The sequence below is a fragment of the Talpa europaea genome (genome assembly GCF_964194135.1).
Source record: "Talpa europaea genome assembly, chromosome: 11".
NCBI classification, from domain to species: domain Eukaryota; kingdom Metazoa; phylum Chordata; class Mammalia; order Eulipotyphla; family Talpidae; genus Talpa; species Talpa europaea.
The window spans coordinates 81125127-81193897 of record NC_140078.1 but is presented as its reverse complement, the minus strand read 5'-3'; the positions used below and the strand labels follow the sequence as shown (position 1 = coordinate 81193897).

General features: G+C 43.1%; 1 protein-coding gene across 1 annotated transcript; it reads right to left on the bottom strand.

Annotated features, from left to right (window-relative positions):
- Positions 1-8744: 8744 nt before the first annotated feature.
- On the bottom strand, positions 8745-46949 carry SUSD5 (sushi domain containing 5; the record flags this gene model as incomplete). The annotated part of the gene is made up of 5 exons (XM_084246423.1): positions 8745-10054; positions 23454-23642; positions 38021-38139; positions 42669-42846; positions 46859-46949. 5 exons carry the CDS (start codon positions 46947-46949, stop codon positions 8763-8765), a joined length of 1869 nt encoding a protein of 622 aa, XP_084102549.1. The 3' UTR covers positions 8745-8762.
- Positions 46950-68771: the final 21822 nt, after the last annotated feature.

Genomic DNA, 68771 nt, shown 5'->3' with positions numbered 1-68771 from the left:
AATCCCAAATGAGGAAATGCTAGCTCAGTGGTGGGTAGCAGCAATGCAGGTGGTGAGAGGTGGACAGGCTGTGGATTTATTTTTTATTTTTTTAAAGATTTATTTATTTATGCATACAAGAACTGGTGTACAGGCCAGAGGTGTGTGTGTGGGGGGGTGAGAGGATTCACTAGAGACAGAGTGGGGAGCAGAACAGGTGGATTGACTGAAATACACTGCTGAGGGCAACAGCGGGCGAGACAGGAGAGGTCTGCTGCACCATGTGGGTCACCTCCCTGGCCGGGGATCGAACTTGTTCTGCAGTGGCTGCGGATAGCTTCATAGGTTGCATCTTAACCTCTTGTGCCATCAGGGAGGCCCGTGGATTTATTTTGAAAACAATCGGCCCAATAGGATTTGCTGACAGATTGGATGTAGCGTGTATGAGAAAGAAAGGAACTAATGATGACCTCCAGGTTTTTGTCCTGAGTAAAGGCAATAGTAATTCACTGAAATGGAAAAGTGGGTGGGTGTGTAAGGAAGGAACTTGGTGCAAAGCAGGCACCAAATTGGGATGGAAGGTTCTATAAATAAAACTTGAGTGTTTTCTCAGGTTGAGTCTTTAACAAAGCCTGAGACAGGGATTTGAAGTGATGTGGCTTATTTGGGTGGAATTTTTAAGAAGCCTGTGTAAACCTCCATCAGTTATTGGCTGTGAGAAGTCCTTTTGAAGGAAAGTAGCTTGGCCAGCCGAGGGCGGTTCTTTTGAAAGGGCACTGTGGACCATGAGGGCAGCCAACAGACATGTGTGGGTGGGGGGCAGAGTTGTGGGGGCTGTCTCTGTGAAGGGGATCTGGGAGGAGCACCATAGCATCCCCTAGTGGATCATCACCTTTCAAAGGGTACTTAAAGCCCAGGCTGGGTGGGGTCATTGATTGTTTATATATATTAAGAAATAAGAGAAAAGTACCCAACACAGAGCCCTGGGGCTCTCTGGGAAATGAGAAACCCACCAACGAAACTGAAAAGGAGCTGCCTTTGAGGTCAGAGAAAACCACGAGAACATGGTGTTCTGGAATCTGAGCTTGCTTTCTTGATTCTAACTCTCTCCTCTAAAAAAGCACTTAGTTATTTGGTATCCTCTAGGTTAGAGGGTGAAGAGACTAGCAAAGCTTTTGGGAGAAAGGACTTTCCCCACAATGGCACAGAAAGAAATGAAAGGAGAATTTGGGGTCTTTAATATCATAGTGATTCATCAGGAATAGAAAATTCACACATTCTTGTTTTTCCAGACTTGTTTTTCTCCCTGTCTCACTATTTGACCACTAGGAACTCAGATGCATCCACCTATTCCTTCTGCACGCTCCTGCATCCTTCCACCCTTTCTCCTGAGAGCAGGTTTTCTTGTACCTGCACACGAATTCTCATGCCAGGTTCTCCTTCTAGGGCAGCCAACTCAAGACAATAACCGACCATTCTGGCTTGGGCTGGATTCGCTCACGTCAGCTTCGTCTCCACTCCCAGAGGGCGGTGTGGCTGAAGGAGCCTAGCCGGTATTATTGGTGGCTGCGCTTGTGTCCATGCACCTCCCCAGCAGGGCCCCCTCAGCCCAGCAATGAGTCAGATCCATATGGCTTCCTGCTGGGGGAGACAGCTTTGCTCACAGGATGTGCGTTCTTTCTTTCTTCACCCCACCCTCTATTCTAACAGAACAGCTTCCTTTTGAAGACAGTGGGGAAGATGGCCATAGGGCAGGACTCTAGAGCAGGGGGAGACCCTGCCCCAGACTTCCCAGGTGTTGGAGAAATGTGCCGAACAGCTTTGCACACCCTCCCTGTGGCTCCTGACTCTGTGGGTCTTCCCAGCTGTGTGAGAAAAGGCCAGGAGGCCACTCCAGGGACCAGGCAGGGTTGGGTGGCCCGACTCAGCCACAGAGCTTTCATTTGACCTATTCCTCTGAGCCTCGAGTGAGCTTTTTATGGATGATGATGTACCAAGGGTGGAGTGAGGATGGTAGCGGGGGTCTTCATCCCCTCTCTGAATCTGGCTGAGAAGCACCTCCATCCCCACATGAGCAATGTCCCCTGAGGAAGAGACCTTGGTGACAGTATAACATGTCGTCGGTACTTTGTTGTAGTTGTTTTTTAAAGATTTATTATTTATGCATACAAAAACTGCGGTGTCGGCCAGAGGTGGGGGGTGTGTGTGTGAGAGGATTCACCAGAGACAGAGTGGGGAGCAGAACAGGCAGATCTACTGAAATACACTGCTGAGGGGAGCAGCGGATGAGACAGGAGAGATGTGCCATGTGGGTCTCCTCCCTGGCCAGGGATCGAACTTGTGCTTCAGTGGCTGGCGATAGCTTGATAGCACTGTCTTTAAACCCTGCGCCACCAGGGAGGCCCTGTTGACACTTTGATTGAAGGCTGTGGAGTCAAGTTTACTAAGTATTTGAATTCAAAGGAAATCAAACCAGTCTTTTTAAAAAAAGAAGGGGTGGTTCCTCCAAACCGACCGTGAAACCCCAGTGTGCAGGCTGCATTCAACTACTGCAATCTGGCACCTCCCTGAGCATGTTATTTGGAAGAGCCTAGAAGGTTCCGGATTAAGACCTCATAGCTGCAGCATCAGTCTAGCCTATCCTCAAAAAAAAAAGCAACAAACACATTTGTAAGCTTTTGTGGGAGTCTTCAAGCCCAGCTGAGGGTGCCTCACTGCACTTTAACCCATCTGCCCAGAGCCCAGTGGTTGCTGGCCCCACCCCAGGAGGCTGCCCGCCTTGGGAGGAGGGATCTCTCCAGACTCATTGCTACTGGGACCCCAGCCAGGGAGCACCCGCTTGGAAAGGTCTCAAGGCTACCCCCTGTGAAGCCATGTCCAGACATTCATGGTGAAGGGCTGAGAGAGGTTTGCGTGTATACGTGCTTGTAAGTGACTCGCTGACTGGAATGTCACACATACCAACCTACTCAACATACGACTACAGTAGCCTCCTTTATCCAGTTTCACTCTCCCAGGTTTCAGTTCCCTGCAGTCAACCCTAGTGCAAAAATATTAGCTACAATAAGATACTTTGAGAGACCACATTCCTAGAACTTTTGCTATAGTATATCATAATCTAGTTTAGTACTAGTTATTAATCAGCCTGTGCCAAATTGATAAACTATATCATAGGGATGCACGTGTAGGAAAAAAACAGTATTTTTAGGGTTCACTACGCTCCGTGGTTTCAGGCATCCCCTGGGGGTTCTTGGTATCTATCCCTGGTGGATTAGGGGGAGGCTCCTGTAGCTTTCTGAGTTTAGAGACTTTAAAATAACTGTCACTAACCTGTTATGCTCACCTCTGGGACCCAGGAGAACCACTGAATAAGAAGAATAAGAAGGAGATGTTGACCACAGAGGCCGCCTTAGGAAATGTTGCTATTAGATGTTCTTACTGAGAGCATTTTAAGTGCACAAAAATTTTATTGAACCCAGCTCCATGGCAATGGAATGACTTGTCAGGTCGTCGATGGGGAAGGGTTTATTATGACTGCCAGTGGGATAAACAGTGGCCGGTTTCTGCCAACATTTATGGAAATAAGGTTTTTAAGTTTTAAATGTGAGCTGTAAACCTAAGCTACTTGGGTTTAAAAAAAAATTCAATACTTAAACTGTGGGGAGAAGGTGGATGGATGCCAGAGAAAACATTCTCGTTTAATAGTGTTTGCACATGGAACTGTAACACAGTTTGTAGCGAGGCACTGAGAAAAACCCACAACTAATCCTTCATCGCAGCTGTCTGAACTCTTGATCATCTGCCATCCCCCAAACAGCGACTTCTTTTTTCTGGTGAGTCCAGGCTTGAATGACCTAGTGTGGGGAGTTTAGACTATATACAAGAGAGGGAGTAGGGAAGGAAAGGAACCTTAAATAAGCCTCAGCCAAAGGTTTTGTGCATTGGACTTCCTGTGCCCGCAGCCAGGCAAGGCCGGGCTCCACCCTATCCCTGTGGCATCTCCTTGAGAGGGACGTTACCATGATAGTCCGGCTCTGCCTTCACTGGCTCTCCCCTCCCTCAGAAAGAGTTGTCAGGAGCAGCTGGGGTTTGTGCTGCAGTGGAGTGTCTCTTTCTAGCGGACATAAGAGCCACCATAGCCTAGTATCCAACCCTCCCCCAGCCCCCACCCCCAAACACTGTATCTGGCTTGGGTGGCATGTTGAGTGCATGAGTGAGTTGGCTCACCAACCTCTTGGAGATGCTAGGGTAAGATCCTAGTGCCTCTCATTCCAAGAAAAAGAATAAGAAGGGATTAAACAATTTGGCCAACAGTTATGAGATGGATCCCAGACTTTTATGGCCCACTTTGGGATGGTGGTCAGTAGGCCGGACACTGCATGCCGCTGCTGAGGTCTTTTTTTAACCTTCCCATTGGGGTTAGGAGAGTGTGTATAATCTCACACTTATGGTACATTAGAACTTGAACACAAGATTTTAAAAATCACGCTAAATGCTTGATTTTTCCTATTTGCTACTGTTCTCTTTCTGTTCTCCCTGGATGGGAATGTCTGGAACCACACCCAGTCATTCTAGGATGCATGTTGGGATGAGCTCTGTTTTCTCAGGTCTGTGAGATTTCTGACGTTCACTTAGCAGAGCAGAGCCTTCCTGAAAACTCCCAGACCACATGTGGCAAGGGTAGCTGTGTGCTGGCTGGAGCCTTTCAGGGGCCAGAGGCCCATTCCTTTCCCCAGGAAGATTCTCTTTCAGGGAGCTCATGAATCCTACTAGGAAAAACATTTGGAATCCAGTACTTGCTTTGATTCTGATGAGGTGGCGGCTGGCTGCCAACTTATGATAAGTGACAGAATATTTACTGTTTCAAATAAGGACCCAAACATCTTCAGGCATGACTGCCAACCGCTCCCCTGCTTTATGTGTGTCACTGCAGAGCAAGGGAGGAAAATGAGGGAAGAGTAGGAGGCAGGTGGAAAGAGCAAGGAACCAGCCTTTGCAAAAATAAAGACCCACGGTATGGGGAGTTCAAACATCAATTATTTGAAGGAGTGGAAGACCCAGGGGTTTTGTGGATATCAGCCCAAGAATTCCAGTGGACACAGTGGGCAAGTGTGGATCGAGAAGCAGAGGTGTAGTGACTGAAAGTTTGAGTGTTGATGGATGTCTTAAGTCTGGGTCTCATGAAGTAAAGCCTTGTGCAAGTGTTGGAATATACCCAAGAGAAGGGCTGTGAGGAAAGCAGGAAGCTGCTAGCAAGAATAAGGTCTTGGAGGCCAGCCTTGAGCAGATCCCACAGGGAGCTCAGGAGCATGTATTAATTACACACATGGTGGTCCCACCTTGAGGCAAGGAGGCCTTTTGTATGCCCATGTCAGCGACTGTAGGCTGCCCTATTGGGGCAGAGGGTGGGACTAGCCCCCTGTGAATGAATTCCCATTAGGCTGAAGGCAATCTCTGGGTAGAGAAGGGCATGCTTTCACTTTATAAGCATTTTAGCAGCCAGTGTGGCAGGTACAGGATGGGTTCCTCTGTAGTAACAGGGATCTGAGCAGGCCCTAATGGTGCATGACCCTGGATGACGTGAAAGCCCTGGGCTCCAGTGTACATGGAAGCAAAACAGGACAGAAGTCTGATGGGATGGTTTCTGAGCTGGACCACTCCATTCCCCCCCTAAGATCTCCTTTCTAGACTGACCGGGGCAGAAGGGGCCTGACCTCTATGGTTGACCTTGTCTGGACTTCCCTCATTTCCCATGTAGGCAAGTGATTGCAGGGTGAGTGAGGAGGTCTAGGTCTTGAAAATCCCTGCACGCCCCAGGTCACAGAGGACAGTGGCAGCATGCTTGAGGTCAGGCAGCCATGCCTTTTCTATTGCTAAAGCTCTTGGCCGGTTTCCTGATAGCCCTCCACCATCTACTGATGGTCTCTGAGCCCTTTCCACACTCTTGTGACATTCCTGCATCGGACCCCATTTAATTATTCCTCTCAGGGTCCTTCAGAAAAGGAGGTAATCAGTTTTTTAGGCTAGTCCTTCTCAAACTTCACCAGGGACACCCACCCCCAGGCACCTTAAACTAGAGTCTACACAGCCTAAGTCAGCAGACTCGGTGATGGTGGTGGTGGTTGGCGGTAGGGTGCTGCTGATGTTCATTTAAAACAAGTTCCCGAGAAGTACTGGTGCTTCTGGCCCGGGGAACCACACTTTGCATAGTGAGGGCCTGTGTCTTCTGGTCTAGTGAGGCCATGGTCTCTGGCTGGGGTGAGTAGGGGAAGGCAGGGACAGGCTCCGCAGACTTGCCTGAAATCTTGCTTCAAGAGGAGCTAAGAGTTGGCTGAGAGTTGGGCTTAGAGAGGGCAGTCTTAGACACAGCAGGTATTCAGACACTATTTTCAAGATTCCTAGAGCATCACTTTTTAAAAAACATTGTGATATAACCCAGATATAAAATACAGTACATTAAGCAGCTGTTAGGGGAAATAATTATTTATTTTAAATATCTTAGAAGCTTTGTGTTAATGGATAACCCCCCTCCCAACTTTTAGGAGTGTTAATTATTTACCAGTGTCTCCAAAAACATGCGTAATGACATGCAATTTAGGTTTACAGTGTTTTAATCATTCCCTTTCTAGATAAATTTTTAGATCCTATAACATTAATTTAGAGGCACCCAAACCAATAAAAACTTAAATGTATTGGATTTATTTTGTAGTTCATGTCTACAAAATAATACATTTACATGTATTAATATATTTGTAAAAATTAATACATATGTATTAATATTACCTATTTTTGTGTTGGTATTAAGTGAATATTCTTGGGTTATTACACAATAATAAATGAATAACATGACCCCAATGTTGAGCTGGAGATTATTTTATATAGTTAAAAATAGAAAAGTTATCTTGTAAAAGATTAGAAAAGAATCTCACTTATAAATATATACAGTCTCTGGCTTTTATTCTGTTGTGTTTTGCTTTGGCTACAAGCAGAAGACATTTCATTCCTATTCTAGATTTCATCTGACGTACAAGTATTCCAGTTGGTACCTTCAGGCCTTCATTTTACCTAGCTATAGGGACTTAGGTCTTTATGATACTATACAGCCTTCATAACTATTTAACCTGTTATTTTTCCAAAGCTTGAACCAAAAGGGGGTGGCAGGGTAGAAGACAGGTTGTGAAAATTCTTTCCTTTCATAGGTGAAACAAATTTTCTTATAAAGATCGGGATTTCTCTTGGGCCACACAAAAACACTTGGGAACTCATATGCTCACAACATAAATGTATTGCCTTCATCAATTTTTATCACCAAAAACTTTCTAAGAAGGTGATTCAAATGTGAAAAATATAACGTATTTTGTGTTTGTGCCAATACATAGGTGACCACTGGGATGGCATTTTTGACAGCTTCAGATGCCCCCAGAGGTGCTTGCAGCAATGCCTGCCTTCCTGCTAGACCACCTGGCCTGGGCTGCTCGTTGTCTGTGCCTCTAGCACTTCAGCTGGCCCCAAAGCTCACAGTTTCCATTCCGATGCACAGCATGCATAAGAATGACCTAGAAGGCTGGTTAAAACACGAACATCTGGGCCCCGCCCAGCAAGCCCCAAGCTTCTTCGTGAGTCTGGCGGGGACCTAGAGAATGTGCATCTCCAGCAAATTCACAGGTGATGTTGACACTGCTGGTCTGAGGCCCAAGCTTTGAGAGCCGTTGTCCTAAGCAATATTTGCTGATGATCTAGATCTTAGGAACTGGCTTGCTCAATAGGCTGAGTCCTGAACTCATGCCTTATTCATAGTGCTCACCATTTCCACAATAGAGTGAAGAACAGATTGGCAGAGATCATTTCATATTCCTTTTTAGTTCCTGTTTCTCGGTCAAGTAGGTCCCCATACTGGACCTCCTCGTCCTTGGCTTTCTTACAGCATTTTTCTCCTCCCATGTCATTCCCTCTTAATGGAGTTCAGAGAAATGGTTAATCCTGAGAGAGGAAACCAGAACTGAATTTTGTTAGTCCTGGCAAAATTTCTAAGACATTCCTAGGCACAGACTGGTCAAGGACAAGTAGCCCACTGCTTCCGAGAGGAAATGGTGCTTACCAGTACAAAGCTAACCTTGTTTTTTAAAAACGATGGGCTGTGCCACAGAATGGAGGGAACAGAGGTGGATGTGTGTCCTGCCACTCCTCACTCCCACACCCCCAATGTAAAGTCAATCTTCAATTTCAATTTCAACAAACAATTAAAAAGAAACCTCAAAGCTCCTAGACTATATCCTGTCCTTGGCTCATCTGTCCTCAGCAACATCACAACATTAGAAGGAAATAACTCATTATTCTTTTCTATCCCACTCCCAGGAGTTAAATATCTATATCCTAAATAACACTGTTCTCATATGCTCAGTTTATCACCTCTATTTTTAAATGTTCAGGTTGCAGAATTGGTCATTTTCTTTCTTAAAAAGGGTGGGTGGGGGAAGGTGAAGCAAGAGGTGACTTGTGACCTCACACTGGAATCAAGGCCCAAGCACAGGTCTGGGGTTAGTGCAATGCATTACAGGGCAGCCAGCTGAGGCCCTGACCTGTGTGACGAGGCCAAGGTCTTCCTGCCCTGCCAGATGCCTCCCGAGACACTTCTCAGCCTGTAAAACAAAGACCTGAGAAAGAAAAAAGATGAGTCCTCCTCCACCTGTTTCATGCGCTAGTGAATGATCAGTGTTTATCAATATTGTGTCACAGTTTACTTTCTTCCCAAGTGGCTTTGGGAGAGCACACGCCGAAGGTGGCTAGACCTTCTCCATCTCAATCTGCTGGTGGTAGTGCCGAGCCTGCCGCTGGCCGACGTTCAGCTTGTAGACGGAGCTCTTGTGCTGGCACCTGCGGTAGCCCCATACGGCCCCTACACCCGCCAGGAGCAGCAGCAGGCACAGGACGGTGATGATGGTGGCGATGATGGGGCCTCTGCTGAGGTTGGGACACTCGTCCCCGACACACGGCTCCAGGGTTGGGAGAAGCTCCTCACCCGCACGTGGACCAGGACCTTCCTGTTCCAAGAAGTCCTCAGACAACAGGTAGGGGAAACTATCCTGGGCCTCAGGCACAGTGGTTTCCAGTGGAGTGTGGGTGGCCGCTGTGACTGTCGAGAGAATGTGGTTAGGCGTCTGCTGGGCAGTTGTTGCTGTCTCCTGGGTAGAGCTGGTGAGTTCAGAGGGCAGGGTGACCCTGGGAGACTCGTCTGTGGCAAATGTCCAAGGAACAGTTGATTGGTAGCTGGTCAAGTCACCACCCCCCTTACTGGGGACCTCAGTTTCCGACCCATTCATGGGAGTGAGAGCCAAAGCTTCTACATCTAGTGTCTGAGATGGAAGAAGTGCATCATGGGTCATGTCTTCACTTGGTGCGAGGGTGGTGCTCCTGGGCTTCTTCACTTTCACCAGAATGGGCTGATTGGGAGTAACCAAAGTACTTTCTTCCAGTCCTACTGACCCATCTCCCTTGTCCTCACCATCCTCCTCTTCGGCTTCTACCTTCCTCCAAATTCCATCGGTCACAGGGTAGCCATCTAGCCAGGACTCGTCGCTGCTGCTCACCATTGAGTCCCCTGTCTTGCTGTCGTTTCTGCCCACTAAGGGCCCCGATGGGCTGTCGGTGTGGCTATACATCACCTTGGTCTCAGGCTCACCTGGGGCTAACGTGATGCCGCTGTGGTTGTCTCCAGCAGAAAACTGCTTTTTGGTGTCATCATCTGTCTCCTTTTCAAACTCAGACTTGTGGAAAGTCTCAGCAGGAAACCAGAACAAGTACTTCTGGTTGAGCCGGGATCCGGGGGGATCTGTGGGGACACTGCTTCCAGCATTGGGCAAGCCTGTAGTCGGCACAATGGCTGTATCCCAGGATGTGTTATCTCCCCCCACAGAAATGGAGACCAGACGGTCCTGTTTTGGGGCCTCCTCAGAGGCCTCTCCCTGTCCCCTGTCCTCCTCCACCTCTGTCCGGGAGTCCTCCATGAGCTCCCTGAATGACACAGATCTGTCGTCAGGAAAATTATCCTCATAGTCTATGTGTGCCTCAGCCTCATCTGGAAGGAAAGAAGAAAAAGCCTCATTAGATCCAAGGTCACAGAGCCAGTGCAGAACACATACAAGGGGGATAAAATGTCCAAAGACAGGAGCAGATGAAATAAGGCTGTCATTCTCAGATGATAGGACTGTGCCACGAATAAGTCCAAGGAATCTACATAGAACCATTACAATTTATATGTGAATTTAGGACAGGAAAGGGGGGAAAGAGGGGGGAGGGATGGGGGAAGGGGTGCATTAATCAAGGACACTGGATCTACAGTCAATAGAAAACACCGTGTTTCTAGACACCAGCAAGAAACAGGAAAGGGAGCAATCTCAAGAGATGCCATTTGCCATAAAAAAATATAAAAAATTGGGCCTCCCCGGTGGCGCAGCGGTTGAGCGCTGGGTTGCGAAGCTGCCCGCAACCTCTGCGGTGCCAGTTCGATCCCCGGCTGCTCCCCGGCCACCAGAGGAGGGTCCCACATGGCGCGCAGACCTCTCCAGCCGCCCGCTGCTCCCCTCAGCAGTGTACTTCGGTCCTTCTGCCTGCTCTGCTCCCTGCTCTGGCTCTGGTGGATTCTCTCACCCTCCCGCGCTTCTGACTGTACCCAGTGCTTGTATAAATAAATAAAAATAAATCTTAAAAAAAATATATATATATAATTAAATGTTTTGGAATAAATCTAACAAAAGATGTGCAAGGTTTCTACATGGAATGGTACAAAACATTGCTGAGGAAAATTAAAGGAGACCTAAATAAAGGAAGGGACCTACCGTGTTTGTGTAATGGCAGGTTTAAATTTATCAATTCTGTCCAGATTGACCATTACAGCTTGAATACATTCCTAAAAAAATTTCAGCAAGAGACATAGCAGATGCTAAAATTTATGGAAATACAAAAGGCCAAGAATAGATCATCTTGAGAAAAGAAAATAGAGCTGGGGGATGCACATTACAAGAGTTCAAGATTTACTGCAAACTGGAGTGCTTTTTAGGACTGTGGTACTGGCACAAGGACAGCTAAATGGATTACATGAGCAGGAAGAACTCCTGTTCATCAAAAGCCATAATGAAAGGAATTAAAATGCAAGCCCAGGGTTGAAGGTATTTGCAACACCTATCACCTCCAAAGCGTTTGTATCCAGAATTTATGGACACCTGCAAATTAGTAATAAATAGGCAGAGAAGCCACAGAAATTTGGCAAGATAGTTGAATCGGTACACAAAAATGGATATTAAAATAATGATCAAACACATGTATAGATGCTCAATCTCATTAGCAATGGGGAAATGCTAACAGCAGTCATAATGAGGTACCATTACATTGCACCAGAATGGCGAAAATCAAACAGATTGACATCTAGCATGAACAAGCATGTGCAGCACTGCTGGTGGGAGTGTGAATGGGAACAACCGCTATGGAAAACTAACTGGGCGTTGCTACTAAAACCGAACATATGCAAGCTTCCTGGCACAGCAATCCCATCCCTAAATATATACACAACAGTAATGTGTGCACATGGGCACCAAATGACAGGCAGGAGAATGTTCGTGATAACTCCAAACTGGAAACAATTCAAAAGTCTATTAACTGCAGAACTGAGCCATAAAGTGTTGTTTATTATTCAGTGAAAATCTGCACATCAATGGGGATGTACCAACCGCAGCTTCCCACATGGCATGGATGAGCTTCACAGCCATGCTATTGAGCAAAAGAAGCCAGGCACAAAAGAGCACACTCTGTGATGCTACTTCTATGAAATTCAAAAACAAGCAAAAGTCAGGATGAGGGTGATACATGGGTAGGAGGGAAGGGATGGTGACAGCTGGAGCACAACAGAGTTTTGGGGGGACTGGCAAGGTTCTACCTCTTGACCTGTGTGATCACAAAATTTTTTTTTTTATGATTTCTTGACCTGTTGTTTTCTGATTCGTACATATAATTAAGTAAAAACGTATCCTTGAAAACACCAGTTGGCTCTTTCTAAGACTCCTGAGCCTTTGATGCTGTGATGTACTCTGAGTCCAGCTGAGTAAGAAGGAACTGAGTTCTGCGAGCAGTGCTAGAAAATCATCAAACTTGAGATGGGGGCATGAGAACCCCTGATTTATGGCTGGTTAATCAGAAGTGAGGGAGGCCCAGAACTGGAGTAGTGGCAGTCCGTGGGACTAAGCCTTTGACCTGGGAGCTCTGCACTAACTCCGGGAAGTTAGCATTAGAACTGATTTGAATGTAGGTGACCTGGGAGCTCTGCACTAACTCCGGGAAGTTAGCATTAGAACTGATTTGAATGTAGGACACCTACGTTTGGTGTGAGATGTGTTCTATGGGTAGAAAGATGCTCTCTCTCCCTTTCATGAGCCCCACCTCCCCAGACTTCACCTTGCAACCTAGAAAGCACAAAGATCTCCAGAACCAAGGTGTGGATGGAATGCTGAGGTGTCTTGTGGTGCATTCCCATATGCTTTCTGCAATGGAAGGTGTCTTACAACATAATTGAACTAGGGAGTATTTCTTTGTTGCCTCATTGCCACTCAAGACACCAAACCACCAGCAGTCCACAGATAGTTCTGTTCTATACAACGGAACTTTTCTGATTTCTGGTTGTTGCGTAAACTCTGCAACTGCATTCGTTTCCTTTCAGGTCATCAACTGTAGCTTATTGCCAGTTGTGTGTAAATAAGTTTGTTTGCCTTGAACTCAGCCAGCGTGATGAAAGGAAGCAACATTTGCAGTCTTGTGAAAATCTGTGCTCTGTGATGAGACAGCTGGTGGTGAATGGGTGTGCTCCCTCATTATTCTCACAGCCCATCATCTTGTAACCCCCCGGCAAATGCCAAGACTGATATGGTCATGGGTCACGACAGTTCTATCCAGATAGCCAAGAGCTAGAAGGCGGGGGTGTGTGAATGCAGGGGTACACAATAGGTTCTAGCACTTTTGAGTATTTGTTGCCTTGACATTTTCCTATAAACCGATGTCCTAGCTTTTTCCCTGTGTCTTCTCGCCACACCACAATTTTTATCTCTGTCAGCTCCAGGTCTATGTGCTTCTTTGTTCTTGCTCCTGACTGCCCTTCCCTTTGCTCTGCATTCTCCTTCTGCCTCATCACTTACATTTCAGGCCACCTGTGCATGTATCGGGGCCATAAGCAAAAAGCATCTTATCATCAGGGTAGACTATCCGCCACACTTGAAAATATCTAAGTGTTCCAGTCAAAACTGCATCACATATTTTCATTCCTCTATGCCTTCAAAATGAGGAAACTCCACAATGAAAAAAATGCAATAAAAAAACCACAACCAGACTTATTAAATATGAATTTTTCAACTGAGGAATCTAAAGTGCATTTAGGAGGAGATTTTTCCAACAGCAGCCTGTCACAGAAGAAATATATTTTAACAAATTTCAAAAACTAGTTACCAAGAGGAGAAACAGAAGATTTTGGAGCAGAGCAGAGAAGGGCAGTTCCTAACACACACCTTCACTTCAAAAATTATACTGGAGTGACAACAGATCTCAGAAAGATGCAAAGTGGTGGAGAGAAACAAACGAATAACCAGCAGGGCTAATTCTTCTTGATGGAATCCAAAATGCTAGAACTTCACGTTGTATAGCTCACATACACCTTGACTTCACATCATTTCTTTCTTTTTTTTTAAAGATTTATATATGTATGCATACAAGAATGGGGTTACAGGCCAGAGGTGTGGGGGGTGAGAGGATTCATCAGAGACAGAGTGGGGAACAGAAAAGGCAGACTGACTGAAACACACTGCTGAGGGGAGCAGCAGGCGAGTCAGGAGAGGTCTGCTGCGCCATGTGGGTAGCTCCCTGGCCAGGGATCGAACTCATGCTGCAGTGGCTGTGGTTAGCTTCATAGGTTGTGTCTTAACCCCTTGCGCCACCAGGGAGGCCCGACTTCACATCATTTCTTTTTTTTCTTTCTTTCTTTCTTTTCTTTTCTTTTTTTTTTTTTTTGTGGGACCCTCACCGGTGGCCTGGGAATGAACCGGCGCTGCAGAGGCTGCGGGCAGCCTCGCAGCCCAGGGCTCAACCGCTGCGCAACCAGGGGAGGCCTGACTTCACATCATTTCTAAAGAGAAAGCAGAGTCTAGATATTTTTAAAGCAACAAAAGTAAAACTACACACCACTTCAGCTACTGTTCCCTTTTTTTGATGACTGGAAGATACATGTAAAAAGCAAAGAACCTAATTAGGGACAAATAATTAAGCAACAGAAAGAATTTTTTAAATAGAAATACCCAGAGAAGTTGAAAGTAAAAGAAAGAAAAAATATTATGAAAAGACTAACAAGCAAATAAAACTTCAAAGAAAAAACATTACTGGTGATAAAGAGGGAACTTCCTCATAAAGATAAATGTTGTATTTCACCAGAAAGATATTAAATTATAAATTCATATGTACTTAATAACAGACTCAAGGTATGAATCTAAAATAGATGAACTAAAAGGAAAAAAAATAGATAAATCCATTGTCATAAAGAAATGTTTCAAATACCTATGTCATTAATTAGAACAAGTAGACAACATGGTAAGGATCAAAATCTGAACATGCTTAATCGATTTGATGTATTTGACATATATAGATCACATCCAACAACTGCAAAAATAACCATTCTTTTGAAGTACATATAGAATACTTTTACAAAAGAAATAAAAGAAATGCCGACAAATTTTAGAGAATTGAATCATACATGTTTTTACGTCATAGTGAAAATTCCCACAGTATGGAAATTAATCCAAAAAATTCTAAATAAGTCATGGGCCAAAGGAGAAATTACAGCATAACTGACAGAATGATAATGACAATGAAAATATACTACATCAAAACTTGAAGTAAGCAGCAAAGAAAAAAGAATGAATTACAGCTTCATGGAACAACATGGACATGTCTCACAGATGTAACATTGGGCAAAGGAAGCCATATAGAAGAGTAGTGCTCTCTGTGTCCACTGAAATAAAATTTAAGTGGGAAAGTGCATCCATAGTTTGAGAAGTCTGGATAAAGTTTCTACTTCTGGATTCAAGGCCTAGACGGGAATACTAGGATGCTGGAGCTGTCTTACTCTTTGATCTGGCTGATGATTATAAGGGTGTGTATATGGAATGATAATTCATTAAGCTCTATAACCTTTGATTTTTGAAACACTCTGTATTTATGCTACTCTTTATTATTATTATTTTTTAGTTTATAATTCAGTGGGTTTTATTTTATTTTTTTATAGAGGAATGTTTTTATTTATTTATTTATTTGTTTGTTTGTTTGTTTTGTTTATACAAGCACTGGGTATAGTCAGAAGCGTGGGAGGGTGAGAGAATTCACCAGAGCCAGAGCGGGGAGCAGAGCAGGCAGAAGGACCGAAGCACACTGCTGAGGGGAGCAGCGGGCGGCAGGAGAGGTCTGCGCGCCATGTGGGACCCTCCCCCGGTGGCCGGGGAGCAGCCGGGGATCGAACCGGCGCCGCAGAGGCCGCGGGCAGCTTCGCAACCCAGCACTCAACCGCTGCGCCACCGGGGAGGCCCTATGCTACTCTTTAATAGGAATTTTAATAATCAAAAGTTCTGGGAAATCAATCAAAATGTCCCAGGAAAAACTGACACAGGATTTGGCTACAGAATATCAAGGATAGAGAAATAATTCAGCTGCTATCCAGGCAGAAAAGGGAAATTAAACAGAAGAACAAATTGGGCCTGTCTAAATTTTTACCTCAATATTTAATAGTAGAAGACAAAAATAAAATGTCCATACTCTTTGAGGGAAAGGAAGTGTTACTGAAAAATGTTAGTATTTCTTAAGATGTCACTCAATTACAAAAAGAGTAGACATTCATTCTTCTTAGGAAGGCTGTGCTTTGAAATATTTCAAGAATATTCTGATATTATATGTGTGCTACTTAAGTTGTAAAACAATGGCTGCTGACATTTCAATTAAGAATTTGCAATCCAGGGACTCCCCTGTGGCGCAGCAGTTGAGCGCTGGGCTGCGAAGCTGCCCGCGGCCTCTGCAGCACCGGTTCAATCCCCGGCTGCTCCCCGGCCACCAGAGGAGGGTCCCACATGGCGCGCAGACCTCTCCTGCCGCCCGCTGCTCCCCTCAGCAGTGTACTTCATCAGTCTGCCTGCTCTGCTCCCCGCTCTGGCTCTGGTGAATTCTCTCACCCTCCCGCGCTTCTGACTGTACCCAGTGCTTGTATAAATAAATAAACAAATCTTAAAAAAAAAAAAAGTCTGATTAAAAAAAAAAAAAAAGAATTCACAAGCCAGCCAGAGGTGGATAGTGAGCATTCTCATTAGGCAATTCTTCCTTTGCATGTTATTAGTATTGCTATCATCTGTATCTTGATCAAAACTATAGCTTTGCTAATTAACACCCTGAATATCTGAAATGACTTTCTGGTCATGAAATCATTGGCCTGTTAACTACCATAAAAATTATTAGAAATGGGTTCTCATTGGTAAAATGAAAGGTATTCATGATATAGGGATTGGCCAAGAATATTCCAGAGATGTGGTAGAAGCTGGTGTGCTTGAGACTTAGACCCTAGTTTCCTTTGGGTGTAATGAGTTACTCACTGGAACAATGAGAACAGGAGCCGCTTGGGCTTGGTGTGACCCTGCAACAGGAACATTTACTTTTGGAGAGTTGGGGAAACCTGTATCCATGGCATAGAGTGTGGTGACTGGCATGTAGTGACACTCCATCATACGTGCTGAATGAACAAATGAGTGTGTGAAGAAGTGAGTAGTAGAAGCCAGTTTTATTTTTCTCTCTCCCTCTCCCATTCATTCCCTTACAACCACTATATTTTTCATAGAACCTAAGGATTACTTTCACTCTTGGAAGCTTGTTTTGATAAAGCTTGATTCAATCTAGGTATCATTGGCCAGAGCATTATTTCAATTTGCGGCAGTAGCAAAGAATGCTGAAGGACCTCTTAGTTCCAGGGCTGGGCATAATCAACATTTGCTAAATTCCTCCTCCTCCTCTGAAAGCAATCATGAGCTTAAATAGGCCAGGAAGTCAGAAGGGACCTGGACTATGGGCAGGAGATGAGCTATGTTCTCCTTTACTCCTTCTTGAGCAGGAAACACTGGCCTAGACTATAAATGTTAGAGCTGAGGATGTGGGAAAGGTCAGCTGACTCTGGCTGTGGGTAGACCTGCCTTAACCTGGACTCCTATGGTCAGTGTGAGTTGTGTGTGTGTGAACCTAGACCATCCCTTTTGGCAGCCCCCCAGGACCCGGAGTCAAGCTCTTCCTTTCTCCCCAGTTCACAGGTCAACGTGTTGGCTTAGAAGTAAGTTCTCACTATGCCACAATTCCCCCAAAACCTCAAATGAAGACAAGGACACCAACTATGAATAATCTAGTCATGAAAAAGTATCATAAGCCTGTTTTTCTTCTCATAAGTGGCAGTAGTTTATTACTCAACCAAAAGTTGAATTCTGTCCACAAGATGGAGAAGCCCAGCTCTCTGCCTGTTGAGGTGCTATTTCTCTCACCTCCCCTCTGCTTTCCTGAGTCTTCACCTCCTTAATCAGGTGTCATCCTGTTAGCTTCCTCCCCTCCCCCACATTCTCCCTGAAATCTGTGCTAAAATGACTGGGGGACTTCTGATTTAGACCAACACGTACAGGAAATACAAACATTGTGGATTTTCTCGGCAAAAATTAGGTCATTCGCTAGGGGGGTTATATTTAACTGTTCCTTTGGGGAAACAAGACCACAGATAGAACTCAGGAGTAAATGGAGAAGCCTTGCCTGTGCTCTTGCCCGCATTTATCAGGGTGAGACATGATCAGGGGTTGAAGTACCTCAGGCCAGAGGCCAGAATCCTGGGCTCTCCCAGAGCTGCCACCAGTGTCTTATCTTTTTTTTTTTTCCATCTTGTTGCATTTCTGGAAGCTCATACATAGCTACTTTTTTCCTCTGGTCTTGGCTACACAGCCTTTAAAAATAGCAATTTTAAAAAAGACAACCAGACAAGCCAGAAATAACCACTGGCTCAATGGACCTCTGAACAAATATGGCAATATTGACAAGGGAGTTCTAAATTCAGTTTCAGACTCATGGTTTCTTCTGTGAAGGATGGTAAGTCCAAAAGTTGGAGAAGAACAGAAAATGAAGTTAATTTAGGAAGACAAAGGAAAGGCTTTAGAAATGAGAAAAAAGACTAAAGGGACTTAGTGAGGGAACAATGGTTTGCCACCGAGCCTGGCACCGCCACCCTGATGCTTTGCTCTTAGTGAGGTTTAGAGGTGCCCGAGGGAGCACAGAGACATGAAAAGAGACATGCTGGATTATGTCCTGACTCTGCTTCTTTTTGGCTGTGGGGTGAACCTTTCTGGACCTCAGTTTTCCCATCTGAAAATCAGAGTTAGTCATTTTCTATTCTTAGGTTTGTGAAGATTAAATGAGATCTGACTTATGATGCTCCTGCCAGCAGTTCATCTCTATTACCCCAACCATAGAAAACAGGATAGATAGCCTTGCCTGTAACTGGGGTCAGAGGTCACAGACCACTGAGTGCTGAAGACTGGTGATAGCAGAGGTGTTGAGGCAATGTGAGGCTAGGGTAGTGAGTGGTTAGGTAGTCTGCCAAGATAACCACACAGGCTTCTTGGGAAGGCCACAAGTGGGACGCATGTGACACCACCTCTGGGGTAATGTCTCTGGCCAGAGGGTGGCCACTTGGGGATTGGGAGTCAGGAACTATTCTTAGGGTTTAAGTGGCCAGAAAGAAAACATGACCTTTAAGATGGATATAGACTGGGCATAATAAGAAACCCAATGGAAATCAAAAAGAAACACAGAAGTTTGCTGCATGCATGCTCAGAAAGCAAAAGCATCAAGATCCTTCTTTCATTAGGGCAGCAACCAATTATAGTCAGATATGGAGACATCACGGAGGAGACATCCTGCAGCCCACCTGGGGATGGGGACCAAGAAGATATGTGGGTTGGGACAGAAGAATGGAAGACAACATGGTAGACTCAGAGCTGGATTCTAGAATCCAAAGCTAGAGAAATATCAGTGCCCAAAGGGGAGAAGATGGCAGTTAAATAAGTCCTCATGCACTTAAGTTAATAGTCAAGATCAACATTTCTGTGCTTAAGTGACAGATCCCACCACCGCCACTGAGGTTGGACCTTAGTGTTGCAGTGAACCTGCAACCAGGCAGTGGGTACCCTCAGGCTTCCATGCCCCTGATCATCTTTAAGTCATCATCATCATCATCATATCATCATCAATGACATCTTCACTTCATTTTTGATCATCATCATAAATTTTACAATTTCATAAGCTCACCAGGCAGTCTCCAATTTACTCATGACTTAAAAAAAAGCAAACCTGCTCCAGCAAACTGATATTTTAATAAGCAACTAAATTCTCTACTGTAATGGGTGCTACTCATGTACCGCCCATGCCTAGGCCAGCACACCTACCCCCTAGCTGCTGTGAGTCGTGGCAGCTAGTGTTTCACAGCTATCCCCTTCTCTAGAGAACTGCCTTTGGTGGAATTCCTATTCCTCCTAAAGAGGTTGTGAAGGAAATAAAAGGGGCCCTGTTGCAACCTCGGTAGAGGAGCTTCTAGGACAGCATCTATGGACAGTCTCTGCCAGAGGACAGGCCAGCGTCTCACAAGGAAATAAAAGGGAATTTCTTGGTAAGGGTGAAGGTGAATCAATCTGTCTGTGGGCCCAGTGCAGAGGAGACAAGCACCTTCTGGAAGAGGGAGGCAGCTGAGGTCACGAGTATGAAATGCCCGGGAGCCACACATTAGAGTTACCAGCTGCTTGCCTCAGGTCTCCGGATCCTCTAGCCACGCGGACCGTGTCTGTGGAAGGACAGCTGCTGGCATCCAGAATCTGAGAAGTCTGTTGGCAAAGACTAACCTCTCACCCAGGTAACAGACAGTAGAAGTCACTGACTGCCTTGGTTATTTGGTGGGACAGGGGCCAGAGTCCATACGATATCAGGAAGCAGGGGCAAGTCACGTACAAAGCCTTTTAGGTCCCTGAAGTGAAAGGACCTGACTACTCTCCTTGATCAGCAAGAAGGTCAAAGGGAAAGACATTTATTAAGCACAGACCATATCTACCCCACAGGGTAACTCTGTGATAAACAGTCTCTCTCTCTTTTTTCCCCCCACAGGAGCAATTTAAAGCTTAGGAAAGTCAAGAAAATTGTCATTTTCCCCTGTCTTCTGAGTCTTTCCATTGTCATTTAAATAAGAAAAATAACCAAAGCAAGCAAACAAAATAAAGCAAAATGAACCCCCACAGACACTCTGATCCTTGATCCCCGTCCAGTTCTACTCTGTCTCTTCCTTATTCCCTTCATGAATAGTGGAATTTCGAGAACGGGTCGTCTGCCCTTGACTCTCTTCTCCTTCCAAGACCATCATGCCTGTACTCACTGCACCATGGCCCAGGTGCTGGCCACTTTCCATGTAGTCAGTGAAAACATATAGGGGCCAGGACCTCCTTATGCTGAGGATCAGTGCATACTTCACCCAGTGTTCATTTACTTGATTCCTGTAGCCTCTGAACTCAACAGGCACTTCTTCCACCTAGAAAAACACACTTCAAATTTTACCTTCTGTGACATCTTGTTTCCCAGCTTTCCCTTCTAACTGCATCATCTACTGTGTTTTTGTCTCCTTTGAAGCACCTGGTCTACTAGAGTTTCCTTTAGGGTGGCTCCTAACTGGCACCTTGGACCCTGCCAAAGGAGGGATGCGCAATGAGGCATGAATGAGTGGCCAATCTGCCAGTACAAGGAGGAGCTGTTATCCAAATCCACTTGGATCCAACCCCCAAACTCTTGTCTGACCCATTCTCCCTAGACGATGTTTCTCCAGTTGGAAGCAATTTCTTGATCAAATTGACGATCATTAGAAAAACAATTGGGCAAAAATGGAATGAACTACCTGGTGAAGCTATTCTGTAACACACACATACCTCCTAAAGACACAGATACTCACAATGTCGAATCTACAGAGTAATGAAAACTGTAGCAGTCTGTATACCCAGCCAAGTACAGAAACCAGAATTCCTGCCTAGCAGCTGCCTTGCAGTGAGAAAATAAACACCATTTCAGACACACAAAACCTGCATTTAGTTCTCATTCTACTGGGGCCAGTAAACAGTCCATTTGGCTGGTGGGTGTGGCTCCTGGGCTGGTGCAGCTTCAGCCTTCACCACAAATAAAGCCAGCTTATTAACCATCTCAGGGCGGGTACAGGTCTGCTTTGGAATGACACATTCAACAAACAGGAAACTTGGGCTTAGGTCTGATTTTCTCGGACAGGTAAAAGGATCAGAATTGGCAAACAACTCCTGCCTGCCACATAGCAGCAGCGGGAAGGAAGATCAGAGTGCTAGAAGATTGCAGAGATTGCTTCTTGTACTTGTCAGTCTATAACTTTTTGTTATTGGTATGCAACAAAACAAGTAAATATAGTGAGAGGAAGCTTTTAGAAGGTTTTGCAACAATTTCACAAAGTGATTTTAGGTCTCTTAATTCAACCAAAAAATTGTGTTTATAGATGCAATATCTTTGTTTGCTTTGGTATTGTTTATTCATCTTCATTGCAATTTACTAACAAATCAGTCCACCAATGACTAGAAAAGATAATTTTAATGGTCCACAAAGAGTTTGAGAAATAGTGAAATAGGCAACAACAACAACAATAATAATAAAACCTATTCATTAAAAGACACTCCAAGGGGAAAAAGAAAGCCACAGGATGGACGAAAACATTTGCAGCACATTAACTAAGGAAATTTTCTGTAAAAAAAAAAGAAATCCTACATTATGTAAATAATATAATCAAATCTATTTTATGGAGGAAATGCTACTGCCCAATTAACATGCGGCAAATAATCAACCTCACAATCACCGCGGAAGTGAGTATTACAACTAGACATCACCGCAGACTAATTGCCAGATTAACAAAAATGTAAAAGTCTCCCAATCCTGAAGGTTGGTGCGGATGCTGAGTGAGAGCTCTCAGACACAGCTGGTGTGTGAACGGGTCCAAATCCTCCAGACGACTCTCCAGCAGCAACCACTAATGCTGCATACACACCCACCCGGTGGGCGGCAATGCCACTCCCAGGAACCAACAGAAAGTTGCTCCACATGGACCAGATGGCATGTGCGTGAACAAACGTGGTGGCACTGTTGGTGACAGTCACAAAATCAAAACAGCCAACTCTTCACCAGCGCATGGGAGAAGTAAATGGTGGTGCAACCCCACCATGGATGGTCAACGATGGAGAACATAAAACACAGTGCAGGCAACCCACAGGGATGAACCTCACAGACAAGACAGTGCCCTAGCTTCACCATGACCCTCGCCCCCATTGGATTAGTAGAAGCTTTCAGGGACAAAAAAAAAAAAAAAATTCAGTAACTCTGATGTTGGAGTTGTCTCCCTCTAAAAAGAGAATCTCAGCTTGGTAGCTTGTTGTTATGGGGGGCCCAAGAAGGAGGTCCCTGGAGCAGTCTTGGGATGAGAGGACCCTGTGAGGTCAGGGCACCATTCAGGACCATGTAGGGCTTATCCCTGGTCAGCTGGGGAGGCCAGGCCTGGCTGTGGCAGGAGATAGTGATGTCTGTGGCTCAAAACTCCCCACAGGGCAGAGGCAGGCTGCAGAATGTGGGACCCCTAGATGTGCTATGATGACGGAATGGAAACACCTGGGGAGACCACATCAGGTTTAGAGGACTCCATACCCAGTATGAGTCCTTTTTGTTTCAACTAAATATTCAGCCCACAGGACTGCCACAGGCAACGGGCCAGGGGATAGAGATGCCTCACCCTCCAACCCCAGCCCTTGTGGTTTGCTCAGGGGTGAGGGGACTGGACTGGCATGTTGGGTACAGAGCCACACATGGATTCTCCTGCCCCACACGCTCTTGTCACAAACCATAGCACAGCTCTCAGGGTCCCCACAAAGGTGGTAGTGCCCCATTGCAAGCATCATTTCCCTCAGGGAAGCACAAGGTTGGACTTCCTCTCCTGCATTCACAGCGGCCCTCCCGGCCCAAGTTACAAACCAGGGTTCAGTTTTACCCTAAGCATTGTTGCTTGGTTCCGCCACTGACATTCCATCTTCACAGGATTCCAGGAATATAAGCTAGACAAGGTCAACTCTAACCTCAAAGAAGAGAGGGTTTGTTAACCTTTTACTCCCAGCATGGAAGATGGAAGAGCCCAGTGCGTTTGAAATGCTGCCCGAAACCCAGGCAGTGGTGTCCTCAGCTGCAGAACAAGGGCCCTTTGTGGAGAAGGGCCCACCCCATGCCGCCATGGGGAAGGGAGCCTCTGCTCCCAAAACGTGGTGCATGGAGGTGGCCCAGCCCCAGGGGTGGCTTACCTTTCCCGCAGGCCTGCACTAGGCCGTACCACTCCCCACAGCTGTTACACAGCAAGGTGAAGGCAGTTTCACGGTGGCCCGTGACATGGCCGGGGGCACACACGTATAGCAGCTCGTCGCCCATCTCCAAACCCGTGCGTCCCTGCAGGATGGTGTGTGGGAATGAAGGCGGGTCTCCACACGGCTTCTCTGAGGAGAAGGAATCACAATCAGCTTTCCAAAGCTAGGCAGAACTTCTATCTTTAAAGATTTATTTATTTATGCATAAAAAACTGAGGTGCAGGCCAGAGGTGTGGGGGGTGAGAGGATTCACCAGAGACAGAGTGGGGAACAGAACAGGCAGATGTACTGAAATACACTGCTGAGAGGAGCAGCGGGCGAGTCCGGAGAGTTCTGCTGCGCCATGTAGGTTAGCTCCCTGGCCCGGGATGGATCTAGTGCTACAGTGGCTGCAGAGAGCTTCATAGTGCTGAGATTTAACCCCTTGAGCCTGCAGGGAGGTCCAAAGGCAGAACCTTTTAAGCCTGGGAGAAAATAAAGAACTCTCCCCCTCCATGGGCACTGCCTGCCACCCTGACGGGGGTTACAGGGGCTGTTGCTCCTTCACCTTGGCATCCTCCAGCCTGACTGCATGCCAGGCACAGGTGAGGCCCTTAAAAAATACTTGAGTGAAAAAACAAGCTACAACTTAGCACAAAGTGCTACAACTTTGTATTTTAAAATCTCCAAGCAATATTGCTCTCTAATGTCTCCTTGAAAGCCTAACAGTAGGCTCCTTCTATGCCTTAGTTACATGTGAATAGGTACTCTTTGTCAAAAGTTAAAATGTTTCAGACCAAGAAGACAGGGAGGAGCCTCTCCCCGCCTCCCCCCAACTTCAATCTTGACATAATAACTGTTAAAAGTTTGGAATATACAAATAAACACAGCTATAGATATAGACTCACATACATCCACAGAGAAGTGTATGGTGTCTGCACAGAGGGAGGTAAAAACACAGAAAGAAAGACTTTGCTATGTATGTTTTAACATATGTATATTTTGGTTAGTATCTTATTTTGTTAGGATAACCTAGTAGTGGAATTGCTGTATCGAAGTGATTCAGTGATGCTTTTTTTCCCAAAAAATGAAAAAAAAATTTAAATCAAAGTTCCTTTTCTATTTTTTATGTCGGAAAGGAAACTCTAGTCCTTATGCAGTAAAATTACCTAAGAAGCACAGGAAAGCAATTTATAAGATATGCTGAGACAAGATGACAACAGAAACTACCACTTGCACTTGAAGTCACCCTGGCTGGCTGAGCAGCTTGGAGTTTTAGTAGCATTTTCTCCAAAAGAGTCATTGCTATCTGTGTTGTTTAACATGAGGGGTTTTGAATGAAAAAAGCCAAGGCTGTGCTTCAGAGTCAACACAAAATGCTGCATTTTAGTCAAACCACCTTGATAGTGTGGTCCAGGAGATCAAGGACTTATTTCACCTACACAGTGAGGAGGAACAGGTAGCCATTGGAAAGTTGCCACAAATCCAGGGGTACCACTGAGCAGAGAGGCATTGCTTGGTCTGAGAAGAATGGACCAAAGTAAAGTCAGGTTGGACTGAATTCCAACTGGTATCTCAGGGGCAAAAGTCCCCATCATTCTCTGCCATTCTCAGCTGCCTGCGACTGACTTTTTTCCTCTAACTGGGATCTAGTGCCCAGAAACTAGGGGCTTTTCATCAAACACATTTACTATCAAAGGACCAAAAAGTACTTTCTATTTCACACAGCTCTATTGTGGAACCCAACACCAACTCCTTGGAGCAGCAAGGCGGCTGCTCTGAGAATAGATAAATGGGAACTTTAGGCTAAATTCATACCCCACGTGACTCATTGAGGTCTTCTCCCACAGAGCCAATTTCTAGAATGGCATGAGCTAGAATCTGGCTTTGGAAAACCTATGAGATGCTCCTGAGAGACTGGGTATACACACTGTATGTTTCTGGATTTCCCACAAATATTCAAGACAGGAAACACACTTGCTTCTTAGCTGGTATGATTTCAGAAGCTCCAGGACCACAGTTTCATGTATTAGCACAGCCAAGGGTGTGCCAAAAACACCACTCGTCTCCACATGCAACACGAATTAGCTCCTTTTGCTAAACTTCCCATCGTGACCCTCACCATAGGGAGCTATGGGAAACAGCTGGCTCTATACCTAACCAATCTTCTCTTCTCTAGGGAAACTTCTATGTGGGCAGCTTTCACTGTTATTTCTCAGCAATTCTGCATGTAGGGATTGTGGTTTGTGAACTTCTCAGACCTTAGAGCTGAATTTCAACAGTTTCAAAATAAAGACCAAATTCTATTATCTTCCCTTCCAAGGAAGGTTTGTATAAAAGTTTGTCTATTAAATAAATAAAATTAATAAACCATAACCTGTTTTTCCCATTTAAAATGACACGTTTGCTTGCCAATCAGAACTTGTGATAGTATTTCCAGTTTAGAACTCATGTGAAAGTTGATGCTTTTCTCTTGAGAAGTTGCAAGACTCCATCATGGCTTTTGAAATTCTAAAAAAGAGACTACAACCCCCGTTTCATAAACCAAAGATGTATAAATGTTGACACAAATGCTTGACTTTTCCTCCTTCCTTTTCTTTTTTTTTTTTTTAAAGATTTATTTATTTATGTATACAAGAGCTGGGATGTAGGCCAGAGATGTGGAGGGTGAGAGGTTTTACCAGAGACGCAGTTGGGGGCAGAACAGGCAGACTGACTGAAATACCCTGCTGAGGGGAGCAGCGGGCCAGACAGGAGAGGTCTGCTGCACCATGTGGGTCACCTCCCTGTCCGGGTATCAAACTTGTGCTGCAGTGGCTGCCGATAGCTTCATAATGCTGCATCTTAACCCCTTGCGCCATCAGGGAGGCCCTCCTCCTCCCTCCACATATCTAAGTTATATGACTTATCTGCCATGCCTACCTGCCCAGCTCCTCCCACCTTACTCTACCCCACACCCAACAAGGGCTGAGGTATCAGTGAGTTCTCAAATTGCATTCACATCAGAATCACCTGAAGGACTTGTAAACACACATATTCACATTTCTGTGTTTGTTTCTGACTTAGTAGAACCCTGGCTACCGTTTCTGGCTAGAGCCCTGGAAGTTTGCATTTGTAATAAGTTTCCAGGTTGTAGGGTAAATGAAGATGCTCAGGCTTTTACGCTGCTGGCCTCTGTGGCTATGACCTGAGGCCTTGAATGCAAGAGGTGCTAGGAAGCATGGGTGCGGGGCACGCAGGCCTGATTGTGGACACCTGGAGTATGGTGTGGGCATGGTGTGGGCATGCGTAAGTGTGAACACCTGAGCCTGGACGCTGAGGCTATCAGGGCGGCATCTCTCAGAGAGAAGGAGGAAGCTATGGCGGAACAGCTACCAGCAAGCAAGTGACTACAGTGAGGCAGGACTCTGTGACAATGTGATGATGCCAGAGAGAGCCCAAAGAGAAAGAGTAAAGATTTGCTGGGGGTTGGGGAGCCTGCCAGCCTCCTGGACCCTGGTCACCCTGCCTTGCCAGCCTCGGGCTTGCCCCACAACTGGCGTAGAAAGCATTAAAGTCTGTGAAAAGCTACTGAGAACTCTAGGACTCGACCCATCTGCCTGGATCGATAGAAAACCTGCCCTGGGCTGCTGGCATGACACAGGTAAGGCGCCAACCTTGGAGAACTACTGCTCCAGGTAACAAGTTACCCTCAAATGAGGCAAAATGAACATCTAGTGATGGGAACCAGAACAAAGATTGCTTTTGACCCTGCTGGAGTGGGAAGGGCAGGGGACCTTTGGAAAAGAGATCCTGGAAACTTTCTGAAGGTGATGGAAATGTTTCAGATCCTGATTGGGTGGTGATCACGCAGGAGGCTTCAGACATATGGTTTTTAATAAATTATAGCTTAAAAAAGCCTGAAATAAAGATGGGCAAAAAGATACACATATACGATGTTCAATCAGGGTATTCTCTTTGATAATAGGAACTATTAAAATGTCTAACAACAGGAGAATGCTTAATTTATGGTACATTCATATGATGGATTGTTATAATACGCATAAAAAAATCATCCTCTGGCTCATATTCAGTGTCATGGGAAAATACATAGTGAGTGCAACCCTCAATTTGGTAAATTAAAAAAAATGCTTGTGAGGAAAAAGACTGATACTAAAGTAATGATCTCAGGGCAGACTGATGAGTGATTTAAATCTTCTTCAACTCTCTGCTACAGTGTCCACATGTTTAAAATTGGAAAATATATTAAGGCGCAAAATGGAGCTAACTACACTTATCTCATAGGTTTGTTACTAGATTTAAGGAATCTGTGCCTTTAGTGTCTACTACAAGCCTGGAACTTACAGGGACATAAATAAAAATGAATTTCAGTTCCCAAGTAAATAGTTGGAGACTTACATTCTTTTGAACTGTTCTTTTAGTAATGATAGTCATTGAGTGCCTAGTTCTCTTGAGTCAAGTCTAGACAAGTATGCAATGACTGGGTAGAATATTGAATGCCATCTGTAGCCATGAAGAAGGGTAAAGCAAAATGGTGGGTAAGGAGAGCAGATCAGATATGGGCTCTTTCCTCCTACTGATATGGCAACAATGGTTAATGACAGACTTAGCTTAAGGTATGAAACCAGCAGAGTTTGGGAACACACAGGGTTCTGATGGATGCAAATTCTTGGAGTTGGTTTACGACCCATGAAAGCAGCAAATAATCAGTTTAACTTAAGATGGTGACAGAAAAGGATTTGCTGGAAGATTTCCTTGTCCCACCACAGGCAGGGGCTACATTTCTGGATCTGTCAGTTTCTTAAGATGTCAACAAAGGAATTCTGTCATGAGCAAGGTAAAGCACAAGTCCATTTGAAACCATTCTACCATTTACACACTCTCCCATTTTGTAAGTAGTTTCTGGGGAGAGGGGTAATATTTTCTTCTAAATTAAGCCTGGACTGATAATAGTTAGGATAATTCTATAATAGCTAGGATAATTCTTTTGCATATGAGAGACAGTCCTGTTGGTAATTATAGTGGGACAGGCAACATAAACACAAGCTGTCCTGGGCAAACTGGAAGGCAGGCGACCTGATGTGAGATCATGCATCTCAGCTGAATGGTGGTGCCTGGGGAAATGAGCTCTTCCGGGCAAAAAGATCATCTTAAAACAAACAAACAAAAAAACCTGGGCCTCCCTGGTGGCACAGGGGGTTGAATGCAGTGCTGTGAAGCTGTCTGCAACCTCTGCAGTGCCGGCCCAATCCCTGCCGGCCTTGGAGCAACCCACATGGCAAGCAGACCTCCCCTGTCTCACCCGCTGCTCCCCTCAGCAGTGTATTTCAGTCAGTCTGCCGTTCTGTTCCTCACTCTGTCTGTGGTGAATCCTCTCACCTTCCCGCATTTCTGGCCTGGACCCTGGTTCTTGTAAAAATGAATTAAAAAATCTTTAAAACAAAAACAAACAAAAAACTCACAAGACTCTACTATTAGGCTTTGAACTCTTTTCACCTCCTGTTTATTATCTGTGACTTAGAACAAACTATTTAACCTTGCTGGACCTCAGTTTCCTCATCTATTAGGCAAGAACAACAGTAACTTCCTTCAGGGTTATTGTGAAGACTGAATGACTCAATACAGGCAACATAGTGGGGACTGTTGCACATATTAGTTATTATTCTCTTTCTGAAGCCAATAATCTGAAGCATCTGCCAAGTTCATAATTACAGCATCAGCTTCAGGGTCAGTTAAAGTGGTAGTGATGGATTCATTAGACTTGACTGAATCTTGGGACCTGCTGTTCAGGGCTGGGAAGACAGGAACGTGCTTAGGTGAGAGCTCCCATTTACCCCTCCTAGGAGCTGTGTGACTGAAGATAAGTCCCCAAATCTCTGTGTTCTTCAGTTTCCTCACCTGAATAAAGAGAACAATATCCTCCTTACAATATAGCTTTGAATAGCAAATAAGACAATTTATGGAGGAATGCTCTGGAGAAAAAACCCAATTTTTAAATCATGGAATATGAGTGTAAAGCTGCTCAATGATTTTTTTTTTCTGATTTTTCGTTTTAAGAAGGCATTGTTTATACAGGTAAAATATGTATAGCTTAATTATTTTTGGTTGAGGGACACAATTGCATAATCACTACAACCAGGAATAGAACAGCTTTTCTTTCTTTTTTCTTTTTTTTTAAGAGGCATGCATTTTCATTTATTTATTTGTTTGTTTGTTTGTTTGTTTATACATGCACTGGGTACAGTCAGAAGCGCGGGAGGGTGAGAGAATCCACCAGAGCCAGAGCGGGGAGCAGAGCAGGCAGAAGGAACGAAGTACACTGCTGAGGGGAGCAGCGGGCGGCAGGAGAGGTCTGCGCGCCATGCGGGACCCTCCTCCGGTGGCCGGGGAGCAGCCGGGGATCGAACCGGCGCCGCAGAGGCTGCGGGCAGCTTCGCAACCCAGCGCTCAACCGCTGCGCCACTGGGGAGGCCCCAGAACAGCTTTTCTAAACTATCTCTTCCTGGCCTTTGGCTTTGGGTGTCCCCCAGCTAACCCACCCCTTTCAATCACTGCTGTTTCTGTCACTGGTGGTTTTGCCTTTTCTACAATTTCATTCAAATGGAATCATATTGTATATAAGCTTTTATGTTTGGCTTTTTCATTTAGCATAATGTTTGAGATTCACTGTTTTGCATGCATTACGATTTCATTCTCTTCATTGTTGAATCCAAGATGTAAATGCCAGTTTTTTGATCCATGGATCAACTGATGGACATTTGAACTGCTTCCAGTTTTTGGCTTTTGTGATAAAGTTGCAGCAGACATTTGTGTACATGGTTTTTTTGTGATCATATGTTTCTTTTGGGTCAGTGCATGGGTGTGGGATTTTAATCATATGGTACATGCATGTGAAGCTTTGCTCCTTGCTTTTGAAAGAAATGATGAGTTATTTATTGGAAATAGTGTGACATCAAGGTCAAGAAACCATTCTGGGGCCTCCCCAGTGGCGCAGCGGTTGAGCACTCGGTTGTGAAGCTGCCCACAGCTTCTGCAGCGCCGGTTCGATCCCCGGCTGCTCCCCGGCCACCGGAGGAGGGTCCTACATGGTGCGCAGACCTCTCCTGCCGCCCGCTGCTCCCCTCAGCAATGTACTTCGGTCCTTCTGCCTGCTCTGCTCCCCGCTCTGGCTCTGGTGGATTCTCTCACCCTCCCGCGCTTCTGACTGTACCCGGTGCTTGTATAAATAAATAGATAGATAGATAGATAGATAAATAAATAAATAAATCTAAAAAAATATATTTAAAAAAGAAAAAGAAACCATGCTATTATCAACTCTATTGTTAGAGCTTGTTTGTAGCTAAAGGCTAACAAGAGTCACAGTTCATACTTGCTGAGGTCTTTGTCTGTGCCAGGCACTAGGCTAAGTGATATTCTTGTCCTGTTCCCTCCTAACAACTTTCTGTCATGGAATTTGAATATCATTCCCAAGGCAGGGAAGTGGTAGAGCTGAGATTTGAACCCAAAGGTCCCGGGTACAGAGTACTTAGGTCTAACTATTGTCCCCCAGATATTTCTCTTCTGAGCCCACCAGGTTTTGCTCTAAATTTCTTGTCATAAATAGAGGGCTCAGAGCACTTTACACAGAAGACAAGTTTGGGGTTTCCTGATCTCCTACTGGACTGCACCATTGGCAGCCTGCACGATCTTCAGAAAATGTTCAAAAATGACAACCTTGTCAAAGCCCTGCAACAATTTGACATTTTCCCATAACATTTGGTCCAATTTTCTCATTTCTGCATACCTACTTCTTTTCCTGGCCTCTCCAGCCCACTCTTGGCCCACTGTTCCCCACCTGACCACCAGCGCCAACTAAGCATGCTATTCCTCAAACACACTAGGGTTTTTCCTGGTGCATAAAGTAAGTTAAAAAAACAACAAAAAAACAAAAATTGGATCATACTATATGTATTCTGAGACCTGTATAATATGTCTTGGAAGGTTTTCCGTGTCATAGTTCTCATTCCACTCATTCTAGATGCTCTTTCTTGCCTCCTCTCTCTCCCACACTTCTTTCCTCCCTCCTTTCTCTTGTGATCATGGTAAGATACTCCTCAGTACAGAGTGTCAAGTGGTGGCCCCCAAAAGAGCAGCCTTTCCAGTGCCCAGAGGAGCCCCCAGTAACAATCTGAGTTTAGAAGGGAGTCTGGACTCTGGCGCATGTCTTGCGTGGCCCCCAACTATCCACCTCTCTGCAGACTTTGTTGTCAACATCCTAGACACTTCTCCAGCTGAGAATACAGCTCAAGATGTATTACTGGTAACCAACTGACATCACTGAGGAGGATGACCATGTGATATTAAAATAATACTGTTTTGGTATGTTCTACTGGTTGTTCCTCCCCAAATAGGCTCCTGGAATACCTTAGGGATGTCTCTCCACATCAGGATTCTCTAGACATTAATCCTGGCCAGCAGTTCCTCCACTGTGGATGAACTCAGTTGCAGTAAATGAGATTCTGAAGTCTGCGGGAGAGAGGTGAAGCTGGAATGGTCACAGCTGCAGCAACGCAAGCTCTCTAATGGGTGAAGTCATGGGCAAGGGTTCCTTCTTCCAGTAAACACTTTCATCTCTAAAGTACACCTGTGACTCTTGGCTTCTACAAACAGAGAGGAATGCTTGTCTGTGCTCTTCCTGAAGGAAATGTTAAGAGTGCACATGTGTGCTGTAAGTTGAAGAATTCCCCAAAAGTCATACGAGGAGAGTTAGCTGTGTGGATTTGTGTCCCCACGTTTGGGAAGGCAGGTCTTCCTTCAAATGACCTTACTACTAAGTAAACTAAGGCAGGTCAGGCCTTGATGGGTATGGGGAGGTGCCCAGGAGATGGAAAATTTAAATTTAAATTACACCTGAGTTAAAAAGTCCTGGTGTCTTTGACCATGGGCTTCCAGCTTATTTCTCTCGGAATCTGTATAAGCTGCTGGAGGATCAGGAGAAAAATGAGCAATACCTTGGGTAAATATTCTGGAAATGTTTGTGTGGCCTTTAACTAGGGCATAGCTTGCTCTATTTTCTCCAGAACTGACATTTTATAGGAAAGTGAATGACAGACTCTTAGTCAGCAAGTGACCTTTGCAGGTCCCGAGGCTGTTGTAAAACAGCACATAGTTAAGTAGCTCCAAGGCTTGAGGACAAGGTTGTCCTTGGTGTACTCAGCTCTGCAAACTGTGTGTGTGTATGTGTGTGTATGTATGTATGTCTATCTATGTGTCTATGTGTCTAGGTTTGGCTTCCTCCTCAAGCTTACCACATGCCAGAAAGCCAAGCATGATGCCACAGATGTGCCAGCAGGCCCAAACTGCAGCTCTGCTCCTCTGTGTAACACAGGGGTGGAGAAGTCCGTCCAGCTCATTGGTGCCTAGAGCCTCAGGTCATAAAGTTTTCCCAGAGATGTCTGAGCCAGGGATTAAAGGATCAATTGGCACCATTTTTCTGGCTGCCCAGACATGGGCACTCCTGGGACTTGGCTGTTTATCTGTCAGAACTGATCTAACCCACATTTTTGGAATGAGAGACCCTCAGCCCTTGGAAAGCAGGACCTAATGCTACCCAGGCCTGGGCGTGTGGGCAGCAGAGAGGGGGCATCATTGCTTACGGGGATGGGGATTATTTAGGTTGCCCTGTGTAACCACCTCAGGCCTGCTTTGCAGATACTCAAGCCCCCAGGGATGTTGTGACCCTGACTCGTGCTCCCAAAGAAATAGCGCAAAGGCTCACCCAGAGTTAGTCTCTCCTGAACCACCTAGCCACGCTCTACTGTCCTCTCTGTCTGCAATCTTCTCTCCTCCCTCCCCTACCCGTTATCCCCACAAAAGGAAATCCTTCAAGTTCTACTCAAATGCCACTGCCTCCCTAATTAGGGAAGTCTCCCTCTGTGCCCTCCTCTGTCATATCATGGAAACACATTAAACTTTTACTTATACACTGTCAACTTTTTCCCTCATAATCTTTTTTTCTCTTCCACAACCATCCCCTGTCCCTTCCCCTCTCTCTTAATTTCAGCCCTAAGGATGTTTGTTGATGTCCACTGGTTTTTGAAAGTGTCTTATGTTGTTGAATTTCCTGCTTTGTAAACTAAACTGTTAACTTCTTGAGGGTAGGAATCTATCTGTTTACCCATCCAACCATCCATCCTCCTACCCACTCATCCATCTGAAGCACCCACAAGTCTGGGCACAGGGCAAATAAACCAAGGGTCAATGCCAGCTCAATGATACTAAGCTCTGATTCCTCCACACTCCCTTGGGAGGCCTTGAACAAGTAAGTTTTATCAGTTGTTCAGAGCAGTGCAATTAATTGGTTCCAGTCTTATGATCACAATTGGAGAATTTTCCAAAGCCGTTCCTGATGTGTGGGGCCTCCTCCAGGCAGAGGTGGGAATTGGCTGCTCTCAGAACTCCCAGAGCACCCAGCTATCTTTGTGATGACATAACGGAAGGGAATCATTCTATCCTGGTTTTCAGGGAAATCTAGGCAATAATAAAGCATGCAGGGGAAGTGGGGGGCAGTGCTACAAAGGTGAGTGGGCTGGTTGGGGAAGAGCAGCCAGGCCAGTCTTGGCTTAGAGGGGGGCACCATAGTACAGCCTATGGGGGCAACAGAGAGATGAGGAGATTCGAAGCTCCCAGACTCCAAGCCATCAACCCCCCAGACCAGCTGCCAAAAGAAGCAAAGTTAGAGAACCCAAGTGGAGGCAGCTTATTTCATCAGCATCCAGCTGGTTAAAAATAACTTCACTTATTGGTTTAAATGAGATCACCACAGGGCTGGAAATTCACTGTCAGTGAAACAAAAATACGAGAGGGAAAATGAGAAAAGTCTGCATTTATGATGAACGTCCTTTCAAAAAAGAGACAGAGAAAGCGGCCTGAAAATCCCACAGGCTCTGTTTTCTTTCCAGTCTCTTTCTTAGGCACAGGTCTGCCATTTTTAGAAAGAGCCCTCTTCTTTCCTCCTGGCTTGCCAAAGGGAGCAGCGGAACAGAACTAAGTGCTGTGAAGCATCAATAGGAAAAAGGCAGCCTCTGGAGATAAAACTGCACTGGGGTGTACACTGAGCCAGATATCACCTACACCCCAGCAGGAGCCTCAAGGAACAGGCTGTTCTCCTTGCTTCCGCCCAGGCGGCACCTTCCTCCTGCACACAGATAGCCCTTGTTGACTGCGCTTCAACAAAGGCCCCACAGAGGAACAGCAGTGGCTCAGCTGAGGGCCTTGAGGGCCTTGTGGGAGCGGTTCGCATGCTCTATCTAAAGGACGAAAGGCAGAAGAACAGGGTCACAGTTTTTTTCTGAGTGACCTGGAGGAATCCATTCTGCTTTTCTAGAAAGTTCAAGAGCAACTCTCTGAACCTGATCAACTCAACATGCAATTCTGAGTCCCCCTTCATGCATCACCAGAAACCTCCTGGCAAAACAGGTCCTGTAGGGCGAAGACTCCGGTCTCTCTATCAGCCCCACTCCATGCAGCTCTCCTTACCTCCAGGGGAGGGGAGCCCAGCAGGGCTTCATGCAGGTCCCCTAAGGAGGCGAATGCCACACCTGCTCTGCTAAAATGACTCCAGGCCTCATGAATGTGCTTCATATTAGTCCCCATGACTCAGTTTGTTTTTGTCTGCTGCTATTATTTTTTGGAGGAGTATGTGGATCCTTTTGGGGGAGAAGTTTTATTTTCATATAATTTCAAAGTTACAGAAAAATGGTAAGAACAAGGAGCTCCTGTAATATAATTTATCCAGAAGCACTAATGTGCTTTCATTTTGCCCTATTTGCTTACCATTCTTCTCTCTTGATACAGATACATCCAGATATAGACACATGCTTTAGAAATAGGTATCTACAGAGACCAATATATTATATATCATGTACACATACCTGAATGTATGCATATATATCTATAATTTCTTCCTGAAACTTTTGAGAGTAAGTTACAGATATGATGTCCCATTGCCCCTAGAAACTTAGGTATGCATGTTCAAGATCAATAATACACTCTTACATACAGTACAGTTGTTAAAATAAGGAAATTTAAGCACTGGCACAATACTATTACCTAATTCATAATCCATATTCAGGTTACATCAATCATAGCTTGTCCTCCCAGCTCAGGACACAGTCCATGATTGCAAATTTGTTGTCTTTTTAAAGTCTCTTTTAATCTAGAAAAATTGGTAGGGCTTTTTTTTTTTTGTCTTATCCTTGACATTTTTTTTAAAAGTTTACTTATTTATGCGTACAAGAGCTGGGGGTACAGACCAGAGATGCAGGGGCTGAGAGGATTCACCAGAGACACAGCGGGATGCAGAACAGGCAGACTGAGTGAAATACACTGCTGAGGGGAGCAGCAGGCAAGTCAGGAGAGGTCTGCTGTGCCATGTGGGTTGCTCCCTGGCCGGCTGGGGATCAAACTCGTGCTGCAGAGGCTGCAAATTGCTTCATAGTGTGGTGCTTAACCCCTTGCACCATCAGGGAGGCCCTTATCCTTGACATTTTAAAAAAGCACATAGGTTGGTCATTTTGCAGGTTGTTTCTCAATTTAAGTTTGGCTGTTTGCTCAAGTTAAACATTATCAGCAGGAGTACTAGTGAGCTGAAGTTGTTTTCCTCTGAGTGTCGTAGAGCAGATGGCCATCAGTGTGGACATAACTCAATTTTGGAGTCACTATCTCAGCTTTAACCTCAATGCTCCAAATGTGAATGGATGTTTCCAACCTTAGCTTCATGCACTACCATTGTGGGCAAAAGACACATATGCTTGCATGCACACAATCGGTCCAATGGCCTGTGTGGTGGAAAGCCCAGGTTAGCCTGTTGGGTGATGAGGAACGCATAACTCAGTCACCCCTGACACCCTGGCCAACAGCCAGCCAACTCCCAGAAGCAAGGCCTCTTAACCAAGGGCTGACCACAGACTCATGCATGATGCCAGCTGAGCCCAACAGAAGAACACAAATTGCTGGTCCAAAACAATAATGATTTAAATAAATAGTTGTTTTAAGCCTCAACCTCTTGGGGTGTAAGATAGTTGAACCTTATACCTCCATTCATCAGAGGAAAGAGATACAACTCAGAATTCCTACATATTCATTTGAGATCTCTGTAGAAAGAAGATTGTTCTGTGTTTCTTCTGCCTCTGTCCTGTCTCCCTCAGGGAGCTGAAACTTTGTGTATATTTGGGATTCAAAGGATCATTTTAATAATAATTTTTTTTTTTTTAAATCCATGGATATTGTTCCCTCCAGGCTGTTTTGGAGCAAGACCACATCTTTCAGTTGCTTGATTGGACACATATCAGAAGGCTCTCAAGACACTCTTTTACCTAACTTTTCAACTGCAGAAGTCTTTCTGGAGGGAGACCCCACAGCAGAAGAGAAGACCATTACTAATAACATCTAACAAGCACCTGCCAGGGGCTTAGGGTTTACTTGGGCTGGCTGAATTACAAACCCTTCTGGCCCCTTTCCTGGAGACTAGGATTTTGTGCCTCTGGGAAGCAGCCTAAGAGTTTATATTTCTAACAATTTCGTACGATATTTCTCATCATCAGAGAAGTAGTTCTTAATCCGGGCAACAAACTAAACTCATTGGGGAATTTAAAAAAACCCCAATGTCTAAAACACTTATACCAGACTCTCTAGGGTTGGCACCCAGGGTTCAATATTAAAACTTCCCAGATGAGAGCGATGTGCAGTCAGGTAATAGCTGTGCTCATTTTTGTGACTAGGGAGTGAGCAGCTGGCTTTTCTCCCTTTGCATGAACATTCCCTTCCAGTGGTATTTGCTTCTGAGAATGATGGTATACTTATTTCAGTGCACGCAAAATGCTGTCCTTGAGACTCCTTTATGATTTTCTCCTCACTACTCAGCTGATTTCCCAGAAGAAAGTTTAATTTTCTTTTCTAGGAAATATCTCCCAATTTCCTTTTGGGGAAAATGATTTCTTTTATTGTGCTGACCACCATGAAAAGAAACTGAAGAACAAGTTGTATTAGCCACTACAGCAGTGCCATGGGGGTGCTCCATATTCCCAAGATGCCTTTACCATTCCCAGGGTCAGGGGCTCCTGGTGGGTACCTGTGCTTCTTTGTCAGAGGGTGGCACTTGGCTACTGGAATCCTTTGCTTGGGCACACCAAAAGTCAGAAGAACCTGGAAACTTTTATCTTCCTGAAGCAACCCAGTGACTGACAGGCATAGTGGTATAAATACCACAGTTCCCTGGCCCTTGATCAGGAAAAACATGATGACCTACAAAACCTCCAGAGAACCCCTCACCTCACCACCCATGGACTTTGCTTGGAATTACCCCTTTGCTTGGCTCCCTTACTCTCCCGATCCATATCCCCACTGCCCTACTGGCTTTTTTGGGGAAGACTTACTGATAAACCATGTTTAGTGAAGCCTCATCTCAACACTTGCTTCTAGGCAACAAGCCAAGGAGTCAACCCTCAAAAGCACACCTTCCAAACCTTTGCAAAGGCTCTGGCACTGACCTTCATCCTTTATACAAAGGGCGTTGTATGTGCCACCAGGAAACGGGTTGCTGTCAATTCTCACATCAACAGCTCTCAGGATTTGCTGTTCACCACTCCCCTTGCTACACACGGTTGTCCTGAAATAAAGAACGTGCTAGATTAGGAGAACTAACGAAAAATGGGAAGGAACAATTATTTTCTGTTGTCAGCTCTGAATTGGAAGATTTTTCTGATACAGGAGCTTTGACTTAAACCATTAAGATAGAAATATTCTCCCCAAACACAGGTCTAAAATTAGAAAGACATGGATGATGCTTAATTTGAAGTCATATGTATCAATTCATATTTCAGCACAATACACTGTTGATCCCTTATAGTTTATTTCACATAATTCTGCTTCCCTTTATTAGTTCATTTCTTTTTGAGGGATTCGTTTTGTTGCTATTTTCTAGATTTCTTAAGAAACATCATCAATTCATGAACTTTTGGCCTTTTTTGTTTTCTAACACAAGCATTTTATGACTTTAGATTTCCCTCTAGGTATAGCTTTCGTAGCATATAAATTTGAGTATATTTTCAATAGCATTCAGAGTCATATATATATATGTTAACTTCCATTATAATCCCATGATTACTTATAGGTATTTTTTATAAAAATGACTAGAATTAAAAAAAAAAATCCGTCTGGAAATCTTTTGTTTTCTCCGTGGAGCAACTCCTTTACTTAATTCAATAACAAATATCTTCCAGTTTAAAACTGCCATCTCACAAAATGTTGTTTTTTAAAGATTTCAGTTTTTATTTATTTATGCATACAAGAACTGGAGTGTAGGCCAGTGGTGTGGGGGGTGAGAGGATTCACCAGATTCAGAGTGGGGAACGGAACAGTGGAGTGATTGAAATATACTGCTGAGGGGAGCAGCGGGCGCGACAGGTGAGGTCTGCTGTGCCATGTGTGTTAGCTTGCTGGCTGGGATTGAACTCAGGTTGCAGTGGCTGGCAATAGCTTGATAGCACTGAGATTTTAACCTCTGTGCAACCAGGAATGCCCACAAAGTGTTTTATATTAGTTGTGCCCAGTCTCTTGTCCTCAATTTTCTTCTCCTCCTCTGGATTGTTTGAATGTTGATCTATTTTTTTTTTTTTTTTGCCATTTCCTATTTCCTCTGTATTGGCTGGAAGTTATACATCCTTTTGCTGTTCTTTGGTGGTTACTTGAGGAGTTACAACATGATTCCTTGACCTATTAAATTTAATATTGTTTTACCTTCTTCCCCAACAAGGTAAATAAAATGCTATGTAATTAGTATACTTAAAATACTTTCTGATTTATATGCCACTTTTTAGTGCTTAGAATTATTGTTGCCTTCTATATTACCTAATTTCAATTTACCCACATCTTACCCTTCCCAGTCATCTTTTTTTTTTTTTTTTTTGTATCTGCAGCTTTTTCCCTGTAATTATTTTCCCTTTGTCAAAAGAGCACTCTTAGTGTAGGTCTGATCTAATGAATTCTTTCATCTTCAGTTTGTCTGAAAATTATTTTACTTTTGTTCTTTGAAGACACTTTTTAAAAAGATTTATTTATTTATGCATATAAGAACTGGGGTACAGGCCAGAGGTGTGAGGATTCACCAGAGACAGAGTGGGGAACAGAACAGGCAGATTGACTGAAATACACTGCTGAGGGGAGCAGCAGGCAAGTCAGGAGAGTCTGCTGTGCCTTGTGGGTTGCTCCCTGGCTGGGGATCAAATTTGTGCTTCAGCATCTATGGATAGCTTCATAGGTTGTATCATAACCCCTTGCACCACTGGGGAGGCCCTCTTTGAAGACATTTTCACTGGGTATAGAATTCAGTAATTTTCATCATTTTCTTTCTCTTTTCCTTTTGGAATTTGAATTACATGCATCTTCTTTACCTTTTACCATTTCTTCTCTACTCTTTATCCTTTTTTTCTGCTCTTTGCTCTGTATCTCTTCCTCTGAAATATGTTCCAGTTCACTACTTTTCATTCTGGCTTTTTAAATCATATGCTAGATCTATCAAATTCTTTTTTTTAAAAAGATTTATTTATTTATTTATTTATTTATTTATTTATTTATTTATTTATTTATTTATTTATACAAGCACTGGGTACAGTCAGAAGCGCGGGAGGGCGAGAGAATTCACCAGAGCCAGAGCGGGGAGCAGAGCAGGCAGAAGGACCGAAGTACACTGCTGAGGGGAGCAGCGGGCGGCAGGAGAGGTCTGCGCGCCATGTGGGACCCTCCTCTGGTCACCGGGGAGCAGCGGGGGATCGAACCGGCACTGCAGAGGCTGCGGGAAGCTTCACAACCCAGCGCTCAACCGCTGCGCTACCGGGGAGGCCCTATTTATCAAATTCTTAATCTTAGTTATTATATTTTTCATTTCTAGAATTTCAATTTGGTCGTTTTTATAGTTTACAGTCTTCTGCCAAAATTCATCTTCTGTTTTTTTCCATTTTTGAACATTTTAGAGAGAGTTATTTTAAAGTTTGCATGTACCAATGATAATATCTACAATTTCTATTGCTATTGTTTTTCCTGATTTTTATTCTTATTGCCCTATCTCCTCCTAGACTGGTTACTTATATTTTGTGACAAATAAATTGCCTAGGAGAATGTTATCTTCCTCTGGAGAGCAATTTTAAAATCAGCTCTGCTAATTTTCTGGAACACAGAACTCCAGTATCATCTCAATCTAAATTCATGGCCTCAGAAAACTTGAAGCAGCTCTAATGAGGGCCTGTGTACTTCTTCCAGTTTTTTCTTACTATTGGGGGTTATTCCTATAATATTTCAACCTAAATGGGACTCTCCAGACTCCTTCCTATGCAAAACCTGAATTTAAATCTCTGTCTTCCCAGTCCTATGAGGCTATCAAAATTGTAATTCAGCTTTATGAATCTGCAGAAGCTCTGGGGAATCGAGTAGTCCCTGATTCTGGATTCACCATTCTAGACTTCCTTCCTTTTCCAGATTTATGTATGTACTCAACACAAATTCATGGAGATACAGATCAGATCTGTGTCTGTATATCTACTATGTTATCAGTTGTAAGCTGCACCATGCATTTAATAATTTTCAGTGGGGCAGGGAGATGGCTGTGTAGGTGAAATGTAACTACTAATGGTTAGACACGTCTTGGTTCCAGAAACATTAAGTGGAAAAACTATTATTAATATGTTGTGTAGTAAATATATCAAGTAATTATGTTTGCTTTAGAAAGAAATATAATCTCTGCAATGTAGTCTTTACCGCAAAACCAGAGAGGATAAACCTATTCAGTCACCCAGTCCTAACTTATAATGCTAGGGAGTCACCTGGTTCCAAACTGTCTCTACAGAATCTCTGAATACCAGGTTATCTGATGCAACGATAGAACGTTAAGAAAAATATTCACACTTGACTAAATTATGGAGATGTGCATGTACAGGACATATTTGTCTAGTTAGGAATGTGGATGTAAAATAGAAGGCAGAGAGGGCTGCCATTTCAGATTTTCTGAATAGCACTGGATACAGCCTCAGTTGTCCCCTTTCTGTAATTACTTCCTCACATGCTGCCCATTTGGTGACATGAGTCAGCATGGCTCAGTGTTTTCCATGGTCAACTGCTAGTCAGATAGCTTCAGGATCATTATAAACCAAACCAGTTCTTAGAAACCATTTTGTTCTTTTCTATTCCTATGGTATACACAAGGAAGTAGAAGGGGCTGGTCTCTGATTCTGCCTAAGGAAGTAGCTACAGCATTATCAGAGAGATTTCTCCCTGCTGGCTGCAAGATGAACTTCTCCACAAGGATTCCACAGTTCAGGAAATCAGCCAGGGCACAGTGGGAATGGTTAGGCTCTGCCCTATAATGTCCACGGCCTAAGCTGGGAAGACTTGTAGATAACTCAATGGAATAATTCAGAGGTTAGAATCAGGAGGCATCTCCATTCACATGTCTGGCAGTTAATGCCGGCTATTGGCTGGTACTTTGGTTGGGGTTAGTTGTGACAGCACCCACATGGGCATCTCCACGTGGCTTCCTTCTGCACAGCATGACTGTCTCAGATAATCAGAAACCTCACTGGCCTTTCAAAAGTGAGTATGCCAGAAATTCAGCCTAGATGCTTCTGAACTAACCTCACAAGTCACATAAAATTACTTCTGCTGTAATCTATCCATTAAGACAATATTATACCCATTTAAGGGGAAAAGGCATAGACTGCACTTCTTGTGGGAGTAAAGTGAAAGAATTTTGGTCATATTTTGAAACCTTCCTACCATCTCTTCCTGTATGTGTATGCAGATGGATTCAGCAGAGAAAGACGGTTAAGAAAATATACCAGTTATGAGTCATTACCTCTCTGGTAGGGAAGAGAGAAACTCACAGATTTGTAAAACTTTTTTTAACAAGCATGTATCATTTTGTAACTTCAAAAAGAAATTCAAAATAACGAAGTAAGGGAAGAAGTACTGTGAAGCACTCCATAAAAACGTTATGTGAGAACTCAAAACAAGAATGCACTGGAAGGCACTGTCCACTGCACTTTGCATTTCTGGCACCTCAACAGAACAAGTATTGCCCTATATAAGCCCCTGTGGGGCAGTGAGGGTGAGTCAATAAGTAGAGCTTCCCCAGCTCACCATCCTTACCCGAGAGTGCCATCCGCCAGCCAGCCCGTGGTACACACTGCCAAGGCACAATCCTGGACTACCCTCCGCAGCTCGTCTGCAGACACCAGGTGCGCGCCCTGGCTCTTACAGGAGAGCCGCGCTGCCTCCAGCTGCAGGCCTTGAGAGCCATTCAGAGACTCCAGCACGAAGAGCTTTCCTGGGTGGGAACAAGCATGAACACAGGCTGTCTTTAGGCTCCATGGCCATTTAATCTCAGAGAACTGTTCTCTGGCAGATGCCAGTATGGGTTGTAGTTTCCTACTTGCCTGGAGACCTAAGTAGCCACTGCACTCATTCCTGGGGTCAGGAGATGCCAAATACACTGATGCTGTATTCATTGATTTTTTTGTTTCTCTCTAAAAAAACCCCAAAAAAACCAGCATCTGTTGTGGAAGGTTTAAATCAACAAATCCTTCAAATCTTCCTTTTAAAAAGGTGTTTTACAAACACCTGGCGGCAAGTTTCAGTGTCCTTGGTTCCCCTGAGTTGGGGTTCTTGGTGTCCAAGAACTCAGACCTGACTTCTGCCTTCGCCTGCCTTCCCCAGCCCCACGGTCACCGCATACACAGCAGGTTGCTTTCTTTTTCTCTGTCCTATTATTTCAGGACACTACCAGACTCTTCCCACAATGAGGCTGCCTGTGTTTGCTAGACTTCTTCCTGACCCGGCAAGAGGGCAGTGGCATATCCAGTTTACCAGGGTTTCCTGCAGCACATGAATAGATGGACATGAGATGGCCTCAAAGGACATGTGACAGATGGGTGGAATGGAAACATGAACTCAGGTAGTGGTGGAAGCAGAGGCCAATATCGCTTATGTCTATAGACCAGAAAAATACTAGCAAACCAAATCCAGCATTATGTATGTACATACACCCATATGTACCTATACACATATGTATAGTGTGTTGTCAGAAAAGTCATATTTTTTTCTATATTTTTCAAGCCAAAAATACATCATGACTTTTCTGACAATGCAATATTAAAAACCTTCCCAAAAAGAAACCTCAACCATATATAATCTCATTACCAAACATTTAAAAAATGAAAATTCCCCTTACAGAGATCATTAATAGAAGAGGGAACACATTTTCAATTTATTTTTAGAACCATCATAATAAACCTGATGTCAATACCTGATAAGAATATTACCAGAAATGAAAATTACAGGCCACTATATTTCATGAACACAGACTCAATAATTCTTAATCTGTTTTCTCATGCTAAGCTCAATTCTAGATCAGCTCTTCTCACTACAAAGCCTTCCTCTAGAATTCCATCCACACATATGCTTTCAAAGACCATCCTCACACAGATGACTCATTTTTCTCTTAAGTCCAGACCTTTTTCATTTACCCCATCCACCACTCTAGCACAAACCTTTTTTCTTACCTGGACAAATGAAATCACATCCTGTATAGTCTCTCTCTCTCTCTCTCCAAACTTGCCCCGGTCCCATACATTTCAAAATGTACATCTGATTCATCACTACACTAGGGAAACCAATGGATTCATTTCCTTTTTTTTGGATTAAAATAAAACTTTTTTTTGGATTAAAATAAAACCCATCAATACAGCCTATGAAGTCCCACATCAAATGCATTCATGGCAATTTCCTTAGCATTATCTCTAATACTTCTACCAGCCACTCTGTCTCTTATCATATGTCCTCTACTCTCTGCCACTCAGTTTCTTTGCACATGATCTTCTTTACCTAGACAATCTTTCTTCCCCCTATTTGCCCAGTTAATTCTTACTCATTTTTCAGATTCTCCAACGCCAAGTCAAAATCTCCTATTATATGCGCTATAGTAATTTCTCTCCTTTAATCTTATCACTTATCAAAACTGCAATTTCACATTTTATTCATGTAATTATTTGCTTAATAACTCTCTCTCCATGGGGTTTTAAGCTCTGCAATAGCAAGGACCTGTTTCTCCACAACAAGTACAGTGTCTACTATCTGTTATTCTGTTATAGCAGATAGTAGAATAAATTGCAAAATTAATGAATCTTTTCCTATTAGCATCACCCAAACAGTTAATTTGCACTCAGTTAATGTGAAGATTTTTCCATTTCAAAAGTATTTTAAAAGTACAGTAATAGGTCTTATTTATTATGAAATGTATATCTAATTAGTCAAATGTAAAATAATTTTTTTTCATTTGGGTTTAACTTATTGCTTCAAAGTTTAGAAATAATTTCCAGTTTTCTCCCTTCAAATGTCTGCAATGCATAACAGTTTAGCTGAACATTTCTTCTTTCTCCTCCCATCACTGTAGCCCACAAATAACTAAATGTGGAAAGTGGTGGTAATTAAACATATATTTAGTGAAGAAAAGAATCCTTTCATAATATATGTTATAATTCTTCAATGGTTCTACTATAAAAGTTGGAGCTCAGCAAATGGAATTTCTTGAAGGCAAGGTTACCTGCAGTTCTCCATTGAGGAAGAAGGGAGAATCAGGCACTCCTGATGAGCAGTAAACATGCAAGAAAATATGCTCTGACTTGTCATTATTTTATCCTTGTCTCATGATATTTCTGCCTTCAGTTTTGTGTGACACACATCAAGCCACATAGGCTCAACCTATTGATCCATCTCCATCTGGCATTCTACTTACGCAGTTAGGATGGGGTGAAACTCTAAAACCTACTGGATTGCAGAGGCATTTTTTTTTAAAAGGAATTACAATTGATACAATAGTATACATTGTTCAAAAGTTAAAGCTAGCTCCAATGTATGCTACTTGCATTCTTTAAAATCAACCTAATATTCATGACTTAATGTCAGGCAAAAAAATACCACTTTTTAATTCTTGTAATTAAAGAATTAACAGTGATTGACTGCTAAAAGGTATGGGATTTCTTTTTTGCATGAGGGAAATGTTCAGAAATTAGTGGTGATGGCTGCACAGTATAATGAGTATACTAAAAACCATTGAATTGTGGATTTTAAAATCAGAAATTTTATGTGAATTATATCTCAGTTAAAAACAACAGTGATCACTCATGGGCTTCAAAGTTAAAAATGCTTTCTTCTTTAACACTTTCTCAAAAACTATGGAGAAGTAAGACATTCATCCTTATTGAGGAGCAGAGTTCTTCAAGCTAGTAGTTAGGACAAAGAACACCAAAATTTTTAAGATAATATGTAGTTCTGTCCTTGCTTTCCCCTTTCGCTAATCACCATGTTTCTTGTTGTCCCACCTTCTAGTTTCATCCAATATTGTTCGCTAAATAACAGAAGGCATGACAAACACAAAAATACAAAGAGTCCTAAAAATAAGAACATTCTAAATCACCCCGGGGTATTTCTCCTTCACTAGGCTAATTTGTCCCAAGCTTACATCTACTAACCCCCCCAAGGGGGCGCGGGGGGGGGGGGTGAGCTTCTATTCTTTGAGATCCTCCTGCACCAAATCAACAGGGATTTGTTTCAAAATCAAAATACAGTTTTTTGAATCAAAATTAGATTTTCAAAAATGAATTAATACTGGGTTCTGATTCTGCCAGTTTGGAGGAAGTACTGAAAGTTGAAATCAGGTTCAAAACCACACAAAAAGTAGGTCTATTCTCAGAACCTGCAATAATGCAGTCTCTACCTACTTCTCTAGCTTCTGCTCTCACGGCATCCTCCCATTGCTCTGTGGGCCCCAGTCACCCCATCATGTATCCCATTCACAGGGCCTGCGCACGTGCCCTTCCCTCTACCCAGAGCACTCCTCTCGCCTTTGCCAAATCGATTCCCATTCATCTTTCCGATGTTCCTGGACCAGGTCAAAATATCAAGGGAGTTTACCAATCACCGCTCTTGCCGTCAAGAGCGCATTTACCAGACCTGAAAGAGTGTATGTATCTCCGCAGAAGAGGTTCTCGGGCACCCTAGAAGTGACTGTATTTTAAAAACTTTCATGGGAATCTTGGGCAAGCTAGAGACGGGGCTGCGGGACCAAGCCACAGGTTTTCTCCGATGCGCGCCCGCGGTGAAAGGAGACTGCGGGGCCAAAGGGACAAATGCGCGCACGGTGACTTGGCGGGCGGGATGAGGCCGCCCGCCTCGTTCCCTCCCAGGCTTCTTGTTTCCCGAGCTCGAAAGGGAATCGCCCCAGAGAGCATCGTTTCCCCCACCCGTACCCCACGCTCCACCCTGAGCCCCTGGACACTCACCGTCTGCCCGCACCGAGGGGCGCGGCACACCCAGCAGGAGCAGCGCGCAGACCCAGAGCCAGGCACCGGGCCCGAGGCCCTCAGCAGCCATGGTCGGGGCGTCCACGGGCCGGCGGGCTCGAGGGAGGGCTCTGGCTGCGCTGGGGGCTGCCGCGGCCACTGCCCAGCATGCGCCACTTGGCCGTGCGCGCTGCGCTCTGCTCGCGCTTCGCAGGCTTCGCGCCCAGCTCGCGGAGAGGGAGGAGCGCGCAGAGTCGGGGGAGGTCGGGGACACCAGAGACACGGTGCTGGGGCCCCGAACTCCCGGGGGTCTGGTGCCTGGCGCCGGGGAGGCGGCTGTAGCCCGGCTCCGCCTTCGTGCCGGGCACCTGGAGTCCTCGGTGCCAAAAGAGGCTGCGCCGGACCGCGAGCTCCCCGGGCGCCGCCGGGGCGGAGGGTAAGGGCGCTGGGAGGCGGGGAGCCTGGGAGAGCGAGAGCCGGCGGGAGGGAACCCCCTGCTCGCCGAGGGGACCCTCTTCTGCAAAAGGGTGACGCAGTCTGAGAGGCAGAGCTCCTCCAGGAGGACCGTTAAAAAAACAAACAGATGCCCAACTCTGTCCTGTCTCATGACTTTTCAGCTGGCGTCCTTCTGCTAGAGGAGGAACATTTTTATGAAAAAGAAGACTCTTGCCGGCACAGTCCAAGAAGTGAAGCGCCCAGAGTAGCGAGCTTCCTGCTCCCTAACAGCGTAGCTCGAAAATCACTCAGAGAGGGAGACCTTGGAGACGCTAACTTCTCTGCTTTCCCAGGTACGCTGTAACATTTCTCCCAGGACATCCAGGGTGCTGGCGGGGTATCAGCATTACCAAGTCTCCCAAATCAGGTCTCCTCGCCTGGAGTCCTCCTGGTTCTTTCAGTCTGGGCTGGGGAGCTACATCTTAAATAAGTGTCCCAGTGAATTCTGCTGCTGGGGTCCCTGCCCTGAATTAATAGTCTTCTGCTCACTGCCTGTCCATCTACCAGCATCAGCGCTCTACAGTGAAGGAAGAATTTACATTCTTCCTCTGGGAAGTAGTAAAGACCAGAATTGCCATAATTGGGGCTCTGATGGCACTGTACCTTTTACAAACCCCTTCCATCTTTATGTACTGGTCAATAAATACCTACTGTGTGCCGCCCACAGTGTGCCTGGCCCTGTGCCAGATTCTGAATGAGGCTACAGTCTGTCTTTAAAATGCTTACTCTAAAATAAGACAGATATTTAAGGAAAACTGAACAAATGATTGGTGCTGAAACAAATGATTGTCCCTGTACATTGAGCTAGGATAGAAACACCAAAAGACTACCTAGTCTCTTTTTTTTTTTTTCTATGTATACCAAATTTTATTTACTCATTCACCTGTTGATTAACATTAGGATTATTTCTACATTTTTGGCTGTTATGAATAATGCTATTAACATCATACAAGATTCTGCTGGAAACCCAGTTTTCAAATCTTTTGGTTAGGAGTGGAGGTGCTAGATCACATGGTAATACTATGTTTAGCTTTTTGAGGAACTGCCAAGCTATTTTCTAAAACAGCTGTGCTATTTTACACTCCCACCAGCGAGGCCTGAGGGTTCCACATCCTCACCACCATTTATTATTATTTTTTTATTTTACCATCCTAAGGATGTGAAGTGCTTTCTCTTTGTGTTTTTTTTTTTTTATAAATTTTATTGTTATATTCCCCATACAATTGCAGCCCCCCATTCTGACCCCAATCCCTCCCCTCCCGCCCCCGCCCCCCTAAAAGTGTCTCTGGTTCATAGTTTTTTGTTGATTTTGATTTTCACTTTCTTATAAGACTACCTAGTCTCTTAACTGGGATTTGAACTACGTGTGATTTATGATAGCTGTCACTTTTGAGCTTACATAATTTTTGAAGTGCACCGAAAAGTTATCTCATCTCCCCAAATATCAGCTACCAGACTGTTACTAGTGATTAATCCCCTTGTGACATAAAATTTTGCTCTCACTTATTTTTATTTTTTAAACTTTTTAAATTGAGGTAATGTTGGTTTACAACACTATATGGTTTAGGAGTATAGGTTCACACCTTTTCAAATGCATGTTACCACACCCCACCCATCACCCAAGTATACCATTAACACTGTCCCTTGAGACCCCTCCACCCTTGGCCCTCTCTCTTCTCCCCCTCTGGCAACCTTAATTCTGCAGCCAGAACCCAAGGGTTTAAAACTTTGCTTTTATAATACAAATACTCTAGGGTGTTACATGCAGTGAGCTGACAATAAATCACATATAAATGTAAATTAATTTACTTAGCTACTTCTTCTCTAACAGCTGGCTGGTAACATAAGGAGTGAGATTTCACATGTCTGAGCTGGTGGGGACTTTTTCAAGCCTGGTTGTTGCTGAGAATGGAGGGGAGAGTATCAGAAGGTGTCTGCAGAAATATTCACTGAGGAGCTGTGCCCAGCAATGCTTTTAGACTAAGTCAATTACTTAATACTACCTAGTTCTTTTTTTTTTTTTTTTTTAATTCCACCAGGGAGGCCCCTACATAGCATTTCTATTGTACTAGGCATTGTAAATCAACTAGAAATAACTTAAAGTATATTGGAACATATAAAATACTATGCCATTTTATTTTTTTTCTTCTCACCCTTGATTTTTATTTTTTTTAAATTGTTCACATTTTATTTTTTTATTTTTTTAATTAATAATAAATTTTATTTTTATATTCCCCATACAATTTCAACCTCCCCATTCTGACCCCAGTCCCTCCCCTCCTGCCCCCCACCCCCCAAAAAGTGTCTCTGGTTCATAGTTTTTTGTTGATTTTGATTTTCACTTTCTTACAGTTATTCATTTTCCTGCTCCCTTATTTAAGTTTTCTAGATTCCTGCTATGAGTGAGACCATCCAATACTACCTAGTTCTAATGGGGTTTTAAAATTTGTCTTTATTTAGATCTGTCTTGGCCTGTCTTAATTTGAGGAGATGGTTTGCTATAGACGTTTAAGTGATACAACTGCTTTAGGAAACTATTTCATATAAAGTTAAACATATACCTCCCAATGACCCAAAAAATTGCATTCCTAATTGTGTATTCAAAAGAAACAGAAACATATCCATGCAAAGATTTGTTCACAGATTTCACAGTAGCTTTATTCATAATGATTAAAAACTGGAAGCAACACGAATATCATCAGTAGTTGAATAGAATGTGCCATATTCACACAAAGAATACTATTGACAAAAGAAATGGGCCACTTATGCTTAATAACAGGGATGAATCTCAAAAATATTATGCTGAATGAAAGAAACCTTACTGGAGGTCATGTGGTGTGATTCCATTTATATTGTGGACTGAAAAAAAAATATCCCAGTAATAGTGATAATCATACAATGTTTATTAGGTAATCAAAGTGAGGATTCAAACCTGCAAATAACATGACAAATTTTACTGAGAGAGCTGCTCTGGCAGTCACAAGTTTGAGTGAAATTACAAACCTTAGGAAAGAAGGGAATAATCATTTTCTTTTCTTTTTTTTTTTTAAGATTTATTTATTTATGCACACAAGAACTGGGGTACAGGCCAGAAGTGTGGAGGGTGAGAGGATTCACCAGAGACAGAGTGGGGAACAGAACAGGCAGACTGACTGAAATACACTGCTGAGGGGAGCAGCAAGCAAGTCAGGAGAGCTCTGCTGCGCCCTATGGGTTGCTCCCTGGCAGGGAATCGAACTTGAGCTGCAGAGGCTGTGGAGAGCTTCATAGGTTGTGTCTTAACCACTTGCGCCACCAGGGAGGTCCCAGGAATAATCATTTTCTTATGTCAAGGAGTGAAGTGACCAAGCAATACATTAATTTTTGACGAGGAATTTTGGTTTTCATTTGTAGGCTCTGAAGTGTCAAAACTTTCTTTGTTGTTTGAACTCAGACTATATATAAAAGGTCCTCACTAGCCCAGATGTATGAAATCTTATCTGTCTGTCTAGAGAGCACATACTGGCATGGGGATATGTTGGAGGGGAGGTAAGACTTCAGGATAGTTAACTTGTCCTAACTCTCCTTACAAGATTCTTGGTTGGATACTTGTTTCATCCTCCTTTAATTGCCTTGGGCTGGCAACCAACCTGGGAGGGGAGGTGGCTGATTTCATTTTCCCACCAGCAGGTAAATGGACTTTTTGGCTTGACCTCTCCACAGAACAGGAAGACGTCATGCAATTCAGATTCTGTTCTCGGCAGGGATTTTGAACTTCCTTTCTGCTAGTCAGACCAGGGAGAGGGATCCCAAAAGGCACTTTAAGTTCTCAATATGATATTCAAAAAGGGGAAAAATTAATCCGTGGTGCAAACCATCTTTTAAAGGGTGTGAAAACAAAGTACTTTTGGCTTAATGGGAATGTTCCAGATCATGGTGAGAGGATAGAAAACCTCCCTAAACTGTACACTTGACAGCTATATGTCATTGAATGTTGTCTATACATCAGTAACATATTTCAAAAATGATATATTCAGTCCTTGCCCTAAAGAATAAATAGGTTTAAGAGAGAGGAGTTTAATAAAAGGGCCACATTCAGAGATGTGGGAAGGATTGAGAGACACATTGAGGGGACGTATAGCTCTTGGGACTACCAAAAGCAGGGACCCCTGAAACCGGAGCCCTGAAGGCAGGAGGGGAGGTTGAGGTGTTATTAAAATCCATCAAGAACTCTGATCCTGAATGGGGCCTTGGAAAGTAGCAGAAGCCATTGGAAAAGGAACAAAATCACTACCAATGGCCTGGTAGGCAAAGAGTGGGAAGAAATACCTCTACCTCTCTTTCCTTCTGTCCTTCAAGTTCCTCCTGGTGCCTTCTGTTGGTTGAAGCATTTGAAGGCTAGAGGGCAGAAGAGCACAGGCACAGCCGGACATTCCCCCCACTCCCCACCCCCCGCCCCAGGGCAGAGTTGGGCAGAGAAGGGTGGCCAATGTGTCTGGAGGGACAATTGGAAAACCAACCAGCACAGTTTATCTCTTTTACTCTTTGATAAAAAATAATAATAACAAAAGTGAAGCACAGTGGGCCTCCCTTGTGGCCCAAGTTAAGTCTCAGCCCTATCACCAGGACAGCCTGAGTTTGAGCCCCAGCCAGGGAGGTGATCCACATGGCACAGCAGACGTCTCCTGTCTTGCCCACTGCTCCCCTCAGCAGTGTATTTCAGTTAGTCTGCCTGCTCTGCTCCTCACTCTGTCTCTGGTAAAATCTCTCATCCCCTGCACCTCTGGCCTGTACCCAGAACTGTACCCAGTTCTTCTATGCTAAAATTTAAAAAAAAAGGAAAGTGAAGTAAAGCAGGGGAAACACAAAGTCCTATCAGTTTCTGAATAATCTTGCATGATGTCAGTTCAATAAAATTCCCAGTTGGAGCTAAACTGTAATATTAACCACTGTCAGTGGTTGTTTTCACTTAAGGGCTATTTCACATACAGAAAAGAGGAGAAGTAAGGCCTGACCATAAAATGTAGATGCTATAGTCCCTACTATTATAACTGGTCATGAGGATTTATTTGATAATTGTTGCAATGTTCCTCTTCACTATCTGAGCATCTTGGCCTGCTTCAGTTATTTGTTTGTTTGTTTGTTTTCAACTGGTGATAGGGACTGAAACTTTCATTTCTACTAAGGACAAATCTTGATTATTCACATAATTATTTATGCCATGATGTCGCAGCAACCCAATTTCCCCTGGAAATTAGGATCAATCACCAGTCCAGAGAATGACTATCTACTCTGACTGTTGGTGAGCAATCTTGTCTTCCAATTTACTGGCACATGCCTGTGTGTTTGTTGGTTGAACTATTCCTATCTTGCACACTCAGACCTCCCAATTCACCAATCTAAAGGTTGTGTGAATAGTTTACAAAACTTTGATAAGTGAATTATTATGTTCTAGAAGAGGGGTCACTCCTTCTATTGCTCAGTTCTCTGACCAGTATATTCTGTCTTTATGAGAAATGACACTATATGTTGCTGCAGATTGAAGGCATGTACTGTTGATACATTCTATGGTGCCTCAAACTCTCAGCATCTTGGTACCCTGTGACTTCCCCTTTTTATCAAGCCTTCTGCTTCTGGGTAATGGGGCATATAGTAAAACTCTTTAGGATCCAAATTGCCTCATTCATGAGACCTGATAAGATTTCAGATCACACAGTGTCTGTGGTCAAGCAATGAGTCTCTACCAGGGCCCAGTAGCAAGGTAGGAACTGCTTAGAAAGCGTAGAAAAGTTGATTGTATCGTAAAAGTCCAGGGTCTGCACTGCAGGTGTACTGGTCAGATTGTGCATGCTCATAAGGTATCTTTGTCTTCCACATGCACATCAAGTACAGGCATACTTCATTTTATTGTGCTTTGCTTTACTGTGCTTTACAGACACAGTATTTTGTTTTATTTTTACAAATCAGCTTTGTGGCAACCTGCTTTAAGCAAATCATTTGGTGTCATCTCCCCGATGGCAAGGCTCATTTTATCTTTGTCTGTGTCATTGCAGTTAATATTTAATAACATTGTTTTTCTAAACTTAATGTTTTTTCACACTTAATAGACTACAATATAAACATAACTTTTATAGGCACCAGAAAACCAAAAAGTTCATGTAGCTGGCTTTCTTTTGATATTTGCTTTCTTGTGGAGGTCTGGAACTGAACCCACGCCATCGACAAGGTGTGTCTACTTGTATTGTGTTGTTGCCTAAATGGTGAGGCAGTTTACATGGCTGCCTGGATGTTGTGGGCTTTCCAATTGCTGTGGACTGCTTTCAGAACTGTAAGTCTTCTGGGTTTCCTCATGGTGAATGATCCCCTGTAGTTATTCATGGTGGCAGTACATGGGTGTCAATCTGTCTCTAGATAGAGCCCTGAGGTAAGCCAGTGAAAGCATGCTGCTGTTCTCACTAGGGCAAGGCAAACTGCTTCTGGTTATCTTTGCTGATGGAATGAAAAACAAACCATTTCCAGCTGTCCCTTCTTATCTGTGGGGCATGTGTTCCAAGTCTACCAGAAACTGCAGATACTGCTGAACCCTATATGTACTATGTTTTCCCCTATACATGCACAGCGTGATAAAGCTTAATTTATAAATTAGGCACAATAAGAAATTAACAATAACTAATAATGAATTAGAAAAATATACTGTAATACAGGCTATGTGTCCAAAGCTCCTGCCAGTCACTCAGTTTCTTAGGCAGTTTTTCAGTGGTCTGTAAGGGGCATGAAGATACCAGTCAGCAGACCATTGGGAAAAGTGGGGCATTAGAGGTTAGATTTACCTGAAATATCTGCAGAAAATAGAGACTGAGGAGTCTGTCCTGGTGTCCTAGTGTGTTCCTACATAGAATGAGTCTGGGCAATAAAATACTCATTTATTTTGTGGTGTAATTAACCATTTAGTTATTTTATTGTTGGGTGACATTTTATGTTACAATAAACCCTTCTGGTGGCAATGAGTTTAAGAAAGGAAGTGCATATTTAATGAAAAGTTAAGTACTGTTTTTCCATCTCTCATATAGTTAATAATGGACATATAGGCTACCCAAAATATTTGGTAACATTTACCATTCATCATGGACCTAAGGGACATCACTGACAACAAGAAACTCAGAATATATGAATCTGCTGAAGAGGCATTAACAACCCTTTCAAAAGTGGCAGTTATTTTAAGAACAGGGCTTAAAGACAGTATTTTAACATGTGCAGTGCAGAAGGTCTATTTACATATTCTGAAAAACATCACTTTTCAATTAGATCAAAGGACTGTTCTAAATTAATTTCATTCATTTTTTTATTTTAAGTTTTCTTCTGCACATGTGTTGAGTCCATTAGTTTTACCCAGTGTCATCAGATACTTTAAATCTGATGACTTTTACTTTTTAAATTTTAAGGAAAATCAGTTAATTCCCATAATAGTCTAATTTTTTTTTATCCATACATGAAATTAAAATAAATCTTTTGGAAGCTCATTCTTTCAGAAAAGAAACATGTAACATTATTTAAAGGCTATTTTTTTTCTGATTAGCATACAAATATAAATTTATAACTAAACCAACATTTACACTAAATAAATCTCTGGATATTTCTTAAATTTTTGAGTGAATTAAAATATACAGATAATTCATAATTTCAAGCAAGCTGAGATAACTTGTAATTATAGGACATTTTCTTGTCTACTTTATTTGATGTTTCTTCTCCCCTCTCCTAACTTTCTCTCACTCTCTTTTTTTATTTCCTACTTTGAATATGCTGAGGATCATGGAATCCTCTAACTTTCTTTTTCTCCCCTATTTTCTTCTTGTCATCCTGCTATACTTTATGGTAGATTTTCTTAATGTGACCTTCATTTCATTATGAGCTTCAATATGAGCTTCATTTCAATGAGCTTTCATTTCAATATCATCTTTCAATTTTCAAGAAGTTGCTTTTTTTGACTGAATATTTCTTTGCTTTTTTGTAACAATATTCTGTATTTTTTGAGAATAGTATCATCTCTGATCTCTGTCAGGACGGTAATGCTGTTTTTGAAATTTTTCTTGTCCCCCATTGTTTCTGTCTCTTCTGGATTGTTCCTTTTCCCCCTTTCCTATAGTTAGATCTCTAGCTAGCATGTTGGTTTTCCGCAGATATCTGGTGAGCTTGTCTTGACTAGATGTCACCATAGGCAGCCATCAAAGGGAAGTGTGCTGGAACAGTATCTCCACACAGGAGACCTCTCATTTGCAGCACATGTCCATCTTACATTAGACAGTTATGTAACTTGTATGATATTTCCAAGCATCTGTGTCACCTAAATCCGCAGATGATAGGTTTGTTTCAGATGACAAGGATAAACAATCCTCAACAACCAGGTAGGTTGGCAGAGACAATAGCCTCTTACCTTACTACTTTACTACCCTTTCTAAAGTGCAAACATGTGATGTTAAACATAGTTTGAGAACAAACAGACTAAACCAGGCACTTCTCAAGGCATTGACAGATTATAAAAAAAAATATGGAGACCATATTTTCTCTGTATTTGTATTTTTGGTGTCTTGAGAAGTGCCTGGTTTATAGTCTGTTTGTTCTTAAACTATGTTTTGTTGTTTTTTTAAAAAGATTTACTATGTATGCATACAAGAACTGGGATATAGGCCGGAGATGCGGGGGGTGAGACAGAGTGGGGAACAGAACAGGCAGATTGATTGAAATACACTGCTGAGGGGAGCAGCGGGCGAGGCAGGAGAGGTCTGCTGCGCCATGTGGTTTGCTTCCTGACCCACTGGGGATTGAACTCGTGCTGCAGAGGCTGCTGATTGTTTCGTAATGTGGTGCTTTAATCCCTTGCGCCACCAGGGAGGCCTGTTCTCAAACTATGTTTAACAGATTAATCATACACCATGAACTGTCAATTAACTCATCCAAGGACTCTAAGGAGAGAGTATGTCAGGCGTCGTTGTAATATTCTCAGTAAAATAAGAAACTAACCAAGGGATCACGTGCATCTGCTCTTTGCTTCTTCTTCTTCCCTTTTTTTTTAGGGCAGAGACCATTTCCTTTTTTTTTTTTTTTTTTTTTGCATCTGGTTGCTAGTACAGGGCCTAGTGCATAGAAGGCATTTGATTAAGCTTTGATGATTGGAAGGATGAATAAGTGATCCTCAGAAGCAATACATACAAGCCAGTGTAGAATTTCCAGCCTGATGAATATAAAAAAATCATCTGCCACCAGTCTGAAGTCCCATAACCAAAAAATCACTGCACAATGTAGCATTTACATGCAGGCTGCCTTCGGGGCTGTGGAGGTTGTGGGCTAGGTGCTGGGTAAACACGGGCTGCACTGAAGAGCCATTGTGGATGCTGGTAGTTCTTTCAAGTTCGTTTGGGGTCTGAAGTTGATTTGCAGCTGGAGCCAAGTCTCTGCCAAGCCCCTCAACGCCCTCAACTTACCTTCTCTCCTTTTTAAAAAATTGCAACTGAATTATTAACTAAAAGAAAACCATCCACGGTGTAGCAGTTAGCAGTGGGCTGCCAATGGCAGGGAATTTTTATTTTGTTTACTCAGAGTGTTTGCACCTAATCTAATGAAAAGTAGGAATGAGCCCTCAGAAAGCAATTCAAAAGCTCTGGCCCCAAAGGAAGACAGGCTTTGGACTTGGCAGGAAGGCAGTTCAGGGTAGCCAAGGAGTGGGCTGCAATGCTGTTCTGCAGAATAAGACTTCTTTCCAGGTAGGTATTATATACCAGCTGCTTCTATGCTGACTTTTAAGGGACCCTGGGAAGACCCAGGGCTGCAGTCTCCCAACTGTCTCCTACAGTCTCTGGTGTGAATCTCGCTGCTTTCGCTGGAGATTTTAATCTTTTTTGAGATGAAAATGCCACTGAGAGGAGCAACTTTGGGAAGGGGTCAGAAGAACTGAGTTTAAGTGTAGCTTTTGCAACTGAATATTCATGGAATCATAAACCATCACTTTACATATCTGGGGCTCCGTTTCTTTACCTATAAAATGAAGATGATAATATTATCTTTCATACAGGGGTATTGAGATTGAAATTACTTTGTAAATTGAAAAACTTTGTACAGATAAAGTAACTATCCATAATAATTTTTTTTTAGATTTTTATTTATTTATTTATAAATAAATAAGGAGAAGGATTTGTCTTCTTTCATATCTGCAGCTCCTAATTCAATATATGGCACAGAGTAGGTATCCAGTAAAGGGTAGGGGAATTGAACGATGCTAATTTACAGTGCTGGAAGGACATATATACTTCAATCTTCTATCATATGTAACATTAAGATCCTCATTTCTTTAAAGTTCATGGAGTAAAGTTCATGGAGTAATCACTGAAATGTTTCTTTTGCTATGAGAAAGCAGGGCCAACTGAGTTCCACTGAGTGCCCTGTGGAACTCTCATTCATTAAACATGATGATTGCTATTTTGGGGACTGGTAATCCCAGCCCTCACTCAGATAGTTCATATATTAATAGACAGTCCAATTGTGTCTGTTGGCATCAATGTACTTGTTAGACTATGCACCCAAATTTTCATTTCCAGAAGAACGGTCATCATGTACATGGTACTTGGTAGGAAGGCAAGAAAAACTCAACCTAATTATATGACATGTTAGTATCCCTCATCTTAGCCAGTATATTGATTGTGTCTTTTACTGAAGTTTAGCAAATGTATAGATACTTTTTAATATGCTTTGAGAAGTAGTGAGTTAAAAGAGGCCTGACCATCAGAAAATTGGGTTCTACTCTTAGTTTATCATCAACCTATTGCATTGATTTACACTCTAGTTCTTGTTCAGCAAAGCTCAGTAATGGAAAGATGACTTCTAAGGAGACTTCCATTATTCTGTTTGAGCCAATGACCTCTTTGCTTGTGCGTGATTTTTCTCTGTTTGGAATGCCTTTAGTTAAGCTGTAATTTCCATCCCCACACTTTGAAAATTTATTACACCTAAGGGCAACTGTGGATTTTGCTAGAAAGAAAGTTGGGCTGGTGTTGTCTTGGACCTGCCACACAAGGGCATCTGGAAAAGCAGAAAGACTTCAGCAGGAAGAGGATATAGGTTTATGTAAGCTTTTCACAGGGGTTCAGGGAAGAGCTGTAAGGGATCCCCAAATAGAATGCACCCATATGGGACATGGGAACCCAAGTAGGTGGAGAGAAGATACAATGCTAAGCAAAGTTAGGCATTTCGATTAATAAGTGTCTAGCCAAATTTCTGAAGTGAAACTGTATACTGTATGTGGTAGTGGTGCCATTACCTTCAAGTGGGAAAAAACAAACAAGCCCTTGGGCCCAGTGGGCATTGGCAGACAAGAATGATCCTCACTAAACAATGGTCAATGGAATAGTGAGAGGGAAAAATAAACTTGTACTTTGATCACCATTCATGTATCATCTTTGTTCAACACACCAACTTATATACTTCAAGTATTTTTGTATTGGCTTCTCAGTTTACTGTCTAAAGATATATATCAAGCAATATGCAAATATTTTCTCTTTAATATTGTGTATCATGAGCTAAAACAACTCATTGCTGAGTTAGTCAACCATACTTAGGTTAAAATAATCTATAAACAACTGTATATGCAAATAGAAAGGAATATACACATGATCATTTTCCAGGCATTTATATAGAATTGACGTGGACTCAGATAGGTAATGGGGAAAGGAGGAGATACAGATTTTGTGTTTCTCCTCTATAGAGTGGATAGCAGAGTGCTAAACAAAGAAACAGATGGGTTCTGCCACTTGGTGGTATTGAAACCATGTACACATTGCTAATATCTCACTCATTCATTCAACCAACAAAAAGGTGATGGGGAAACAAGAAGTTGAGAAGCAGTTTCAACTCCAACATTCAAGTTGGAGGAGGCTGGCAGCCAAAATCTAGGGATGAAGCTGGGTTGGGATCAAGCACAGGCAGTCAGAACCATGGGAGATACTGTTTAGGCATATAGCCACTGAGGACTCACTAAGGCATGAAATAAATGCCTGACTCAACCCTATAGAAGGGTATCCTTGCAGTGCAGAGACTTACATTGTCTCTACCTTGGATGGCGGGCATGCCATTTGCTGTTTCATTCCCTGTTTACTTTTTCTGCCATCCATATAAAGGTAGCCAAGCTTGCTTTAATTTGGTGAAAAGGGTAGGAATAGCCTTGGGAGAATAATTAGAAGCCTACTGTTTTTCATTATTTTATATTTTAAGACAGCATATTTTCCTGTCTACTGACTTTAAAGAGGGCCCTGCCAAATAGTCTGTGTAAGAGTAAATGAGCAAATAAAAGGATTGCTCTGTAGCTATTTGGACTTGGTTTTAAAGGAACTTTATCTTCATTCACATGAAAAAATAAACAAACTCTAACTTCAGTTCTCCAAGTCCCACAAAAATGCACAATGTGTGCCTACAGAAGCAAATGGGGGAAAGGATGGAAAGAATGACTCAGTGTTCAGAGAAAAAGATGCTGCTACCAGTAAACGGAGGGCAATGTATGGATTGATTAGGTAGCGATCTTGACCAGATTACTGGGGGAAATGGAAGAACAACAGGATCTTTTGAAATGCCAGAGGAAAGCTACTATAAAGACAGTATTTTGAAATAATCCTGATTCCAAAGTTGTTTGGCAAAATGAAACTCTTTTACCCAATGGTCTTCTGTTGTTACTCCAAAATGGTCTTTTCATCAGTAAAATGCTATCATTTTCCAAATTTTTAATTATACAAGGCAAAATTCATTCATCTTGTGAAAAAAAGTATTATGTAAAAGTCAAAGTATCCTTTGACTACCAACTGTATCCTAGACAAACCCTTATCCTATCAGGGATATTCATCATTATAAGCTTGGTGGGAATTATTCAAAATTAGAATGATTTATCTATATCTATATCTGTAGAATATGAACAGATAAACAGTAAGGGGATTTTCATTTCTGGTAATGGTGAAATAAATTATGTAAGTCTTTCTGAATATAAGGACAATTTAAAACCTGTACAACATTTAATAACATCTACTTAAAGGCATAAAGCAGCTAACAACAGAGTGAACAGTTATTTGACTAGTGTCCATGGAAGGATTAGGGTTCTGAGAGATAATCCTAGTGACTGAGACCTCTTTCCTTTTGGGAAATTATTTGCTAATTTTACAGAGGACTGCTGAGGGCAGGGGGCGGGGGATGGTGGTGGTGGTGGAACTGTGGACTTTTTGCATAGTCTTGCCAGCCTGATAGAACAAGAAAATGACAAGATATCCAATCAAAAAGTGGTATTTCTTTTCTTTGTGTTAGGATCTCAATGCTCTACATTAAAAATAGGGATATACAAGAAAAGGCAGGTTCTTGTGGCATTTACACCTGAACTCTGATTAATCTTAGTCACTGAATTTGGCTTAAGGTTAATTCATATCACTTGGGTATCTATGTGCCTACCAGAAGGAAATAAAATCTTTAGAACAAACACACATCCTTTTTGAGAAACAAATTAGTCTATAAACAATGATGAAAATACATATGTGGCCTACAATGAAAACATAGAGGCACACAAGAGACAGAAAAAAAAAAAAAAGAAAATCAATAGAAACAACAAATGATGAAAAGATAACCCCAGAGAAACCAGATATTGGAGCTACCAGATAAAGTTTTAAAATAACTCTGTTATTATATTCAGGGAGTTGAGACAAGGCTGAGAAATATGGCAGAGAAGTAGAAACCATAAACATTTTAAAAGAAGTATATAACTTAAAATTATAAGAAACAAAAATTTCAATGGATAATTTTAATAGTGGATTAAACATTACTGAAGAGACTTGGTGAATTAAGAGATATGTTGGAAGAAAATAACTAGAGTGAAGCAAAAGACAAGAGGAAGAAAGAATAAAATAAAAAAGTAAGAGGTATAAAGAACACTATATGAAGTTTTCAGCAGATGATAATTTAAGTGCCCCAAGAAAGACCAAAATGACAGCGTAAAATACTTGAAGAGATTATGTCTGAGAGTTTTTCTCAATTCATAGAAGACATCAAGCCACAAATCCAGAAGACATACAAAGCTAAGCAGGAAAAATACAATGAAAGTCATACCTAGGCAAACTATAATAAAACTATTAAAACCAAAAGATCAAAAACAAAAAGAAACAAAAACTTAACATACTAAAGAAACAAATGAGAGACTAACTTCAAAGGAGAAACAGCAAAACTTAAATGTGATATTCCCATAGAAACAATGAAAATGCAAAAGCAAAAAATAATATATATCAATTGCAGAGAAAAAATGACTGCCAAGCTGGAATTTTTTTTAAAAAAAGATTTATTTATTTATGCATGCAAGAGCTGGGGTGTAAGCCAGAGGTGCAGGGAGTGAGAGGATTCACCAGAGAGATTGGGATGCTGAACAGGCAGATCTACTGAAATACACTGCTGAGGGGAGCAGCGGGCAAGGCAGGAGAGGCCTGCGTGCCATGTGGGTTGCTCCCTGGCTGGCAGGGCATCATGCTGCAGTGGCTGGTGATAGCTTGATGGCACTGTCTTTAACCCCTGCACCACCAGGGAGTTCCTGCCAAGCTGGAATTTAATGCCCAGTGATAACATACTTTGTGAAGGAAGGTGAAATAAGCACCTTTTGTTTTCAAACACATGAAAACTACAGAATTAAATACCAGTATATGCACATTAAAGGAAAAATCAAAGGAATGGGAGTCTGGCAATTGTTTCAGTGGGATGGATTCTCCCCAAGGTGCAGCGGTCCAACCACCCAGGGGGAAATGGTGGCCAAAGAGTTGTGTCATATAACTATTGAGTCTCATTTGGGACCACCCAATACATACCTGGTGCGTGAATAGTGAGTGCCAAATCCGTTGTTTTGATGACAACTACATAGCTCCAGTGATATCATCCCCATATTCTTGATATGGTTGGGTTGGTTCTGTTTAGATTGATTCATTCCCAACATAAGGATTCCTGGATGCTCAACTGTCTATACTCAGGAGTAAGCCACATAAAACCATCCCATACCGAGCTTAACCACCCATGGCTCTGATGGTGGTGTTTTCAGGTCCCTTCTGACCAGCAATCTGATGGGATGGCTACCTATATAGCTTCACAGAAAAAGAATACCATATCCAAGTTTCTGGATCAGTGTTGGTAATATCAGATGAATTCAGAGTACTGATCCTAACTTAATGCACTGACTATTTTAAGACCTTTCAGTTCCTTCCCTAAAGTGGTGATGGTCATCCTGACAAACTAGAATTGGTTTGATCTCTGTGTCAGACATACAAGTAAGGTATTTTCACCCTGTGACCATATAGCTTTAGTGCAGCATAAGTCTAAGGTTGAAGAGACAGATATTGAAGTAGGAACTTATATGGGAAGTTCTTCCCTTCTCTAAGAATTATACACGTGACCTGATCCTTATGTTAACGTAGCTGCAGCTTTATGGATTTGATCTGGTTATATATACCACACATATTGACAGAGGGAGGCAGCACTGTCAGTGTCAGGTATGAGGAGATGGGATGGGATATACCAGACCCACACTTGGCTTTCTTCCATCTTTCAGTGTGCATGATCCATTCCAGACACAGTGTTCTTCACCAGTCTAGTTAGTAGCAGGATAACGGGATTCCAGTGGGAACTGATTAGTCCATCCCCACCTATCCTCATGCCCCCAATCCTGGTGCATGAAGTAACTAACCCATTCCAGCAGGACCTCCTACTGCAGATTCCAAAGGTGACACCTTTTTTTATTGGCATGATGGGGCTTCATTTTCTCAACAGCATAGCACAGAAATCCATAATGAGAGCCAGGGCAATGGCTATTTCCTATGACTTTCATGTCTTTATGGTATTGGGTGCTTCAGCAGGGGTCTGCAGTCTGGTGTATGGGTAACAAGCTCTAAGCTCTACTGGTTGATCATTTAGATGCATTAAATAGACAGTACTTTAGTTGAAACGGCATATGATTTTACCTTTTAGCATCTTAATCTGATGCTTTAATATTCCATTTGTTTCCCTTTCCACTGCTTCCAGGTTGTAGGGGAGATGGACTCTCTGCTCAGTGTCGCACTTTGTTGCCTAGTACTACATATCATGACCTAAGAAATGTGATCCCTGATCCCTGTATTTGACAAGGGTATCCATACAAGATACTCAGTTTCTCTAATCCCCTAATGGTTTACATGATGACGGGGTAAGCTTGGGTTAAGCCAGATGTATTGTTCATACAAACCAAGGCATATCTAGAACTAACCTCCCAGGGAAGGGCCCAATATAACCAGAGGGTGACCCCAAACTCCCTGATAGTTACCTTGTGTGTTGTTTAGAACACACAGGATAGGCAGCTACTGCATTGACCAAGTCATTATCTTTTACAGGCATTCGGCATCCCTGCCAATGTGCCATCCTATCTAGGAACTGTAGTGACTCCTCTGGGTACCCTATCTGCTCTATTTACTAAAGGGTGAGTTGCTAAGGCTAGTGCCTAAGTTAGGGCACCAGCTCCCTGATTCCTTGCCTTATGAACCAAGATGTGGAAAACAGTGAGGACTGTTTCAGGTTCCAGAGGGACCCAAATAAATCTCTACATACCCTGTCTCCACAAAGACTTGTTCGTGATTATTTAATCCTCAGTTTCCCATTATCTGAGCATCAGGTTCATCTCTTTAGCACAGCCTACTGTGCCAAGGGTTAATAACCCTGCCTTCAGCTCCTTTGCTGCTGTGATTTGGTTTGTTTCCATTCATTTGGTGTCAGTATTGGGTTGAATAGCAACTGTAGTTCATGTGGACTGACTGCCTGGTCTAGATTCATCTGTATACCAGGCATCAGTGGAATTTATCCCATCCCCTCTCTGTAGGCCCTAGGAATAGGGTGGGGCATCTGGAGGATTTACAAGGGATAGAAGCTCTGTGGCAGAGGGAGGAGTGACAAGTCCTCTAAATCTCAAAATCCCTACAAAGGCTTGCACCTCATTCACATTCTGGGAAGTGGGATAGTCCTGGACCTTAACAGAAAATCTGAACAGAACAATAATGTGTAATGAGATTGAATCAGCAATTAAATCTCCCAACAACAGAAAGCCCAGACCCAGATGTCTTCACAGGTGAATTCTGCCAAACATTAAAAGCATTAGTACCAATGCTCCTTAAACTCTTCCAGAACATAGAATAGGGCAGACTTCCAAATGAGGCCAACACCAACCTGACTGATATCAAAAACAGACAAAGACACTGTATCATTCCTCACTATTTTCCACATCTTGGTTCATAACCTTTAGTAGGTTAATAAATTATTGGAGGGCCTCCCCGGTGGCCCAGTGGTTGAGCGCTGGACTGTGAAGCTGCCCGCAGCCTCTGCAGCGTGGGTTTGATCCCTGGCCTGCCGGCCGGCTGGCCAGCAAGGATCCCACATGGCCCGCAGACCTCTCCTGCCGTGCCTGCTGCTCCCCTCAGCAGTGTGTTTCGTCAGTCTGCCTGTTCTGCTCCCTGCTCTGGCTCTGGTGAATTCTCTCACCCTCCTGCGCTTCTGACTGTACCCAGTGCTTGTATAAATAAATAAATAAATCTAAAAAAAAATAAATTACTTGAAAAGATATTTTTCTAGTGTTAAATAACTTTTGCTTTCTGTGATGTGCTAATATTAAGATTTAAGATTTTTGCAGTTATGTGATAACAGATTTGTTGCTGCTGTCTATCTCTATCTAATTTTTGTGACAAGTTATCCTAAGCTCACAAAATAAGTTAGCTTTTCCTTGTTTTCTATACTCTGGAATATTTTAGATAAGACAGTGATTTCTGTTCCCTGTTGTTTTTGCAAAACTTGTTTGTGAAATCATTGAATGCATTCGGGAAGTTTCCCTGATCTTTCCATTTCTCATGTGGTTAGTAGTCTATTTATTTTCCTTCTGTTTTTTTTTTTATTTACAGCTTTATAAAAAAAAATTTTCATCTTGGATTTCAAATTTGCTGAAGCAAAATTATTCAGTTTTATGTCATCTTTTTTCATTCAATGTCTTTTGTGTTTTTAGACTTAATAATTAACTATTTTGCTAGTCTTTCTAAAGTGCCTTCTGGTTCTGTGCAACTACATTTCTCCCTATGTGATTATTTTTTGCCTTTATTTATTTATAAATCAATAGATTTTATTTTTAAAGTCTTTTTCGGTTTATTGAAAAATTGGGTAGAGTGCAAAATGTTCACATATACTTTCATTCTCCTTCCCTACCTGCACCTACATTATTCCTTCCCCCAACTCTGCCCCACACAATTTGCTCTATCATTAACAGCTTACATCAGTGTTGTATATTTATTACACTTGATGAACCAATACTGATATATTATTATTAACTAAAGTTCATAGTTTATGTTAGGGTTCACTCTTTGTTTTGTACAGTTCTGCGGGTTTGACAAATGAACATCATTTATCTACCATAACTTATCAGAATAATGTCACTGCTTTAAAATCCCTGTGTTTCTCCCTCCTTACCCTCAACTTTTTTTTTTTCAAAAGATTTAGTTATTTTATGCATACAAGAACTGGGGTACAGACCAGAGGTGTGGAGGTGAGAGGATTTACCAGAAACAGAGTGGGAAACAGAACAGGCAGGCAGACCAAAAGTACTGCTAAGGGGAGCAGTGGGCGCAACAGGAGAGGTCTGCCGCGCCATGTGTGTGCCCAAAGATTGCATTCCTTGTCATGTATGTTTACTGAAGTCTCTGTTCTGTAATCTCAGGAGTCAGCTAGTGACCAGAGCATATTACCTTAAATGCCTAGAGACAGAAGGGGGTAGGAGGGGACCTCCTTTGGTCTTGCATATTGGCTCTGAGCTAGGACATTCCTTCAATGCTAAGCTAACCTGACTACAACTCTGCCTTAGCCTTTGCTTCTTGTTTATGTGGAATACAATGATCAGCCATTCTTCATTCCTGCCCCAGGCAGCAATGATAGGGTAGCATGTATCTTTGAACATTTCCATCAGAAGCTACCTGGAAAGTCACTCCAACCTGAGGGGGAGAAGTTAAGGTTAGTCTCTGTGCTGGTCTCTTAGGCAATCAACAGACAGGTCAAATGTATGGCCACAATTTTTGAGAACAAAGCTCATGGAGCATGGGCCATTCTTCACAAGGCTGCTGCTAAGCTGGGGACTAGGAAATGCTATGTAGGCAGATAGGCAAACATAACAATGCTTTCTTACCAAAGTTCAGCTGCCTCTTTATTTATTAAGCACTCCCTGATTGACTTAGATGTTGATTAGATTCAAGTTAAGAAAACATCGAGTAAGTCAGTTTTTGCTTAATTCTTATTTTAGTGAAGAGACCAATTCTTGGAGTTCCCTCCTCTGGTAATTCCACCAGTTATTGTCACTTCTGCAAACAGTTTGGGAAATCCACTGTAGATAGAGTTTGCATGTTCTCCCCAAGCCTGCATATGTTTTTTCTGGAGCTGGTTTCCTTCTACATCCCAAAGATTTGAATGTTAGGTTCACTGTCATGTCTGAATTGTTCCCATCTGAGTGAGTGTGGGTATTTTTGTGTGTGTGTGTGTGTGTGTGTGTAATGCCTATGTTGATTCACCCTCAACAGCAAGAGAAACAAAAGACACATGGGACTATATCAATCTAAAAAGCTGCTGTCCAGCCATTGTTAAAATAAAAGGCAGTCTACTGCATTGTAGAAAGTATTTGCAACCATGTATCAGACAAAGGGTTTTATTTAAAATATATAGACAACTCATACAATACAACAACAACAAACCAAACCAAACAAAAAGATGGTTACCACAAGGGAAGAGGGAGGGCAACAGGTTAGAGAAAGCTTATTGGTTAGTGGTGGATGGTGAGTGGACATTTGGTGGTGAGCATGGTGTGACACATACAGTCATTGAGGTGAAAACTGCCCATTTGAAACCTATACAGACTGTAAACTAGTGTTACCTCACTAAAAATGTTTATTTTTTAAAGACTATTAATGTGTGAGGAAGGGTGAGCAATCAAGGATGATTCCTAGGTTTTTGTCCTGGACAACTGCAGTGCCAGCATGCACAGGACAGGTTCTCTATCATTTTGGGCAGACGGATAAAGGAGAGTTCAGGACCCCTCAGTGGCTTTTTCAGGCTTTAATGCTCTTTTTACACCAATTGTTTTGGGGCAAGCCTGCAGGCTGGCGGGCCGGAGAGTCTTTACTCTTTTTCTTTGGGCTCTCTTGGCATCGTCAGATGATCCTGCCTCTCTAGCCACTCGCCTGCTTGTAGCTGTTATGCCATAGCCTTCCTCCTTGTCTGAGTGATGTTCCTCTTAGAACCTCAACCTCCAGGCTCAGGCGTGCCCACTCACACATGCCCACACCATATTCCAGATGTCCACAATCAGGCTTGTGTGCCCTGTGCCCTCGCTCCCAAGTGCCTCCTGTGTTAACAAAACCAGCCCCACAGGTGCTAGCCAGGGAACCAATGGCATCAAAGCCTGAGCAATTCACTTACCCTGCGACAACCAAAAAGCCAGTGGGAACATTTACAGGGATAAGGAAGATTGGGGAGCAAGAAACTTGGACCAAAAGTCTTACTTGGATCCTATTGAATTTGAGATGCTTATTAAACATTCAAGGAGAGATGTCAGACCTGTTGTTGAATGTCTCCTCTTCATAGTTAGTTAATGGACTGAATTTGAGGCTATCCAGTTTCCTTCAACCATGTTAAAAACATCCAACAAAGTTGCTGATGGATTTCATAAATTAGAGTGTACACACACAATGCTCTTCCATGAATTGGCATGCATATGTGATTTTTAATAAAAAAATCATAAAAAGTGTGCATGGTTTGCATCCGTTTCTAAGACTATATTCTATTTTTCCTGAGAAGTTGGTGTAAGGGCAGGTGTGGGCACAGTGCAGGTTTTCTATGACCTGAGCAGTCGGGGTAAAGGAGGGATCCTGGAACCCTCAGTGGCTTTTCAGGATTTACGAGGTACAACGTAGGCAGGGGTGCTGGGAGGCCAGGAGACTGGCAGGCCTCCCAGCCCCCAGCAAGTCTTCACTCTACCTTGGCTCTCTGGTGTTGTCTGGTGGCCTTATTCTCTGCTGCTCTCGTGGTTCTGCTGGCATCCCATTGACACCGCCCTTATAACCCCAGTCTTAGTCCAGGTGAATCCTATCTACCTATGCCACACCCTACTCCAGCTGCCCGCCATCAGGCATGCATTCAGCACAGCCAGGATCCATCATCAATCCTAATGGCGGGAGGGCAGAAACGCCTGATGCTTTCTACCTGCACTTGGCAACTGATAGACAATAAGCAGGGGTTACCTCAGGTCCTGGGATTTGGTGCCTTTTTATTCCTTTTAAATCTTGCTGTTGGCTTAAAATGTCTTCAGTAACCACATATTCACCTGGACAGTCTGTCTCTC